The 72,089-nt window shown below is 38.7% G+C and overlaps 2 protein-coding genes across 3 annotated transcripts in view; both read left to right on the top strand.

Moving 5' to 3' along the window:
• The window catches only part of med13a (mediator complex subunit 13a), a 52,923-nt gene extending 30,126 nt beyond the window's left edge, over positions 1 to 22,797 (top strand). Inside the window, exons 5-30 of the mRNA XM_043250187.1 lie at positions 570 to 767; positions 949 to 1,143; positions 1,232 to 1,394; positions 2,038 to 2,151; positions 4,379 to 5,107; positions 8,260 to 8,476; positions 10,131 to 10,161; positions 10,423 to 10,544; positions 10,855 to 10,945; positions 11,348 to 11,550; positions 11,836 to 12,035; positions 13,354 to 14,267; positions 14,855 to 15,022; positions 15,155 to 15,378; positions 15,658 to 15,847; positions 15,947 to 16,358; positions 16,504 to 16,723; positions 17,079 to 17,270; positions 18,052 to 18,275; positions 18,547 to 18,689; positions 18,967 to 19,125; positions 19,853 to 20,038; positions 20,154 to 20,308; positions 20,609 to 20,773; positions 21,445 to 21,545; positions 21,634 to 22,797. Coding sequence (XP_043106122.1) covers positions 570 to 767; positions 949 to 1,143; positions 1,232 to 1,394; positions 2,038 to 2,151; positions 4,379 to 5,107; positions 8,260 to 8,476; positions 10,131 to 10,161; positions 10,423 to 10,544; positions 10,855 to 10,945; positions 11,348 to 11,550; positions 11,836 to 12,035; positions 13,354 to 14,267; positions 14,855 to 15,022; positions 15,155 to 15,378; positions 15,658 to 15,847; positions 15,947 to 16,358; positions 16,504 to 16,723; positions 17,079 to 17,270; positions 18,052 to 18,275; positions 18,547 to 18,689; positions 18,967 to 19,125; positions 19,853 to 20,038; positions 20,154 to 20,308; positions 20,609 to 20,773; positions 21,445 to 21,545; positions 21,634 to 21,766 — 5,849 coding nt within the window. The 3' untranslated portion in view covers positions 21,767 to 22,797. The remainder of the gene's footprint in view (positions 1 to 569; positions 768 to 948; positions 1,144 to 1,231; positions 1,395 to 2,037; positions 2,152 to 4,378; positions 5,108 to 8,259; positions 8,477 to 10,130; positions 10,162 to 10,422; positions 10,545 to 10,854; positions 10,946 to 11,347; positions 11,551 to 11,835; positions 12,036 to 13,353; positions 14,268 to 14,854; positions 15,023 to 15,154; positions 15,379 to 15,657; positions 15,848 to 15,946; positions 16,359 to 16,503; positions 16,724 to 17,078; positions 17,271 to 18,051; positions 18,276 to 18,546; positions 18,690 to 18,966; positions 19,126 to 19,852; positions 20,039 to 20,153; positions 20,309 to 20,608; positions 20,774 to 21,444; positions 21,546 to 21,633) is intronic.
• A 1,028-nt stretch (positions 22,798 to 23,825) lies between these two features.
• Positions 23,826 to 41,778, top strand: ints2 (integrator complex subunit 2). Of its 2 annotated transcripts, none has more exons than XM_043251066.1 (26): positions 23,826 to 23,916; positions 24,049 to 24,205; positions 24,826 to 25,119; positions 25,282 to 25,420; positions 25,668 to 25,770; positions 25,971 to 26,084; positions 28,068 to 28,198; positions 28,290 to 28,460; positions 28,540 to 28,760; positions 29,008 to 29,133; positions 29,992 to 30,063; positions 30,900 to 31,014; positions 32,447 to 32,515; positions 32,919 to 33,053; positions 33,918 to 34,094; positions 34,826 to 34,934; positions 35,750 to 35,854; positions 36,134 to 36,298; positions 37,039 to 37,240; positions 37,322 to 37,447; positions 37,538 to 37,739; positions 37,835 to 38,128; positions 38,739 to 38,846; positions 39,198 to 39,303; positions 39,771 to 39,947; positions 40,808 to 41,778. In XM_043251066.1, exons 3-26 carry the CDS (start codon positions 24,827 to 24,829, stop codon positions 40,978 to 40,980), a joined length of 3,633 nt encoding a protein of 1,210 aa, XP_043107001.1. In that variant the 5' UTR covers positions 23,826 to 23,916; positions 24,049 to 24,205; position 24,826; the 3' UTR covers positions 40,981 to 41,778. The 2 variants fall into 2 exon arrangements, with proteins under 2 accessions (XP_043107001.1, XP_043107000.1); XM_043251065.1 differs by having other exon boundaries at positions 23,826 to 23,935.
• Positions 41,779 to 72,089: the final 30,311 nt, after the last annotated feature.

The raw sequence follows: 72,089 nt of genomic DNA, 5'->3' as shown, positions 1-72,089 counted from the left end.
AATTGGAATAATAGGATAGGTGATTTATTCAAGGGGAATATTGTTATTCAACGATGCATGTTACATAGTCTTGGTAGCTCATTTTGTGTACCAGCTAGTGTGGTCACAATCATGAGTTTATTAAATATCATACAACTAATTTGCAGCTAACAATTTAATAGCCTTTTTGCGGTGTCAGAGTGTAAAGATAAAGATTTGGCTGTTGTCTTTTTGTAAAAAAAAAAAATAATTTAGTGCTGTCAAAATATTAATTGCTAGTAATTGCATCCAAAATAAGTTTATTTATATATCCAAACTAAATTTATATATCTCGTGATCAAATTCAAAATAAAAGTAAAACAAAGAAAAACACATGAAATAATAAAATTCCCTTATTTGAATGGCAGTCTGTGATTGAGATTAAAAGCGCACAATGATTATGATTATCTCAAATAATCTCGATTAGATCAGATAATCGTGACAGGCCTGTGTCCCAGATTTTCGGCCTTTTATGCCAATGCTGTCCAATATCTGTTCTGTACTGTATGTAGTGTGTATTGACTGAATCACTTGTTTTATTCTCTCTGTAGTGATTCTGAGTCCATTTGGACTGAACGGGACATTGACCGGTCAGTCCTTCAAGCTGTCCGACCCTCCGACACAGAAGCTCATTGAAGAATGGAACCAGTTCTATCCCATCAGCCCGACCTCCAAGGAGAGCACAGAGGACAAAATGGAGGACATCGACTGGGAGGACGACTCCTTGGCAGCAGTGGAAGTGCTTGTTGGTGGGTTAGATTCTAATATATTTAACATAAAAGGCTGGTAAATAAACCAATTGTATTGTGGATGCAATACGTTTGCTAAAAATACTGAAGAGATGTCTTGTAGTGTGCAAAATGATTTTCATCTTTTTTTTAACACGCCAAAGTGTGCATTCATAAGGTGTTAATGTGTCCATTTCTCCAGGTGGTGTGCGCATGGTGTATCCTGCATGCCTGGTGTTAGTCCCACAGTCAGATATCCCCACCGTAACACCTACGGGGTCTTCGCACTGCACCGCTGCCTATTCAAATGGCCATCAAGTGCCTGCTTCAAACCGTGACCCCGCCATCTCTTCAGTGACCCTGACTCCTCCTACCTCACCTGAGGAGGCTCAGACAGGTAAACATGCCTCAAACTCTTCTCTCATCCATGCCTGTCCCGTTTCCACTACGTCCTCAAACTTTTTGGCTTTTCTTTCTTTCTGTAGTTCACTCTCACTCGGCACAGAAGTGGATGCGGTTGCCGGTGGCGATGGATGGATTTAGTGTTGACAGCACCAGTCATCACGGTGGCAAGATTCCACGCAGGATGGCAAGTCAGGTGGTTGAGAGCGTTTGGCAGGAGTGCAACATCAACCGAGCTCAGAACAAGTAAGTGTGCTCAGAGTAAATCTGAGATCAGATAATCCCATTTCACAGACATGATAAATCAGGCACAGAGCAACAATGCACTATTAAAACTGGTATAAAGCATATCCGAACAGAATGTTTTATTAGGGATTATTGAGGTAAAAAACAGATTTGAGATTAAGGAACTTTTTTTTTTATGGCCCGCGTCTAAGAGGTTTCGAAAGAATTTTTGCAAATGTGTGATTGGTTGATTAGTTGAATCCATCTTGAAAGTTTTTGGACGCACTGTCCAAATAAAAAAAAATTATAAATTTCAGGTCAGGTTGTCACATTTTCAATTTTAGCAATATATTATTATTTCATAATTCTCTTACAGTTTAAATTAACATGATAATCCTATAATTCACTGACCTCTTTAAGTAAAGGTGGATATGCCGTTATAGGTAGTACAATGTACGTTCAATAAAATTGCTGTAATAACAGTATAAATATTTTTAAACTTTAAATTTTGTAACCACAACTTCGCATTATGCACAGAGAATTTGACTTTCAATAAACTGACACCTGGAGATATTTGCTGGCCTAAAACACAACCAGCGTCAACAAAGTATGCTAGATTTTGAGATTTAGAAGCCATTCAAAGATTTTCATTGTGTCTTTGCAGACGGAAATTCTCTGCCACAGCCTCCAATGGGACCAGCGAGGAGGAGACGCTGATGAAAGTGGGCACCTGGGACTTTGTCGACTCCACACAGAGATCAAGCTGCAACTGTTCGAGGTACAGACAAGAACATCCACACAGTCCTGTTTTCTCACAGGCTGTCGTTGTTTAAGCATGCTGCTGCTGCTGCTGCCACTAATCGCTTTTCAGTTCTTGTACTGTCATCTGTCACTCTGTAAAATGACAGGCAATACATTTGTCACAGAGTATTAAATAAGCTCTTTGTGAACACCCGAAAAACTGCTTTCTGAGAGCTAGTGACAAGTCTTGCTCTGATTTTTTTTTTTTTTTTTGTGTGCTTTTCTGATAGAGAGTGGAAATTAATTTCCTTCAATATTCAGTCTGCATGTGTTAAATGTATATCTATAATGTATCAGGTTGTACTTAGATTTGTAGCTCAGTTGGTCAATATTGCATGGTTTTGTGACTCCTGAGTTGTTCTTGTTTTTTTTACACACTTCTATATGAATAAATCTGGAAACTTTTGGCAATAACAATTAAAGTGCAATTTAGAATTTGATTTTGACACCAAGCATCATTACAGAGCTCTGATTATGTAGCTGTTTCATAATTAAAGAGGGCAATATCACCTTTTAATTAATGTTTATATGAAGTATTATTGTTCCTTGCTTCGTGGAGTCTACTTCAGCTTAGAGTTAAGGGGAAAAGAAAACAATTAGAAACAATAGAACAAATTAAAACAAAACAAAGAAACAAATTTGAAGTAAAATGCTTTTTTTTATATAAATATGTAGGATTATAGCCTATGTTTTTATTACAAAGAAAAAAAAAACATGTGGCTGTCTTTTTTTATAAGAGTCTGCAGATATTGTAATTGAGTTTAATGGTGTAAATAATCTGTGACGGACTGTTCAGACTGTTGCTGGTTAAATTCTACTAATAAACCATGTGTGTGGCAGAAAAGGAAAACTTGTTTTTATAGATCTAATGAGACTCGCTGTCCAAACTCAGTGGAAATTGGTGCCTTCTGCAGGTAGATAATGGTTTTATAAACCAGTAGCAAGTACTAAAAAGAAGTAGCTCTAACACCGAAGCGTCACGTTAAGTAACGTTAACACAGACATAATGTCACACAGTGCTGTGTGGTCATGCTGGTAGTCGACTTCTTGTTCTCTTCATTGAGTAGACGTTCAGTTTAGGCCAAGAGAAGGCCAGGCGCCATGGGACTGTTGTTATTTGCCAAATATGTTTTTTGGAAGAGAACCAGCATGAGAGGTGTGATGAAATTCGGAGTCCCCCAGTGAAGTGAAAATGACCATGCGTCGACTAGGATCCTTTCTGCTTGTTTAGCATTCTGCTTGTGTGTTACGTGTACTTTTGTGTGAGTGTGTTGTTGTGTGCGTACATGTAAAATTGTTTTGACTTTGTGAATAAGAAAGGGTATAATTTACCCTTGACTCACCTGTGTTTTGGATGTAAACACTTTTTAGCTCTTAAGTTTGTGCAGTTTGTGTAGGTATATATTTGTTTATATAAATCTACAGCTCTATATATGTACTATATAATCTTACCAGCTCCCGACTGTCACAGTTCTCAGTTCTAACCTCAAAGTAGCTTGTGGTTTCATTTGTTTATACAGGTTAAATGAAGTTCCTTGACCCTGCCCCCCCTGAACTTTTCACACCACACTTGAAGCACACGCTTTATCCATTCTTAAATACATGCATATCTGTAAAATATTTGAAGCGAACTGGATTTTTCTAGCTGTGTGGCTCTAATGGTTGTGAATGTCGTGTGTTTTAAAGAGAAGGATGAAAGCTGTGTGTTTAAAGTTTTTGTTTTGAGATGTTGTTCTTGAGAGGCAGACGATATTATAAACGAGAGACACTGTACAAGGAAACCCACAGGGAAACTCTGGCAGCTCCTTGGCTTTACATATCTCTGAGAAAGTGTGGACACACGTTATCAGGTCAGAAAGACTCTGATAGGAGTGGAGCGCTTGTTGTTAAAAGGGTGGTTTCTTAAACCTGTCCTTGGACTCGACAGGCAGAGAATTTTTAGTTAAAGAGTTTTTTTTTTTTTTTCACAGATCCAATAATAGTTAGGAATTTCTAAATAATGAGCTAATTAAGAAACTGTTACATTTCTCTGTTACAAGTCTCAAAGGCCTATTAAACCTGAAAAGAAATGTTATGAACTCTCCCAGTGAAAAGAAAAGAATAAAAAAAAAATATGATTCCTTGTAATAAGCTTTCTTATTAATGATGTCATCAGTTCATAATTCATTTATCTGTTGTATTGAAATATTGCTTTATCTTATCAGGCACAAAACCCTGAAGCAGAGAGCAAGCAGCACGCCTGGGCAGCCGCCCACCGCCGGTCAGACGCAGCAGCCGCCCATTAAGCACAAAGCTGGGGAGAAGCCCGAAAAGGGCGACAAGCAACAGAAACGCCCGCAGACGCCCTTCCACCATCGCAACTCAGTCTGTGAAGATGTCTCAATGGAAACCGACGCTTCTGCCGGTCAGCGCTTGGCTCTTAGAGGTCAAGAGGGTGGACGGTTTCCTGGGCTTCGCCCATCTGATGTGAGCACTAGCTCAAAACCTCCACAACTGCACAGCGGGGGCGGAGCTACCGTGGGCAACAGCGGCCCGACCGAGATGGTCGGCTCTCCTCAGCCACCGCCGCTGAGCCCTCACCCTTGTGAACGTGGCGAGGAAGCCTCAGACGCCATTAAGAACCCCTCCACACCACACAGCCAACATTTTTACCCTCCTTCTGCAGAGCCATGCCTCCTGCCCCAAAAGGGCCCAGACGATGCACGTTTGGAGCCCCTCACCCAACCTTTTCCCCCTGCGTACCCCGAGCCCCTGGAGCCCACCCCGTACGTCAGTGCAGCTGTAAACCTGGATGACGACGGGAGTCACGCACCTTGGAGGTTCTTTAACCTGCCCCGTAGGAAAGATGCAGAGTTTCCCACGCCGTCACTACCTGGAGACAAACTCAGAGAAGAGGCGTCACTCGGAGCTGAAGGGATTATGTCTGTTACTGAGTAAGTGTCACACGTTTTCATGCAACATACGCAATTTCATACAATTACCTGAAGGTATATGATGTCATTTCTTAACCGCCAATCAAAAATTATAGCGAAAATGCTTCCTTCTGTCTTTTATTGATGACGAAAGGACAACTAGGCTGTATGTAAATGTTATGATTAGACATTGTTTAACGGGACGAGCCAGTTTTTCAATACCAAGTAGATGTTGATATGTAAATTTGGGTCGTCATACCTATCGTTCTGATAACCTGGTTTCTGGACAAAAAGCTCATTTAAATTACCCAGCAAAAATAGATTCCTTTTAAAGAAACTTTTTGATTGTGAGGGACCTTTTGCAGTCTTTGTGGTTTTCGGCTGCGGTGTTTTCAAAAGGAAAGGGGAAAAATCCTGTTTTCCTCTATATACCCTTTAAGACTTAGTTTGTTTACATTCTCTTTTTAAACCTCCCTGAAGTCTTAAACAATTTTGTGAACCGAAAGTACATATCTTTAGGATTTAAAGCTCCCCGTAACCTGTAAACAGCCAGGAGGATTGCATTGTGCATTTGTGTTGTGTTATAATGGCTTAAGTAACTGTGATTGTAAAGCGAGAGCGGGACCACCCTGTGGACCCTCTTAATCCCCTCCGCTCACGGCTTTTTATTTCCAGCAGCCAGAGTTTGTTAGCAAGAGCCCCCAATATCGAACCCCACATGTCCTCGTCTGTTTGTGAGCTGTGATTTGAAATAGCTGTGATGTATCCTTGTGCTCCGCTCGCTCAAACACACACACAACCACGCTCTTGTTCTGTGTAGAATGTTCTTTCTCTGAGTGCACACAAAATGTTAATCTCTCACGATGCACCCTTTTGACATCATACCTCACTAATGTGCAGGCCCTGCACTGTTGTGAACTAGGAGATTATGGGTCCATCTCACACGTGCATACAAACACTCTGGGGTTTACGTGGGGATTTAGACTAGAATTGAACATGATATACTTTTAAACACCAGCTTTTGGACCTTAAGGATTGATTCAAAAAGAGACTAGAACGAAAGAGATAGTGGAAGACTACTTTTGCTTATGCACAATAATGTTTAAAAGTTTGAGGTTAAGATTTTGGTTTTTGAAACAAGTATATTATGCTCAAGAAGGCTGCATTTATTTGATCAATACTACAGTAAAAAAATGTTGATTTAAAATCTCTATATATTTTCAAATATGATTTTATTCCTTTGTTGGCAGCAATTCACTTTCAGCCATTATTCCTGGCTTTAGTGTCACATGGTCCTTAATAATTAATAAAATGCAAACTTAATGCTCAAGAAAAAGTAATTTTATAATTATTATATTATTTTTTTATATTATTTATTTTTATTTAAAGTGGTGCTGTTTAATATTGTGGAAACCTTTTTTCCAGAATCTTTACTACATTTAAATTTCCAATTTTTTTTTTTTTTAAATAAGTTAGTTATAAAATGAAGATTAAATTCAGCATGAACTTACTGTATAACAGTAAATAAATATTCTGTATATAAGCATGTAAATTGGTATTGTATCTGTTCTAAAAATCGATATCGGTCGATCACTAGTTTTAAATGTTCGTATTTGATTAATGTCAAAAGTCATGAGTATACGAAAGAGCCCTTTACAGCCTACTTTAATTACATGGTTAATTTTCTATGAAACAATTTTTCTGCGTTTAATAATAAACAGTGTGAAATGAGATTGTGTTCATATCCACACATGCTCAGAACTTGACACTCTTGTAGCATGCACTAACCCTTCAGACTTCCAAGAAAAGCACCAAGGGAACTTGTCTCCCATATGGTTACCTTGATTTAAAAGCACAGTCATTTGACACCGGTGCCAGTGCTGTTTGATGACAGTCTCCAACTAAGTCGTGACATGTTTACTTGTGTGAAGAATGTGCTAAAGTGTACATCTTATCTGCTTTCTCCAGAAACTTAAACGGTCACCCACACTGCTTCTAATAGACGTGAAGTTGTTTTAATGCAGTTAGTGCCATACATGATGACTAAAATGTTCATGCCTGTACTGTTATAGGAGTGCATATTTATTGCTTTTGCCACTTTGTATCTTCACCACAACCCCCCAAACATTTGGTTTTTTGTATAGTCACATATATTAACATGAAATGACGTTTGTTGAATCTGTTGAAGGGGGAACATTTGTTGGTCGTTCTGATATTTGGCCCTGTTTGAGAATGTTTGGACACGTTTGTGTGAATAATGTTCTTGTAGTATGAACTTTTTCTCTAAACCGTTGCGGATGAGAGCTATTGAAAGCAACTGCTTTATGCCCCTCATAAATTCACGTGGCAGCGGTGTTATGACAAAACGAAGTGTACACATCGCTCAGCCGTGCCGTTGTCTTCCTGGAAGAATTCTTGTTGATAGTATTAAGTTAAAAAATATGTGCCCCTAATCCCTCACTAGAAACAAATGTCTGGTTTGAAAATGTTGCTTTAGCGCGGTTCCTTCACAAATATTTTATGTTAAATTATGCAGTTTCTTTCAACAATTTTAGACGTATGTACAATATCCAACATTCCAGTACTTGCATCTATATTGTTTTTCACTAAGGCTGTTGTTTGGCTGTAGCTGTCTAAGAACAGAAAAAGAGAGGTATAGAAAGCTGTGTCTATCGGCTGCAGCGAGATGTAATGGTATGCAGCGCAATCCCAGTATGCACTTGGCTGGTGTCCTCTTGTCTATTCTGCTGTTAAGGCCCAGTGTAATCCCTGTTCTCTCTGGGGTCTCAAAATGGATTTAATCTCTGGCCAGCGCCACTGTGCGCTGTCACCCCCCATCAGACCTACAGTGGTCTGATCTGTGTGAAAAGGACAGTGGCTGGTACATACCATTTAACCAACACTGAGGGATTTTACATAACATACATTAGAGGGACATCAAGGGATTAAAACTTCAGAGCTTGTAGATAGCATTGTGATTTATTTTCAACTGATATAGGTTTTCTGTTATGCTTTGAATGTGTTAATTTCATTAAAAAGTAATCTTTTAATTCCCGATATTGCCCATTTGATTGGCCTGGGACATATAATTGTCTCTGGGCAGTATGAGTGTACCAAGCAGTGTTATAATATTTCCGTCATGGTTTGACCTATTTTTCTTGTGTCCTGTCCAGGTTAATGGTTGCCTCTAAGAGGCCGCTCAAGGTCTCAGATGAACGGATCCAAACGTACCTGCAGCGACAGAACCAGCACCTGGCTGCAGCCATCACAGACGGTGACCACGAACCTGAGGTCGACCCCTATGCTTTTGTTGACGGAGATGTTAAGTTCACCTTCTCAGATAAGAAAGACAAAGCTGGGGGAGATAGAGAACCAGGGAAGAAACACAAGGTGAGCCAAGTTGTTTTTGTTAGTTTTTTTGGGGGCTAGAGAGTCCCATAATGCATTTCTTATTTGGCCTAAACTAATGTTCAGAGATTTGAGGTTAATAAGCTTTTATTTATTTATTTTTTTTTTTAAAGTATCTTATGCTCACAGAGGCTGTAAAAAATACAGTAAAACTGTAATATTATCAAATTCTAACAATTGCAATATATACTTTTGAATGGCATCACTTTTCACACCCTAGTTTCATTTTCACTTAAAAATTTGCAACATTGTGGAAGTAAAAAGGTTTGTGTATACAATTTCACACAGACATTTGTTCTACGTGAAAAGGAATTTTAGACACCACAGATTCTCCATTGGTGGTGTAGCATGTAATATGCTGGCATCATGTCTGCTGTCTTCAGCTCATGGGAGATTCCCATCTGAGATCTGAATCTGACACCCTCAAACGTGGAGGAGAGAGCATGAATAGAGGGGGCGAACACAGTCTCTCCCGTTCCTGTCGGATTTTCACACATACTTTTAAGTGTCTTTTTGGCAGCTGTGAAGGATTAACAAAAATCAGCTTTGTCCTTCTGTACTCTGTTACTTCGTTGTTTTGTAAAAGCTTTTTTGGTACCTACTCTCAGAATTACACGTCATATGTGTATCTTGGTAACCTTACAGCTACTTTTTGCTGTCACAGGAGAGGTTTAAGTAATGTAGGCCAGATGGTGGAGCACAGCGCTCACACGTGTGTCTGTTACGTGTAAACACACAGCAGCGTTCATTTGTTGTAAAATGCGTAGTCTACATAGAAAATTGCTTTCTTAACTCCTATACTCCACCCCAGGGTTCTGCTATCGATTACGGGGCGGAGTGATTTGCATGTACAGGCGTTTATTACAGAGTTGGTCATTAGGATGTGAAGTGTGTGTATGGAGGAACAGATTACACTCTTTATGCAGAGAGACGGCCTGCAGCGTAATGAAATTATGCACAGCGTAATGAATCTCTGCATAGCGTGCGGCTTGCATTGTAATGGTGGCTCTGAGATGTGGAGGTTGCATGAGGGGCAGGTTAAGGGTCTGGGGTGCGTTTGTAAGCCACTGAAGGAAAGCTGCAGTCCCATTAGCCTGTGCTGTTATCTTATGTTATTTATTATTTTGTGCATGCAAGATATAACTTATTGGTAAAATATAAATGTGTTTCCACACTCATTCACTCTTTTTCCCGCTTTCCCTCACTCTTCTTTTGCTGTCGCCTTGTCTCATTGGTTGGCTGAGTCTAGGTGATTGTTAACCAAAATGTGTTCGTGAACCGATTTATACTCTGGACTGTTTTCTTCTTGTGTTTTGTGGAAAAGTTAATCAGTGTGTGCCTAATATTGAGGACTTCACTGGAAAGAAATAGCATGTACATATTAATTGGTTTTATTGATGCCAAAATATCACCTAAGTACATAAATCCGTACCAAACACAGCTATTTTAGGGGTTAAATTAAGAGATGGCTAAAGTAACTGACACTTTTACTCATTTGCGATTGACATGTCAAAGTACATTTTGGACCCTGCATATCTAATCTAACACAACCTTTGTTTATCTGTGCATTATATAATGTCTTAGATTTGTTTTTGTTTAGTTTTTAATGCTTGCTATCTTTTTTTTTCTCTCATAGGGAGAAGATGGCAGTGCTGCCCTATCAGATGGTAAGGACTGTCCTGTTACACTCCAGTGACTCTCTCATGAACCCCTCTCCAACCCAGAGTCCATTTATTTTATTTGAAATAGTTTCCCTGTTGACAGCCTGGGTCAGTTTAGTGTATTGTTGCTCATAAAGGTTAAATGTGCTCCCTGAGTGAGGGAAAGGGCTCGTCCTGATATGGTCTCAAGCCTAGGCTGTGGTTACGCTAGATAAAGCTGGAGAACAGGCCTGTGTGTTAAGCTTTCTCTCTCTTTCTTCCTCTTAGATGCTCAGCGGGCTGCGGCCCATAACCGGGCTGCTTCCACCAGCCTCATACATGATTCAGATCTGGCAGTCTCCTTCAAAGACCTGGACAACCTCTTCAACTCAGATGAGGACGAACAAACAGTTAGTATCAAGCTGTCTTTCTATTATCTGTTGCTATTTTGTCTCCCTTTTGCGTCACTGTGTGAAAATAAATTTTGCTGGTTTGGCAAATTTTCTCAATGACGCGAAGGCTCTGAGCTGATTGCTGCATGTAATTAGATGTTAAAATATATCATTAATATGTAATCACTGTTAAAATTACAATTTGCTCTGCTATTTGAAAATAAGGATATGTTGCAATGGAAATGTGTTTTTTCCCTGTAGTGAAATTGCTGTAATTTTAATGAAATCATAGCTCTGATTTTTGGCTAATTTGTGTATGTCTCCATAGCCCGGAGCACGGAGAGCTGTAAATGGAGCAGATGAGAAGTTTGGCAGCAAGGAGTCGAAACCAGCCACAATGGTTACTGACCCCTGTATAAGTGAGCACAGTCTCTGTCTCTATAAATATACAAGGTTTACTTCATCATTCAAACTCTGTATACTGCTCTCTGCTGGCCGTTGTGACAATTTTTACATTGCAAGCAGACAAGCGGTAACATCATGCACATTTCTTTGAGTGGGATCAGGGGGGTTAGTTTTCTTTAGCATGCAGTAATTAAGAGTTTCAAAGTACTACATGCCTTTTAAATAAATTAATCGAAATATTTTCTGCAATAAGTTCTTGCAGCTTTGACATTTTGACATTGTGATTTTGCTTTTCATCAGAATAAGTAGGAAATGAGACCATTAAAACATAATATATATATAAGCATGTACTTTGTATCGTCCCCTGCATCCTTCCACTTACATGTCATCTTCCACTCTGCTCATCCATCCCTCAGGCGCAGCTGATCTACACCAGATGTTCCCTACTCCTCCATCTTTAGAGCAGCACAACATGGGTTACTCTCCCATGAATAAAGAGTATGGCTGTATGGAGCCTGGCTCTGGCCTCAATACTCTAGATGGCCCTACTGCTCTGGGTGGTCAGTTTAAAATCGAGGTGGAAGAGAGTTTCTGCAGCCCCAAACCTTCTGAAATCAAGGTGAGATGAGTAATAAGACTTGTACACCATGTCTTAATCATGTGCAGCGCTGTATGTTACCATTCTCTACTGACAGCAAATGCGGAGCAACATTTTCAACGGCAATTGAAACGCATTTCACGTTTGATACTAGAATTTTATTTATTTATTTTTTGCAGCTAAATCTATGAACTTTAAACTTGTTGAAATTAGCTTGCATGCATTTACTCAAGTGCTTTCTGTATATTTTTTGCTGAACTGGAATGACACAGCGCAAATTGAATATGAGTTTCTCTCTTTCCTTAGGACTTCTCATTCGTGTACAAGCCTGAGTTGTGTCAGCCATTTGTGGGCTGCTCCATGTTTGCCCCCCTGAAGTCTTTGCCCAGTCAGTGCCTGCCCCCTATCAAACTGCCTGATGAGTGTGTTTACAGGCCCAGCTGGACAGTGGGAAAACTGGAGCTACTCAACTCTGTACCTGCTATGACCATTTTCAGCAAGGATGGGTGAGTTTTACATCTGGGGTGAAATGTCCTGAAATTACTGCATAAACAACACCTACATCTTTACAGACTTTTGTGTGCAATTCTCACAAAGAAATGCCTGGGGCCATATTTCACCCAAAATAAAAATAAAATGTAGTATATATTGTTAATCCTGGCAGTAAAGCATGTTTCCTTGCCAAATTCTCAATTTCAATATCTGTTTCATTCTCATAAATTATGGCACAACGCAATGGCATTTTTTTTTCTGGTAAAACATAACTTTCAAAAAGATTCACCCAAGAGCTTTAGGTACAAACTCACGCTCTGTGGAGTCAGTTACACCCCCACACTCCCCTAGTTCTTAGTAATGGAGAATAGAGAATAAAAGCGAAGAACAGGTGTTAACACACTGGTAATTAGCCTGTCAAATCCATCTGCTGCCACTGTCCTTTTATTTTCTTATATTTAGAAGCTGCTTATCTCACAGCTTCTTCACTGTCTGCACTCAAGCTACTTTGTTTCTCATGGACTGGTTTATTTGAATAGCTGGTGTTTGCTCAGATGACCACATCTGATTGTTATTCATGTCGTATTCTTGTCTGGTTTGCTTTTTCATGTGATGTTATGCACCTGTGTCAGGGTCAACTTCAGCTATACTCTTTCATTCTGTTACTCTCAAGTTAGACTTGAACTTGTATGGTCTTTTTTTACTGCCACTGTAACTAAACAGATGAAAAACAAAATTGTATAAAGTTATTTTCATACATTAATCTCAGAGAGCGAATAGAACGTTGTGTTCTTGGACATTATATTTGCCGTCAGTAGAAATTTAGTGAAATGGAGAGGTGAAGGGGGTGTTGCGAATGGTCGATGACAGGGCGATAAGTCTGGTCATAAAGTCCACGTTTGTTTAAGTCAGTCCAAAAGCCCTTTATGAGCTGGTTAGGCTTCTTTTATAACCCACAGCAGCTGGGGGAGAGGGCCACGTCTTCAAATGGGGGACCTTCAAACGCCTGCCTGTTTTTAAAGGCCACCGGGAGCCACACTCGGCATTCTCACACTCGAACACACGTACGGTCCATGTGGCACAAGCTGTGCTTTCATTTCTTGCACAGCTGCCTGTTGGACCGTCTGTCTAAAAATAGTTTCTCACTCCCCCCCCCCTCCAGAGGTCTTCTTAGGATACAAGTACAGTACTGCAATGATGTTAATATCTAATAATCATCTATGGTGATGAGTGTAGACAAGATGTTTTTAATGTTGCTCATTTGTTGTAGGGTTTAACTTCAGTGATTTCCCAATTAACCTCTTGTTTTTTTGTTTTTATTTTGCTTTTTAGTGAAAACAATGCTATGGAACAAGAGTATATTCAGACGTACACCCCTCAGACCCACACGCCGTTCTTGTCTAACAGCGCTCCGCCCAGCAACAGTGGCACGAGCATCCTCCCATCCCCAGCCACACCTCGCTTCTCAGCTCCCACCCCTCGTACCCCACGGACGCCCCGGACACCCAGAGGACCAGCCAGTGTGCAAGGATCCCTCAAATATGAGAACTCGGACCTGTACTCGCCTGCCTCGACACCCTCCACCTGCAGGCCGCTCAACTCCGTGGAACCTGCGACGGTTCCCTCCATCCCCGAAGCCCACAGTCTATACGTCAACCTCATCCTGTCGGAGTCTGTCATGAACCTGTTCAAGGACTGCAACTTCGACAGCTGCTGCATCTGCGTCTGCAACATGAACATCAAAGGCGCCGATGTGGGCATCTACATCAGTGACCCCAACATGGAGGCCCAGTATCCCTGCGGGTGCGGTTTCAGCGCTGTCGTCAACCGACGCTACGGTAATGGCTCTGGCCTCTTCCTGGAAGACGAGCTGGATATCATCGGACGGGGTTCAGATGTGAGCCAGGAGGCGGAGAAGCGCTTTGAGGCGATACGGAGCATGTCGCTGGAGAAGACAGGGGGTGGAGGCAAGGATCGAGTCCCGGACGAGCTTATCTCTGTCCTGCAGGATCAGTGCACTAATCCCTTCTCCCCTATGCTGCCGTTGGACCCAGAGGGACTGTCTTCCCAAGGGCCAGGGGGCGCCACTGTACCACCATGTGTGCGTGTGGAGGAAAGGGACTTTCACAACGACTGTTACCTGGCTTTAGAACACGGCCGGCAGTTCATGGATAACATGTCTGGTGGGAAGGTGGATGAGACGCTGGTGAAAAGCACGTGTTTGCACCACTGGGCCAAACGCAACGGTGAGAGCATGTTCGCCATTTGTTTACAAAAAAACAATCCTCAACATTAAGCTGGTACTATTTATTACAGGTATGACCAGAAAAGAAGGAAGACATTCATATTTACAAAAGAAAAGATAACAGTGATAACTTGTTCAAAGTTGATCCTACATGCTGTGAGCAATTATTTGTTTTCAGTCTTTTGACTGCATATTATGATATTCTTTTGCTAGTGATGCAACAAAATTTCAGAAACCTCAAAGTGCTTTATGTAGCACATGTTTTAGATTGTACAACAGGTAAACATTGCAGCAGTGTGGACTCAAATCATAGTGACCAAGAATGATTGCATAGCAGCAATATGTAAAATTGGTTTTGACTGAAATATCAAAAGTTGCCTTATTTCTGAAGTTTAATATTTACTAATTAATTTTTTTTGCCTAAATGAAAACTTTGGTTTTGGTGTTTTTGGTAAAATGTTTGTTTCAGTGGATTATCTTTGTTCTGCCTATGTTTATATTTGATAGTAAATGTTAATAATGACATATTTGAGTATGTTTATTAAACGCTCACTCTGTCCCTCTCTCTTTTGCTCTCTCTCTCTATAGCAGTGGATGTTAGCGGGCTTTGCTCTCAGGATGTGTTGAGAGTTCTCCTCTCTCTTCAGCCTGTTCTTCAGGATGCCATCCAGAAGAAGAGGACTGTTCGCTCATGGGGAGTCCAGGGGCCTCTCACATGGCAGCAATTTCACAAGATGGCTGGAAGAGGGTCTTATGGTAAGCAGCACTTGTTGAGTGATCTTGATTTTTGGAGTGGAAATGTTCAAAATTTCCCATTGACAAGATTGTTAGTGGACTTTGATACCCCTCAACCTGTCTCTCTGACTTGACTTTTTTGCTTTTCTGCAGGCACTGATGAATCTCCAGAGCCACTTCCCATTCCAACCTTCTTGGTTGGGTATGAGTATGACTTTGTGGTGCTGTCTCCCTTCGGCCTGCCCTACTGGGAGAAGCTACTGCTGGATCCCTTTGGCTCCCAGAGAGACGTAGGCTATCTGGTCCTCTGTCCAGACAGCGATGCTCTCCTCTCTGGAGCCAAGAGCTTCTTTAGAGAGTTGACAGCAGTCTATGAGGTGAGAGAGTTTATCAGTCTTTAATTTTTTCTCTTACTGCCTGTCTTTAACATGGAAGTAAGCTATTTCCTGTGAATGGGTGAGACTTCTGATTCATTAGTCAAGTAAATAACTAGAAGAATTCAGTAAACAGTCAAATAGTTTTGCAACAGCCCAGTGTGATAATGAATACAATAATAATTGAAAATAATTTCATGTGACTTTTTTTTTTTATTATTAACATTTTCTGTTTTCTCTGACCTGCTTTCTGATTGGTCTCTATCTGTTTCTGCCCAACAGTCTTGTAAGCTCGGTCAGCATCGACCAATCTCCAAAGTGCATGCTGATGGCATTGTTAGGGTGGGTGGAGCAGCTGCCAAGAAGCTCTCAGAACAGCCAGTCAATGATTGGTTCCTGAAAGCAGCTAGTGGCAGCAGTGATGCGTTTGCCAAGCTCAAACTGTTTGCCCAAGTCTGCAGACATGACCTCGGTAAGATCAATCTCTCTCTCTTCGTTATCCCTGCTGTCATAGAAATGTATCAAAGAGTACTTGTCTCACTAATGTTCATTTTGTTCCCTGTTTCTTTAGCTCCATACCTCGCTACACAGTCATTGGACAGCTCTCTTCTCATTCAGCCAACCCCTGTCCCTTCTTCCACTCAGTCATCTTCCTCGCAATCCTCAGGCCCTGCCTCCTCCAACTCCCAAACCTCAATGGCCTCCGGAGGCTCCGCCCTCAACAACAACAGTGCTGCCAGCAACAGTGGCTCAGGCCTGCCAGGCAACACCAATAACACCCCCTCCTCCTCAGGCCCTCAGGGCAGCAGCATCCAGTCTGCCAAGCCCAGCTCGTTCCCTCCCTTTGGAAGCATGGGAGTCCAAGGTAACAGCTCCCAGTCTGGGGCTCTGGGCCAGCAGGCTGTCACCCAGAACTCAAGCCTCTCTGGAGACAATTCAACCGTCAACAGCCAGACTCAGGGGCCATCTGAACCACCAGAGAGGTACACAATGTATTTGTTGCCTTTTTCTGTCTAAATAGTAGCATCATTTAAGTTTAAGCCCTGTCAAAATGTAAAGTAACTTGTAGAACTTGTGTATTTGTGTTAAAAGCATGTTAAAGACCCTTTCGTTTCCCATTTTAATCAGCACTATGGAGAGAGAAAAGGTCGGAGTTCCTACAGACGGAGATTCCCATGCCATCACATACCCACCTGCCATCATGATTTATATTGTGGACCCCTTCTCATATGAGGAGGCGGAGCCAGGGGTGTCGCAATCAAGCATGTGGACACTGGGACTCCTCCGCTGCTACCTGGAGATGCTGCAGGCCCTTCCACCTCATATCCGCAACTCTGTGTTTGTACAGGTAGGTACAGCAAACAATACTACATACTTTACAGATGGATGCATCTGTAAGCCAGTGCAGCAGAAAGTTTAGTCCCGTGGTTCACATCTAGGGGGCCTCAAGATGACTTTAAATGATGTGAAATAAGATGAAACAAGCATTAAAATGAGCTAAAAACACCTATTTTTTTGCATTGTTTTAAACGTGGATATATGAAGAACCCTTATTTTTACCCTTTGACGTCACAAAGTATCAGACCACTGATTTAGAGTGACTTCATTCCTTCTGGTCTCAAAAACATGCCTATACAGCAGATACAATGTGAAGACGATAATGAAACAAATCAAATTTATATCTGTGCACTTTGTGTTCTTAGATTGTCCCCTGTCAGTACTTGCTTCAGCCTGTGAGAAGTGAAGAGAGGTACCTCTACGCCCAGCACCTCAAGTCTCTGGCATTCTCCGTCTTCACCCAGTGCAGAAGACCCCTCCCAACCTCCACCAATGTGAAATCACTGACGGGTTTCGGCCCCGGCCTCGCCCTCGACACTTCCCTCAGGAACCCAGATGTGAGTGAGGGTTCGGCAGATCGATTGGTTGACAAATTCCCTTTTTAGATGTTGAGAAATGGGTAGTTTAGACAGTCTCCAGGGTACCTTAAATATTTAAAATAAGACAATACACATTAGCATTGCTAAAAGTGCATCAGTGCTCCAGACTGACATGCTAAAGTGCCAGTCCCCAGTGCCAGCAGTGTCAAAATGAACACCCTTATTTGACGCTCCCAGGCCCATGGTTTTGACCTCCTTCATAGAGCTTCCGCCCTGGCAGCCCATTCAGGCTCTTTAACGGCTCTCAGTGCTGTATGAGAACTCGGTGACGTGTGGAGACTGTTACACTGACCTCCCTGTCCTGGAACAAAACCAAAGGGGACTCGCACAACCCAACAGTTCTCTTTCCATTATCTGCTTGGGCAGCTCCGTGAGACCTCCCTAATGGGATCCGGCTTGCATGTTTTGGCAGAGGAATCCGAAAGCTCCACTTGCTCTCCTTTCTTCACCGAGCTATTTGTAGAATCCAATTTTCTCGCTACGCTCACTAGCACTGTTTCTCCCACCCCAATTCCTTCCCCACTCACAAAAGAGATGTGACTACTCGGTGGGGTTTATTGATTTCATAAGAGAGGAAAAGGTTATGTTGACATGCCCGGGTACAAGGCTGGTTGTTCAACAGTGGACCCTTCACTTCTGTCCTCTTGTCCTGCTCCTTGTTGTATTTTATAGGGGGAAAAACGGGGCTAACTTGAGTTATGTCATTGTTTTCCATTAACATATGACTTTGTTGTCACAGAGACCAGAGTGTCTGCGATTGTACACGCCACCCTTCATCCTGGCCCCAACTAAGGACAAGCAGACGGAGCTGGGTGAGACTTTCGGAGAGGCGTCTCAGAAGTATAACGTCCTGTTTGTGGGCTACTGTCTGTCACATGATCAAAGATGGCTGTTGGCCACCTGTACGGACCTTTACGGAGAGCTCCTGGAAACCTGTATCATCAGCATAGACGTACCCAACAGGTGAACTACAAAAAAATGCATTGTGTGACATGCTGATGGTTTGTAAACTATGCAGAATTAATTATTCACTCAGCACTTCAGAAAAGTGTAATATCTGGATCCATTATCACCACCATAGCCTTGACAAGTGAAAAACCTGGCAGCTTTTACACTCATCTCCATTATGTACATTTTATGTAGAACACATTTAGCTGGTTTTAAAATTATGTTATAAAATATATTACGCATTTGTGACTAGAGGTTTTAAATGTTTCTGGTTTTGTGATCTTAGAGCAAGAAGGAAAAAGGGATCTGCCAGGAAGCTGGGATTACAAAAACTTTGGGATTGGTGCCTAGGTTTGGTTCAGATGACATCATTGCCATGGAGAGTGGTGATTGGCCGGCTTGGACGCATAGGGCATGGAGAGTTGAGAGGTAATGCCCATGTAAATGTTTTTAGGCCTTTAATCTTGACAGTATTCATAGTTTTGACTCTAGTCGCTGCTGCTTTTGTAAAGTTATTGCTACATAAATGTATTATTAGTGGTAGTAGTAACATTTGTAGTTTTATTAAAATAAGGGAAATTCATTGTGACACAGTTCTGGAAAATTGACTGTTTAGCATCTTGATGTACACATTCACTGGGAACTTTTTTTTTTTTTGACTTAAGAATGAATTTATTGATTTTTTTTTTTTTTTCTCCTCTTTGAGACTGGAGTATTTTACTGAGTAGACGGAATCTGCAGTCAGTGTCTAGGAGGCTGAAGGAGAACTGTAAGCTTTGCGGGATCTCAGCAGCTGACACTCCCAGCATCCTTAGCGCCTGCCTGGTTGCCATGGAACCCCAGGGCTCATTTGTCATCATGCCAGGTAGAATCACGCTTCCTGTTACTCTCCGTATGGTGTGCATGTTGTCGTCCTTATTTTTATGGCTAGTTTGATGCATTAGCTGTAATTAGTGTGCATAGTTGGTAAGTTTCTGCTCTATTTGTGGCACAAAAGGGAATTGTAAAAATAATGATGCTTTTCTAAAAACTATCCAGACTTATTTACTAAAATGCATTTTAAACTGGATTGGAATAGGACAGTTAAACATCAAAAAACACACTTTCTTTAAAATATAACCCTTCACTGCTGTAGTCGTGCGTCTCTTTGCTGTGGATGTGAATGATAGCCTCAGCGTGTCATAATGCATGTGTCTGCTGTCCCTATCTGATATACACTCCTGTGTGTGTGTGTCATAAAACACTTTTCTGCACTCCTATTGATTCTGGTGTGCTGGTGTGATGATACTGAAGATCGATGGCTTTATTTGACAAAAGCTTTTCATTGTCATAGTATCAAGATGTATCGCATCTGATGGATTTTGCCCATCACTCACAGAGCTTGGAGAGCGACAGTGTTTTTTTTTGTTGTTGTTTTTTTTTGGTACCAAGATGCCTATGCAAGGAAAGACTGTTTTACCTTATTAAAAGTGATTTTCGATTTCAGTCAAACCTAATTTAATCATGAACAACAGAGCTAATGATGTCCTGCACTTGCAACAATGAATGAATGTTTGTCATTTTAAACTTATCTTTCTCTTTTCTTTGTTCAGACTCTGTGTCAACTGGTTCGGTGTTTGGTCGCAGTACAACTCTGAACATGCAGACGTCCCAGCTGAGCACCCCGCAGGACACGTCTTGCACACACATCCTGGTGTTCCCCACCTCTGCTTTTGTGCAAGTCAACAGCTCCAACTACCCACATGAGAACATTGACATTGCCTTCAACCCTGGCAATGGTAAGGAACAACATTTTTTTTTTCCCCAGTTCTTGCCATACTTGGAGATTTTACCATATAAATCAGTTGCATTTTATTGCAAATAAATTATACTGAATCCTTGATTTATTTCCAGATGGATCAGATCCAATGGGAGGCATCTTTGACCTTCTGGAGCAGGAGAATGACCTGGTTGATCCTGACATCATAAATATCCTCCCTGCATCACCCACCACGTCACCAGTTCACTCACCTGGATCCCAGTACCCACACGGAGGAGATGGGAGCAAGGTAGATTCCCCACCTTAAGGAGAAAATAATCAACATGTTACCAAAAGTGGCATGAACTTTGACTAGCAGACATTTTAGATAAAATGATTTGTTACGATAAAAGACAACTCTTGGCTTAGGTTTTAAAATTGTCATTTACTAGCCTTGTTCTAAACTCAAGAGGCTGTTCGAAACACATTTAAGATTTAAGTGAGAGTAATTTGTTGCTTGCTTTCTTGTAACTCTCATAAGCGTTTTTTTTTTCCTTTTCTTTTTCTTGTATTTTTGGATCTCATCTCTATTACATTTCTTCTTTTTCAGGGTCAAAGTACAGACCGCATGGAATCTCATGAAGAAGCTCCCAATATCCTTCAGCAGCCATTAGCTCTGGGCTATTTTGTGTCCACGGCTAAAGCAGGTCCACTGCCTGACTGGTTCTGGTCCGCGTGTCCTCAGGCACAGAACCAGTGTCCCCTTTTCTTAAAGGTAATTTCTCCTTGCATATAATAAAAAAAAAATTATACTTTGCACAGTTTCCATTGATTCATCTCTAAGGACTGTAAATGTGCAAAATGGTAATGTTTAACTGATATTAGTCCAACAAAACATTGTTTAGAATGTCAGTTTCTTCAGAAAGCAGTGCGATTCTGCACCCACTACCTGCCATGCTTTATCCAGGTCACATGACCTTTTGTTTCCTCTTCATGCAGCATTTATAGAGAATCTTGCAATGGGGGATTTTTAATAATTCAGTACTCAGGGATTGGGCCAGACTGCTGTGGGTGTGTATAAGAGAACAGGAGAGAAACAGGCCAAAATATATTGAGGGAATTGAGCTCGCAAAATGTGTTGACATGAATTATTAAGGCAAAGCACTTGATTTGATAAGCAGCTGTTCGTTTATTACTGACTTGTTGACTTGTACACAATTAAAAAGTCTGGAGCAAACAGTTCCCTAATAAAGGAAACCGTAAAGAGGGGTTTGAATGTTTCTGGCGTCTTGTGTTTACTCGTTCATGGGCTTGTCACTTTAATTCATAACAGGCTCTGACAAAGAGAGGAAATGCTCAGCTTTGCTGCTTGTTTTGGGTGGGCGTAGATTAATGAATCCTGTCGACTGAAAAATTCTTCTTGCTTCTCTCTTTCCCAACTCTCAGGCCTCTCTACACCTCCATGTGTCTTCAGTGCAATCGGATGAACTTTTGCACAGCAAACACTCTCACCCTCTGGACTCCAATCAGACCTCTGATGTTCTCAGGTAATGTTCCTTTAAGCTTCAATGAAGGGATATAATTCTGGTTAACGAGAACAAATGCTGAATGTTCCAAATGTATTTCTTTTCACAGATTTGTGTTGGAGCAGTACAATGCCCTTTCCTGGCTGACCTGTGACCCCGCGACCCAGGACCGCCGCTCTTGCCTGCCCATCCATTTTGTGGTGCTCAATCAAATGTACAACTTCATTATGACCATGTTGTAACACTCGCAGAGCAGAACTGAGAGCAGGACCTTATCAGGGAACGAAAAGAGGAGAGTGAAGAAAAGGTGGATCTGAAAACAACCCAACAGATAACTACAGTGCTGGACTTTATATGTACGCGAGTTACAGCGGAGATGATCTGGGTAGGCCGTCACTACACCTGAGACCCAGCACTGTGGAGGAGAATCCCGGCGTCTATAACACTCACTCAAAGAGAAACGGAGGCCTTGGATGAGTTATCGGCAGCGTGGAGGCCAAAGAAGGAAGTCGGAAGTGCTGACTGGTGGTGTTCTACATCCCTGGAGCCGCAGCTACTACGTCTGTAGCACACAGCTCCTCGGTTAGCATGGATTCGGCCAGTTCTATAATCGACGTGTATGGAGAAGTAACCTGTATAGAATCTGACGGAAAGGGACTTTGATGCTCTATGAAATGAGAGATTGAATTCTTGGTTTTAAGACCTCTAATTCCCTGTTTCTTTTGGATGGGATTATATCCAAACGAAATGCCTGCATCTGTCTTATTTATTGTAAGTTTTTAATGTATAATTTGTCTGATTTCTTAACCTCTTTTATATATAAAAGTTCTAGAAGGTTTGTATCGCCTTCCTGCTTTAAAGCAATTGGTCAAAAATATATGTACTCGTCTTAATTACAAAACAAACCAACAAAAAACCCACTAAAAAGATGAATAAAATAAAGTTGCGGTAGGTTGCTTTTAGAGTATTATTTTTTGTAAGGGAGACAGATTATTTGTATTGTCACGATGTACAGAGGAGACCGGATGGGGGTTTCTGTCCACGCCTTTGCGTGTGGACACAATTACAGCTAAGCTTTAGCTGCACGGGACTTGTACAGCAATGAAGTTCACTGTGTTTAAAAATAAAGAGGTACATTGTCGTATATTGTATTTTATACCACACATTTAGACACAAAAACGAAAAACTGCAATATATAAATAATTATATATGAATGCCGTACCAGCCTTGGGTGGCACTGCTTCTGTTTTAGGAATAAAAAGAGTCAACTTCATGTTTTTCCTGTGCTTGTGTTTTTTGGGGGGATGGACTGTGATGTGAAATTTGAAAACGGATTAACGTGACGGAGACTTGCGGCATTGAAGATAACATGAAAGATATATAAATACGCTCTTTAGACGTTCATCCATATCACCTCACCTCGCCCTCCCTGATTGGCTCTCCTGCTTGCACCATTTCTGAGTGATAATGGACACTTTTAGACCAAAATCACTTTTCTTTGAGCGTGGCAAAGAAATGTGTGGTGTAAATGGACTTTACAACCAGATCTCGGTGCCTGTTGGAAATGCAGTGTTTGTGCACAGAGAAAGATCTATCTCCTGTATCTTACTCTGTTCAGAATAAACTGTATGCTGATATTCAAAGACCCTGGGATTTCTCTTACCTCCCACACTGGTTCTACATGCTTTCCAAATGCAAGTGTGTGAAGTACAGCATGTAAAGAGCTATAGGGTCAAGCGCTCCTAGTTTACCCTTGTGAAAATCAGCTATAGAAATTCAAGGGAAGCATTCATATTTTAAGGAAATATTGATGATCATTGGCCTAGTGATTACTTAAAAAGGATATTTGCAAACTGCCACTTTACATGTGTTTGCAGTTGCTGTTTTCATGACAAATACCATATTTAGTTTCATGAATGCAATATCTAAGATATAACTGCTGTGATAACTAGTAAATCGGAACAAAATACCACACGTAGGCAACATTAAATTTGCTAATTTTGATTAAAGCAAATATAAAATGTAAAAAATATATAATTAAATAATAATAAAAACAAAAATAGAATGTTTTCAGAAAATAATTGCCCTTTCTAAAGTATCCCTTAATCTCTCGTTTGTGTCTCAAACCCTAAAGAGCTATTTACATATCATTGTTGAGTATCATAAGCACATTGTATTTATGTAAATATTATTTTGATCTTTATTGTAAATGTTCCATAAATATTGCGTTGTTACGATAATTTAACTATGTAAACGCCACTGATAGCTAAACAATGGTGTCTAGGTAGGCGGCTCACTAGGTTTTGAGACGCAGTCAAGAGTGCAGCATGAACACCGAAGGCAGATGAGCGCTTGTGCTAAAACAATTCACTATTCTACTTTTTAGCTTGCTGTCAGTAAGCAGTTTGGAGGTGTAGATGGTTTTAAACAGAATAAGTCAATTATGTGAAGAATATAAATTAATATTGGAACTATAGTGCTTCAAATAGCTATATCTTAATGAATGGATTTCTTTTTTTTTTAGCTCTAGCAGCTAGCCTATTAGCTTACCGGCGAACTCCACTGTCTTAACCGACGGCGTTCAACTTCCTGTAGGCGTAAGCATCACGAAAGACCGCGGTCTTGCGGGCCTCATCGGGGCTTGTGTTTCTGCTGCAGTCATCGGCTCTGGTAAACTTAAGGTAAGCCGGTTTCACTGGTCACTAATGATGCAAAATATGATTTTATTATATTATGATAGATTTTCGCGCAAGCCAAAGAGTTTGGTACGTTGAATATAACTTTGTGTTTCATTGTACTGTGCATCTGCGAGCAGTTCTCTCCACAGTGAGCTTTCGAAAGTATATTTTTGGAGCAACAATTAATATACAGTTTTATAAATACACGTACAATCTAAGTAAACTCACTATTATACCATGGCATTGATTTATTACCGTATTCATATGCTATAGTATTTGCAGACTTGACGTTTACTATATACTTAAAAGAATAACAAGTCGTAGTAATACCGTTGTCTGGTGTTATAGGCACATATGTCATGAGAAATATAAATTAAACAAAATGACAGTCATTGTAAAAAAATAAAAGTCATTTACTATTAGGATTTTACAGTAATAGCAATACTTGTACTGACTAATATTGCTTAAAGTATGATTATTATAACTGTGTGTGTGTGTGTATATATATATATATATATATATATATATATATATATATATATATATATATATATATATATATATATATATATTGTTCAAATGAATTTCCTTTCACTGACTTTCCAATTAATTCTTAACCACAGAATGGCAGACAGTGCCAGTCTTCAGTTTGTGAGCCCATATGCATTTGAAGCCATGCAGAAGGTAGATGTGGCCAGACTAGCAGCTTTAAGTGACCCAGAGCTGCGGCTCCTGCTGCCCTGTCTGGTGAGGATGGCTCTGTGTGCCCCTGCGGATCAGAGTAATGCCTGGGCACAGGACAAGAAGCTCATCCTGCGACTTCTGTCAGGGGTGGAGGCTGTAAACTCCATCGTTGCACTGCTGTCTGTGGATTTCCATGCTCTGGAGCAGGACGCTAGAAAAGAGCAGCAGCTGAGGTGAGTCCAGAAGCTAGAAATTGCTTTCATCAGGCTATTCTGTAGATTCTGTTCATATAATAAATCAGTTAGTCTTTTCCAGAAGTGCACTGAGAAACAGAGAGTTTTGGGGTGCATTTTGCTTAATTATCTGATGATCCTAATTACGTTTTCTCTTTACAGGCATAAGGCTGGTGGCTCTAATGGCGAGAGCATCCTGGTCTCTCAGTTGCAGCATGGTTTGACTCTGGAATTTGAACACAGTGATCCTCTCAGGAGACTCAGACTGGCCCTTAGTGAGCTGCTGGCCATTATGAACAAGGTTTAGTAGGCTTCTATTTATTTCAGATCTGTATAATGATCTGTCCTTCTCTTTAAAAGTCAAGTGTATCTTTCTTCCAGAAACTTGTAATTGTATTATATTATTTTAAAATATAAAAAAAAGAAGAAAAAATAAAACCAAGCAAAAAAGGCTTAATGCATGTTTTCCTTAATATTTCATAAAAATGCCATGTTTCTTTTATCTTTAATTTATTCTATCACACATACTGTTTTTCTGTGTTCAATAGGTGGCTGACTCTAATGGAGAGTTTTTCCTCAAGTCCTCGGAGTTGTTTGAGAGTCCCGTCTACTTGGAGGAAGTGGCCGATGTTCTTTGCATTCTACAAGCAGGTGAATGGTGTAACATTTCGGTGTAAAGAATCACCATGAAACTATTCTCTGACACAAACATCGTTAAATCGCCAAACATTTTATTAAGCATGTCAGAAATGCAAAACCTGATAAAATAATACTTGGTGCCTGCAATTCGTCCGTACAATTTGTCTTTTATTTACTGAAGATAAAATTATAAATGTATCTGCTCTCAACAGAGCTGCCTTCTTTGATGCCCATCATTGAGGTTGCCGAGGCCCTGCTTCATGTGCGGAACGGAGAGTGGTTCCTGTGCCTGCTGGTGGCAAATGTCCCAGACAGCTTCAGTGAGGGTATGTTCATCGTCTGCTGAAATATTATGATCCCACGAATATGAAATTTCAAAATGTAACTTTTATTCCATTCACTTTCCTGTCCTTAAAGACATTATGAAATCAACGCTTAGCAGATGTACTTGTTAATTACAGGTGCCTGGACTGTGCACATTTTATATACAAGTTCATTTGTGACCTGTGCTGGCAAACTGAGTCAGAATGCTTAAAGGTTTTATTTTAAACTACAGCCAAAAAAACTGTCGAATTTTAGGTTTTCACAAAAATGAGTTATGTGCCGATGCTCCAAATTGTGATTTAAACATTTAAAATTGATCTTAAAATGGAACTTTTGGGAAAAAAACATCTGACGTGTAACATCATATTAGATCCATGCAGTAGGTCTTAATATATAGGCCGTCTCTCCCATTAATGCTAATCTAAGAATAAAAAAGCGGGAATTATTAGAACTGATTTAGTATTTTTAATAATTAATGTATCTGTAATGAATACACAAGACTTGTATGTTTTATTATTTGTTTTTCTTAATTGAACAATATGAAAGTTAACTGAAATGTAAATTCACTTTTAAAAAGTTGCATTCAGATGTTTTTAGGTTTTGCTTTTCTACATTGACTATAAAGCCATATATGAAACTGAGTTTTACTTTACATCTTATCTGCCTTATGTGCCATTGCACGATCATCTGAGAGATGCTGAATTTCCATTTTGATGAGTATGGCAGAGCTGATTATGTGCGCTTTGGGCATGGGTGGGTTTGTGCACCTCTTTATGTGCGTATGTGGGGTTTCCGCAGAGATGCTCTAAGTGGAAATAAAAACATCTCTGAGTCTGTGCTATCTTTTCATCACTCCCAGGTCCTTGTTGAGTCAATAGCTTATTTGTGTGGGTCTCCATTCATAGCCAGTTTGAAATGTTTCGTATTATTGAATGGCCAATTCTAAAGGCTCATTACCTAGACAGGATCTTTCATTGGGAGAATATTCTGCTCAAGGCTGAATCATTAAGGGAAAGAGCTTGTCTATAGAGATGCACTGTAATCAGATGCAGCATGAATTGTGATGGACTCAGCTGCGTATTCTCTTAATCAGACGTTTTTTCATAAGATGCTATTGAAACTAATATCATTCTGGCACTCGGTCATAAAAGGTTCTCTGTAATTCTAATCATTTAGCGTGGCAAAATGTCATCTGTGGTTAAAATCACATAGTAAAAGGTAAACAGATATTTTAATTCAAGGTGAGAAGAGAGCTGGATTCCAGGCCAAATAAAGAACGATATTTGTGGAAAATCTGAGCTGAGGTGCTACGATTCAGTCAAGTTTAGCTTTGGTGCTCACATGGACTCACCGTATCGAACCGGTCTTCATCTTGTCCCAATAAAGATGGTTATGTTTTACAATTTCTGTTCATCCATTATTTTTTCCTGATCTAATGTCTCTTTCCATAAAGTGTCAAAAAGCCCAATAGAGAAAAATAAAGTGAAAGAAACCTTATACTTACCAAGGATGCATTTATTTGTTAAAAAAACAGAACAAAACAACAACAACAGCACAGTAATATTAATACATACTATTACCAAAAAAAAGGGTTGTGTTCATTCCTGTGATATGAAGCTAAAGTTATGCAGTCATTACTCCAGTGTCACATGATCTTTTAGAAATGTTGATTTGGAATATTTCTTATCAGTGTTTAAAACATTGCATTTTTGGTGCATGGTTCAGGGTTCTTTAATGAATAGAAAATCTGAAACCTGAAAAAGTCATCTTCTGTAACAATTTGTATTGTTTTCACTGGCACTTCATCATTTTAATGCAGTCTTCCTGAATAAAGATTGTAATTGAATTATTACTTTTCTTACTGCCCCCAGACCTTTGCACTGTACTTAATGCATGTAATAAATATAACAATATTAGTATATGGTTTATAGGCTGCTTAAAGTTAAAAGGAGCACATTTAATCAAAATTGCCTGTGTGTCTCCAGTGTGCAGGGGATTGATAAAGAACGGAGAACGGCAGGATGAAGAGAGCGTGGGTGGGCGACGCAGGACAGAAGCTCTCCGGCAGCTGTGTCAGATGAACCCTTCTCAGGCTCTGAACATCAGGGCCATGGTGGTGAGTCCCCAGCACTAGACCACCTGTCGTGTTTGGTAATGGACCGCATGGTAATGGTGTCATTAACGTCAAGCGCTTAATCCTTCCGCAGGTGGAGGAGTGTCATCTTCCAGGTTTGGGCGTTGCTCTAACACTGGACTATAAACCAGACATGGCAGATGAGGCTGTCAGTCCTCTTGTGTCTTATGTCAGCGGCCTACTTCTGGGCACCAATGGAAAAGTGCGTACCTGGTTCAGTATGTTCATTCGCAACGGTCAGCAGGTGAGAAGGAACAACAGGAACACTCGGACGGTTAGCTGCTTTGTAAACGCATAAAATTCATGTTCGTGTCTCACTTCAGAGGAAAAGAGAGAGCAGCTCAGTGCTGTGGCAGATGCGGAGGCAGCTGCTGTTGGAGCTGGTGGCCATCTTACCCCGTTCCCGCAGTACCCATGTTCCCAATGACAGCGACATGGACTCAGAGAGCAGCTCGGGGTACTCTGGCCTGAGGGAGGAGCATGTAGTGAAGGCCAGCGCGCTGCTGCGACTCTATTGCGCACTTATGGGGATTGCCGGTCTTAGGTATGCCACAGCTGACACACATCGGTTCTTTAAAGTATAAATGGGCGGTATAGTCATTTTTAAACATGAGTCATTTAGATGCTTAATGTGCTAATTTTTCCATTTAAGAAGTCCTGGCATCGTTCCATTGCGAGGTTATGCAAATTAACTCCAACAGTTTGATTATATTCAGTTTTTGATGGCAATAAATACCTCTTCCCGATGTTGCAAAGTTTTAATGGTGGTTACAAATGTTCTCTCTTCACAGGCCCACAGATGAAGAGGCGGAGCAACTGTTGCAGTTGATGACCAGTCGTCCACCAGCCACACCTGCAGGAGTACGCTTTGTCTCCCTGTCCTTCTGCAAACTGCTGGCGTTCCCTACCCTTGTCAGGTACACACTTTGACACTAATACTCCACCTATTAAGATAAATGAGGATTTACACATTAAAATGGTCATATGTGACCCTTGACCACAAAAACATGAGGGTAATTTTTTGGAAAATGTCTAAATGAAGTTCTTTGCAAAGCACATTAGTTTTATGTATTTATTGTAGGAAATTATTCTAAAATATCTTCATTGAACATGATCTTTACTTAATATTCTAATATTTGTTAGCATAATAGAAAACGTAAGATACTTTTAATCTAATAAAATACATTTTTAGCTATTGCTACCCATGCTGCTTAAGATTGTTTTTACTGACTACTAAGTAAAAGTTCTAGTAAATGCTGCTCTTTTGAACTTTCATTTTCATAAGAATCTTGAAAGAAAAAAAAACAAAAAACGCATCATGGTTTCCACAAAAATAATTTTACTTTTCTTTTTATTTTGAAATGTTATGTTTTTGGGCACCAAAGACAGAAGTAATGGTTTCTGGAAATTACATTTTAAAATAGAAAAAATATATTGCTATTTTTGCTGTATTTATGATCAAATACTATATGAGTCTTATATGAGCATAAAAGGCTTCTTTGTAAAATATATAAAAAAGGAAACATTGTCCAAACTTGGACAATAGTAGATGTCAAAAGAAAAGGAAAATAATTGTGCATGACCTCTATAAATATGTATCATTAGCAAACACTTTGTATTTTTTAGTAAATTTCAACATTAGCACTGTAATGTTCTGTCACTCACTTAAGATCAATGCAAAGTTCAATTCAGTTCATCTTCAATAGTTTAATGTACTCAAACTTCAGAGCAAAACCCATATGCGTCATCATTGCTGTTGTCTTTTCTCTCTGCAGTACTCCAGAACAGGAGCAACTGATGGTAATGTGGCTCAGCTGGATGATAAAAGAGGAGGAGTATTTTGAGAGGTACAGAAGCCCTTCAAACCCATAACAACCAATAAATGCGTTTTACAACGTACTAAAAAAAATGCCAGTTATTTTATGATCTGCGAGAAGGAAATCTTCTGGAGAAGTTTACAAGAAACAGAATTGTTCTGCTTATGTACTAAACGTCTGTTTATCCTTCAATCCAATTAGTTTTATTTCATAGAGAACTATTTAAGAAGTATTTGGAATTACATTTTGAATTATTATTATTCTTCTGAGGTCTGCCCGATCTGGAGCATTCAGGTATACGAAAGCATAAGCTGCTGAATCAATATGAATTTATTATTTTTTTTTTATAACTTTTTCAGTAAGCAAGAAAAAATAAAGTGTGTTGTGCAAACACAAAACATTTGTGGTTAAATGTGGTCAGTTTTCAGTATATTAGATCATTTCATGCATATAAAAGGGAGAGGGTGAGAGTATGAATGATAAAAATGAAAACAGATGGGGTTATCTAGAGGTTAGGCAGTGACAGGCTTTTTCAATTTAATAACTAATAAGCAGCTGATGGGTTATAAGTCATCTCTTCTCTAGCTTGTGCTCCTTGTGACCCACTGTGATTGGAGCGCTTATCCACACTCTATAAATTTAGAGATAAATGTCCATTGATGCACGGCCGGGCGTGTTTGTGGTTAGTGTTATCATATATGTGAAGCCCACTCTAACCCTGGGGGTTGATATGTGTCTAATTGTTCTGTATAAAAGTGTGTTTAAATATGGACTCTTTTTAATGTGTTTTCCCCCTCTTCTCTTTGTCTTCCCTCTATTTTGCTTTTCCGTCTCCCTCTTCTCCTCCCTTCTCTTATTCTTTCCAGTGCCGCCGGTGTCTCTGCCTCTTTTGGAGAGATGCTATTACTGGTTGCAATGTATTTCCATAGCAACCAGCTCAGCGCTATCATCGAATTGGTTTGCTCCACTCTTGGGATGAAGGTGAGTTTAAGCAATCAGTTGGTCAGCCAATGAATAAAACTAAGAGTAAAATCACTTCAGCATTAATCTGGGGAGGGGATTCGTTTTCTAAATGACATTTGAGACATTTAGTGTCTCTTGAATGTATTGGGATGTTTGGAAGTTTGTGCTATGTATGCATGCGTTATGAAACCCGTTGAAATGAACTGGATTTATTGTATTAGTTGGTTCTTTTGTTCACCAAAGCTGTATTTATTTGATCTAAAATACATTAAAAACGGTAACGTGAAATGTTATTACAATGTTGAATTATTTCTTTGAAATGGTGATACATTCGTTCAGGATTCTTTAAATTAATAGAGAATCGAAAATGTTAATCTTCTGTTTGTAAATGTTTTTACTGTGCCTTTAAAACAACTTAATGTGTCCTTTCTGGATTCTGGATTTCTGCATGTTTATATATAAAAAAAAAACAAACAAAAAAAAAACTTGTACTGTCCCAAACTTTTGAACAATAGTGTATATGATTAGGGAATTCTATAATAAATGTGCACTAGGTAGTACATTTAGTGAGAATTGTCCTTTTAGTTAGAGTAATGAGCGTATAAATAAATGAGCGTTAAAAATACATTCCACAATCGCAGATGTTTCTATCCCAGTGGGTTTAATTTCACAGAGGACCCCAAAGATAGCCGATGAAAAAGTAGCTAATACGCTCTGTAATTTTTTACCAAAGTTGTGTGAGGACACACACACCGGAATTTCACAGAGTGCATCTGTGAAACACATATTTCAAACAAACCCACCTGAATAGAAATTTTAGCCGTTTCAGCCGACTTGCCTAGACAGCCGCTTTGGACATTCCGAACATTTGATTTAGGCTTATAATGAGCAAACGTGCTTTATAATTAAGATAATTAGTTTTTGGTTAGACAAAATCAATTAATTCTAGTGCCTACAGCAGTAGGTCAGTCTATCCATCAGTGGTTCACTCTAGAGGTACTGGGTTTTTTATTTGTTTCTCTATAAAAACAAGTCAAATTTAGAATCAAACAAAGGGGGCACTTAGTCCTGTTTACTTTGGGGCTTAAATGCCAACATTGGTTAAATTCCAGAATTAGTCCTCTAGGTGTAAACATCCATTATACTTGCCTTACACTGTAAAAGTCACAGAGGAGAGGGTGTTAATTGGTGGATTTATTGATTGTTAGTGTCTAGGAACATGCACATCCCAGAGAAGGCTAAAGTACGTCTGTGTAATATGTAATTGCCCTTAGCTGAGTCGTACATTATTGATGTGGTACAGATAGATGAGTCATGGAGGGTTTGTTTAGCCAGAATGAGTCACTTTTGGCATTAAAAAAAAACTTGCTTGAAATTTTTTGAAGTTTCTAATCCTTGCACAGAGTTTAATCTGGTTGAGAACTGACTTAAACTCCTTATCCTTCCACAGATCGCCATCAAACCCAGCTCACTGAGCAAAATGAAGACCATTTTCACTCAGGAAATCTTCACCGAACAGGTGCCTCTTTCTTTAAAGTGGATTGATGGTGTTTTAATGCAAAACAGTCGTTAGATTCTTCTAATAAGTGTCTTCTAATAAATATGTTTTTGTAAAAATAATTGTGTTCTTCTGCAATTTATCTGACATATTGCAAGATTCGTGTAGGCACCAGGGCAAACATCTTAATTACCAACAGCGTGTCATATTATTCCATGCGCTATTATAGATATCCTGTCCTAGCAGATAACTTTGAGAACTGCATGTTTGCCATCTGTTGAACATGGCAGTCTAACGAATTGAAACAAAGCACTTTTTGTCATTACGGATAAGACATCTGTTGAATATCTTAAGTGTAAACGTTGCTGCACAATTATGGCATCAAGACGGATTTTGTGATAAGTGGATTTTTGTGTTGTCACAGGTGGTCACAGCACATGCCGTGCGAGTGGCCGTTACTAATAACCTCAGTGCCAACATCACAGGATTCCTTCCCATCCACTGCATATACCAGCTCCTGAGGAGCAGAGCCTTCACCAAACACAAAGTGTCCATAAAGGTAATCCTGAGGACACTCTCCTCTGATCTTTTGTTTTTTTAGTTCTGTTCCCATCTACTCGCAACTATTTTTTCTTGTTGTAATTTTCAGTTCTTATGTGTTCTATTTGTTTCATTCGGTTCTGTTGTGTTCGGTTACATGTGTTTGCTTGTTCTATCCTATTATATGTAATTAGTTTAGTTTTATATATTCTATATAGTTATATATATTCTATCCGGTTGTATTTTTTTTCTGTTCTGTTGTTTTGTAAAGCATTATCCAGCATTATTATTTCCTGTTTTATTCTATTGTTCTTTTGTTTGTTTATTTGATTTGTTCTTAATGTTAATTAATACTAATTAAGCACACCCCCCCCCACATGATTTTAAAGCACTTAAAAAAAATCACAAAAAGCACTAGATAAATGCTTCATTCTTTTATATTCTGTTATTTTGTGTTGTTTTGTTTTTCCTGTTCTGTTAAAATCCGCTCCTTGCTAACTACACTACATTACTCTGTTGACTCTGTTCAGTGCTAGTATCGACTTGAATCCATTGGGTTCTATTATCTGTTTGACTGGCTGGCTCCTCTCCTGACTCATGGAAAGACACTCCATTGATTTAATTAAGGATGTGGTTTTTGAATGTGGTAGCGCATCGCCCGGCTGATCAGAATGTTTCCTCACAATTACATCGTCAGCCTTAAAGACTGGAATCTGCCTCCTCTAGAGTCAGTAAGCCATGTTATAGCTATTGATCTGCTCAGCTGGAAAGATGATTTAATCACCCGAGTGCCAGAGGTAGATGATTGGATAATTCACTTATTCTGAATGCTCTCTGAGTGTCTTTCTTTCTTTCTTTCTTTCTTTTTTTTCCTTTTTCTTAGGACTGGATCTTCAGACAGCTGTGCGAGACGACTACCCCACTCCACACTCAGCTGCTTCCATTAATTGATGTTTACATTAACTCCATCCTGACCCCTGCTTCCAAGACCAACCCTGAGGCTACCAACCAGCCAATCACGGAGCAGGAGATCCTTAATGTTTTCCAGGGCTTGGCAGGGGTGGGTGGAGCTTAAGCATCTTTTTCGATCATGTTGCAAAATTTCAAAAAAGAAAAAATTGTGATAAATGACTGCCCTGCAGTTGCATAGATATTGTTGAAGGTTATTTTTAGACCAACGGCATCTGGATATTGCAATATTTACAAGCCTAAGATTCAGATTTTAGAAGACTGATAGAAGCGTAAATTATATAGATCACTGACAGAAGCATGAATTATATTGGTCGAGAGGCACTTTAAAACAAAAGGTTTAATAGTATTAAAGACCTGTTATGTATAGTCTGTGGTTAAGAGTATATTGCTAATAACTGTAAGTTAATTTTCTTTAATGTAGAAATTATTATCCTAGTTTTAACTGCATTGACATTGCAACATTGAAAGTTATTGAACTGAATTGGTATAATGATATCATAATTTAGCCCAGTTTAAAATATTGTCTTTTGTCAAGCTGATTTACAACTAAAAATTTAATTTGCTTTCATAATTAATTCATTTTACACCATTAACAGTGTTGTTTTTAAATTCATTTATTTAATATTTATTTATTAATTTGAATCTTGTGTGAAACAATCTGTATAGTATAAAGCACTATATAAATAAATGTGACTTATATACATTATATATCTCCAGATCTGTCTGATGCAGATCAAAACCATTTATTCCTGTATTTCTGTTCCTTTTAAACTCTGTTTGACCTCTCTCCTCTCCCCCCCTCTAATTTTTGTGTCTCAGGGAGATGGAGGGAAAGTCCGTTCTCAGTACACCATCACCACCCAGTTGCTCATTCTCTATTACATCCTGTCGTACGAGGAAGCTCTGCTCGCGAATACAAAGACATTGGGTAGGTATATTACACACATAACTGACACAATTTAGGGTTAAATCATTTCAATTATTTTTACTTATTTTTTATATTAAATGAACTTTTATCATTTATATCAATTTCATCATTTATTATGCAATTTTATTGCATTCAAGTTATTTATATTGTATTTAATAATATGGACAAGATCGGAGGGACGCTTCATTTTAAATGTGAATAGTATATTTCCTGTTATACATTTCCTTAAATTAGAATTCACTTGTTCCGATTATTCCATTTAGTTTGAATTGCGGTTGAAAATAGATGTGTTGTGTTTTCTGATTTTGTCTTCTTCTGCAGCCTTTTTTTATTCGTTTGTTTAATTTGAAACAATTCGACTATTAAATGATAGTCTCTGAACAATAGGACTTAATCATTTTATCTCCGGTTAATCTGGTGTATCCTCGCTTATGTAAGTTCCTGTCTTGCCACCCAGAGCGCTGTTATAATATTAGAATGAGAGCGATACAGCTTAGCTTCCTGCTCTCTCCTCTGCATATTAAATTGCTTCAAACTCACACCAATCACCTGCAGTTTGACTTTGCTTTGGAAGCCTCTCATCGGTTATTAGAGCGGTTACTCTTCAGTGTTTATGCACACAGCTCTTCCCAGAGTGCTGTGCTTATTTAATCTCTCTCTCTCCCTCTCTTCCCCTCTATCATTCTGGAGTAATGATGCCCTTTGGCTGTGCTAATGAACTGGAATACAATGAAAAATCACCTGTACATGAGCTGCACCACAGAGGCCTATTTTTAACAAACAGCCTGATAACCACGCGTTCTCTCTTCTCCCAGCACTTATGCAGAAGAAACCAAAATCATACTCTCCTGCCCTCATGGACCAGATTCCCATTAAACACCTCATCCGCCAGGCCCAAGGACTGCAGCAGGAGCTGGGAGGTAAAGGACACCCGTTAACCTCCATTGCACTTATATACAGGAGAGTAGATTTAAAGTGTGTGATAATACAGCCATATTTAGTTGCATCAATAGATTCAGTTCTTTTTCTCATTACATGCCACTAATGCTTGATATCTTTCCCAAAAAAATGTTTCTTTTTCATTTTTATGTGCATTGGTTTACTGTAAAAATTCAGTTAGACTAAATAAAATAAATATCAAATAAAGTTTGTTCAATTTAAATTTAGTTTTGTACTTTTTTTATTTTATCATTTTTTAGGTTTACATTCTGCTCTTCTGCGTCTTCTGGCCACAAACTATCCTCATCTTTGTATGGTGGAGGACTGGATCGGTGAAGAGGAAGTGACCGGTACTCTGCCTTTACTGAGGAAGATGTTGCTGACATCCTCATCCTGCAAATACTCACAGACACAGCTACGAGAGGGTACAAGAAACTCACTATTACACACTTACTTTAGAGCTCAATGTGGAAATCACATTTCTGATATGTCTGAGATTGCATTAAATATTTTTTTTTTTTGCAATTCACTACATTTTTGAAAATTTTAATTCATTTTAATGGACCCATTTTTCAGTTTTGGTTGTATAAATACAAGGTCAGAATAAGGAAACGGAAAGGCATATGTCTATAAATTTATTACTATTAGTATTATTATATATTTATTTACAGCCAACATGGGTAAAAATAGAAAAGTTGTTGCTCAGGTGGATTCTGCAAAAGCAATTAGCACATCTCTGCTGTACAATATATTTCTCAAGCAGTTTTCACACTACAGTAAACCAGACCACTGAACTCTACATTGAGACTCATAAGGCCCTTTGGCACTGGCGGAGATCACACGTGTTTATTATGGTCTATGATATGAATAGTTTGTTGTTGTAGTCTGACCTTTCATGTGCATGACTCAGTTTTGCACCTGCGGAGTAATGAGCCTGAAGGTGTTTCTGCATTCATACAACACTGCTCTGACAGGCCTGTTTCTCCACAGGACTCTTGTATTCACAGACGGTGACAGGCTTATGCTATATTTAATGATATGGAAATCAAACTAATATATTGACGCATTTTCTTTTATTAAATATAGTGAAATAATTCATACAAGCAATTGTTAGCGATTATTTGTGTGATTTTGTTTTTAATTAATTTATACATTTTTTTCTTAGCTTTCCAGAATGTTCTCTCTGGCGGGCCCAGACTGCTGCGTATCCTAGAGCACCTGACGCTGCTCTCTGCAGGAGATCTGATACCATATGCAGAGGCTTTGACTGCCAGCATGGGGCTGCTCTTAGAGGACGGCGTCTCTCGCAGGATCCTGCAGACTGTTAACAAACTCTGGATGGTACTTAATACAGTCATGCCACGCAAGTGAGACTTTCTCTGTGTTTGGTAAAAATGGAAGGGAATCTTGCACTTGAGCTCTCGTACTAAGTCTCTTTCCTCTGTCAGGCTGTGGGTGATGACGGTAAACGCTCTGCAGCCTTCAGTAAAGCTCCTGCGGCAGCAGAAATACACTCAGAATGATCTGATGGTGGATCCTCTCATCGTCTTGCGCTGCGACTCTAGAGTCTTCAGGTATTATCTGCTTAAAACGCCTGATTAGAATTACCCCAAAAAACTCTGTAACGAATGCTAATCTTTGTCTTACTGTTTGTATTCATGAAGGTGTCCTCCACTAATGGACATCACTCTTCATATGCTGAATGGGTACCTGTTGGCATCTAAAGCCTACTTGAACGCCCACCTGAAAGAGACGGCTGAATTTGAGCGACAAGCTCAGACTGTATCAAACCTTGGGCTGAGCGGCCAAACTGATACTCCTGAGGTCACCAGAGAAGAGCTGAAGAACGCTCTGCTGGCTGCTCAGGTTGGCGCATGCACACACACGCACTTCTAACGCTGAGCTCTGAATCATCGGTTTGTGCATTTGTCATTATTTGTGTTGTATTTGTCCACCTTCAGGACAGTGCAGCGGTACAGATCTTGCTGGAGGTGTGTTTGCCGTCCCCTCAGGAGGAGCTGCAGCTGGGAGGAGGTGGAGGAGCAGACAGCCTGTTGAGGAGCGTTCAGTCCGCTCCAGGTATTCCCACGCGGAAGCAGGTGGGCGACGCTGGGGCCGGGCGGGGGGCCCAGGGGGAGCGCGAGGCAGAGGGCGGGCTGCTCAGTGACCTGAGGGAGGTGCAGTGTCTCATCTGCTGCCTGCTGCACCAAATGTTCATCGCAGACCCCAACATTGCCAAACTAGTACACTTTCAGGTAATTAAGTCTCTCTGTTACTGCACTGACATCACTGTTATGATTTACTTTATACGTGCACGCATAATGATCATAAGAGACGGTACACACGCTTTTTTTTTTCTCTATATGGATTTAACATTTTTATGTCATGTATTTCAAAATGAAACGGGATATTCAAATTTAATCCTTTGGGAGTTGATTAGATTGATTAGTGACAAGTGAGATCTGTATGGTTGGAGGGAAGGGGTTAAAAGTAATGTTCAAAAGAATATTTTTTTTATATTCTTTTTTCATTTAATTTAAAAGTGGTAGTTAGAATGCTTGTAACAGTATAACAGATTTTGGTCCAAAATAAATCCTGTTGTGAATGGTGTAAAAATTTGAGACCCTATAATGGCTTTTATTGGATTTTTTTTAATGTGCTACAGTAAATCATTTACTAATTTACCGGGAACATGTATTAAAAAAGGGGGTCTTTGAACAGTTAAAGAAAATAGAACAGAAGAATAAAACAGCCTTTAGGTTTTCGTGAATGTTTCAGATAAAAGAAAACAAAATCAAAGAAATCTCTAATTAGGTTCTAAAGCTCTAATTGGGTTTTCTAAATGTTCTATAAATGCCTCTTCAGGGTTATCCGCAGGCTTTGCTCCCTCTGACGGTGGCAGGAATACCTTCCATGCACATCTGTCTAGACTTTATCCCAGAACTCCTCGCTCAGCCGCAACTGGAGAAACAAGTAAGCACCTATCAGTTTGTCCATCCATATTTCCAGACACGACTATTAATTAGGTCAGTCACCAATCTTAAGTGTCAGAATTAATTTGAGTTCAAGTGTGAGTACTTTTATTTGTATATACGCAGAATCTAATTTCTGAAGTTATTATATTTAGTATGCAAGTATAATCGTTAGGATACAAGACTGTTTAAAGCTTTTTCGTACACGCTGCAACTTTATTTAGAGCTGTCTAGCTATAAGTTGAAGTATTAAGAGTATGTATTTTGCCACTCGAATCACAGACACATGGTGAGCCCTCAGGGTTGACCTCTGGGCTTGATGCTAATGGCAGTTTTGTTTTGTCTGGCACAGATCTTCGCCATACAGCTGTTGTCCCATCTGTGCACCCAGTACGCCCTGCCCAAATCCCTCAGTGTGGCACGTCTTGCCATTAGTGTGATGGGCACCCTCCTCACAGGTAGAAATAACTCTTTCATCTGTTGCTTTATCTCTTTATCTTTCTTCCATTTTCTCTTTACTTTGGTCTCTGTTCTCACTAATTTATTAGTGCTGGCATTTTATTAAAGAAAGTCTAAAAATAACATTGATAATTGGAAATATCAGACCATTACCTTCACTTTTGTAGCGAAAACCAAACTTGTCCCATTATCTTAGTACACACTGCCCTCTGCTGGCCACTTATTACCGCCTGTGACAAACCTTCATCTGCAGTGTTTATTAATTATGCATCACCCATCCATTTATTGCTTTATTGAATGGAGTGCTTAAAGTAGTCTTGAGCTCTGTTAAATCCTGCAGTTCCTGTGCAGTTTTGTATTGGATTGTTTTATTTTATGTTATGTATCTGTTCACAAAACAACCAAGAACTTCTTGTGATATTGTAATCTATTCCCCTAAGTTAATCATTTTTGATATCTTTCACAGTGCTGACTCGTGCCAAGCGCTTTGCATTTTTCATGCCGACGCTGCCATGCCTGGTTTCATTCTGCAAGGCTTTCCCTCCACTCTTTGATGATGTCATGTCCCTCCTGGTTCAGGTAGGACAGGTGTCTGCAGCTGATGTCACCACCAAGGCCAGGGATATTGACCCTCTCATTGCCAGTGAGTATATTCTTGTCTTATTTTACTGCACTGTTTTTAATTTGTAGTAATCAATGGCTATTGTATGGGGCAGGGGAAAGGCGAGATATTAAATTATTTTAGTAAAAAAAGTGCATACTGACTTATTTTTCACATTGCTTGTTAAAAAAAGTTGGAAACACTTTAAAATAAGGTTAATTTATTTAACAGTAGCTAACTACATTAGTTAACATGAAATAAGAATGAAATAAGAATGAGCAATACTTTTATTGTAAATAAAATATAAATTGTACACATTAATGTCAATGGCATATTAAAGCTTAGAGGTCTTTATTTTTATTGTTATATTTATGATTTATTCAGAATATAATATTAATTATAGTAATGTTGCAGTTAATTATTTTATTAAAACTATAATATTTCATTATTATATTACCATCAGATGTAACTCGATAGACTTCCAAAATGTAAGGGTTAGTGACAAGTGACCTCTGACCCCATCACTGTTGTAGTAAACGAATATCCACTTGCAAACTGATGTACCCTAAATAACTAGATTAATTTTCATTCACGGGTCATTTAAATGTTATTCAAGGTTGATTTTCAAGTCTAATGACCTTAAAGACTGACTGTTTCTGTTTAAAGACAGACTTTGGCAAACAAAAATATGCAAGTTTAGTTTTTGCACAGTCTGTTGAGCATGTGAGATTCTGTTTCAAAGTACACTATGCCTTCCTTGTTCTTTTATCGAAGCATCAGTAATATGTTGTTATCTTTTCATAGTTCATTGCTAAGTATTTATCTAGATATGATCACAATATGGTGTGGCCAAATTGTGTGGCCCTAGATTTAGATCTAATCCACTGTGCTCTTGTGTTTAGGGCTCCAGTATCTGAGACAGAAGCCACAGGAAATACTGCTGTCGGAATCCAAGTACTCTCTACACAAGAGGTCTGCAGAGGAACTGGGCGGAGCCGATCCAGATGTTCAGCTGTGCTATCAGATAGAGGCCACCTTCATGGATATCATCAGCTCCAGTACACAGGCACTGTGACAACACTAACAGACACATACAAATCTTAATGGGACTTGAATAGATCGGAATGAGTTGTTTGTCCCATTTAAAGGTTAAGCCTCATGATACAGAAATCTGCGTATATGTAAAGGGGTATAACGATAGATGACTTCCAGCTGTTGGAATTGTGCTGGGACCGTTTCAGTTTCAAGTCGGTCCACTCAAAACACTGAACATGAATTCTCTCCTCCATTTTTGGCATGCCACATGTCATGAAAACATCTGGAATGAAGGATACAAAAGTAATTCTAATTCAATATAGTTTTACGTAAACTGTACTTATATGGTGTATATGGGCAGTCAAATCACGGGGTACCAATTTTCCGAACAAAAGACGAGATGTACTGAAAGATAAAAATATAAATTGCAATTTCATACTCTGTTGCCAGCCGAAACCACCATCTATGTTTGCCTCAAAACAACGTTTGACTTTCAAGAAAACATCATCTTTTAAGTAAATTGGACTTTTATTTTCTGGCCTGTCCTGAAGGATTGGAGTATATCTGGTCACAAAGCAGCTTGCTGTAGATTTTCTAAATAGCGTGTTAGCTTGCTAGTTAAGTGTGTATTTGAGTGAGAGATGAAATGTGCGTCCAGGGCACTTAACAGTGATATTATTGGTCTGTTTTCTAGACCCACCATTTAAGAGAGTATTTTCTTGGCTCAAATTCACCTTTTCTTGAAGCTGATGTCTGAATTTTGTTTGTTACATTGGTTTTGTATACATGTCAAGCTTACGTTTTGAACATTTGTATTAAAACATGTTTTTGGAAGCTCCTTTTTTTTTTTTTTTTTAACTCATTTTTGATTATAGCTTACTTTACAAAAATATATTTAAGAAAAAAGTACACCCTACAGTTTTATTTAGCGCAAATTGAGGAGGAAATCTTAACTGGTGTTGTGATCAGATCGAGGTTGCCAGGTTGACACAAAAACAAAAAGTCACAAAATGCACCAACAGGACACTAAAGACATATGCATGAACTAATATTTTACATAGATGGCCTGATAACAATTTGTCCTTTATATGTGGTGAAAAAACTGTATTAAAGCTATCATTTAGATCCATGTGGGGGCGCTCTTGTGACGTGAAGAAACACAGGATCCTCAGTCCGGAGTACACATGGAAACGCTTATGCATTTTAAATGATGACATGATCAATGATTGAAACATAACAAAAAACTTGGCCAATCACATGCTCCTTTTGCTCCAGAACAATGGTTTTCTGTGCTCTCATGCTCTCTTTAATTTACAATCAAATTTGGCCCAAAACACTTCACATTAAAGTAGACAAATCCAGTAAATACAAGAATGTACTTTTCCAGAGCCAAATTACACCATAAAGCTTGACATAACCTTCGCATGAGCTTTTTTTTTTTTTTTTTTTTTTTTTGGACTGGTTGAATAAAAATCTGTCATTTGTCATTCTTACCCTAATGTTGTTCCAGGCTGTGGAAATGCAAAGATTATGTTTTGGAGAATCTTCTTAAAAACAAATTAATTTTGGTCAGCAGCATCCTTAAAGAAGTTCATGCACCTTTGCAAAGACGTAAGGGTGAATAAATAATGACAGAATCAGGCTCATTTGCATCACTTAATAAAAAAAAAAACAAACGCATTTTGTACTGTCACTTTAAGAATTTTCTTTTGTCTGATGTGCAGTATGCGCTCCTATATAAAGATAAATAAAAATAACTACGCCATCCGTGGCTTCTAAAGGCACGTCTGCCCATAGGCTAATCATAAATGTTGTTGTGTATGATAGAAGTGTAAGAAAAGGCACAAAATATGCATCCAGAGTGTGCAAATGGTTTTCACCGCAGGTCTTTTGCCTCTACAGAGCTCTGACTCTGAGCCGCTGTGAACGGCCTCGGGCTAGCGCAGGCGAAATCACAGCTCAGTTTTGTTTCTCCTTTAAGGCGCTGTCAAGTTTAAACACCTTTTTCGCACAACAAAAAAAAACAACAAAAACTTCAGTGCTCTTTTCTCTCTTTCACCTTTCCCCGCACCTCCGTTCTTGCGCGAGAGAAATGGAAATGTTTATCACCTCCCCTAACAGAGCCGGCTTGCTCTGTTCCAAGGCCGTTTCTCGTTACTTGCTCATTTGACCCTCTATCGAGTTATTTTACTCACTTCTGGAAGTCTTGAGTGGGAAGTTTGCCGTTGCGCGCATCAGGAAATCGAATTGACTCGGTGCTGCGAGACAAAGGTCTGCTGAAATCTAAAAGCGGCGTTAATGTAATTCACGCTTTGATTTGGTAATTGACATCTGTTTAGTGTTGTGCTCCTCGCTGCACAGAATCCATTTGTGAAATCCTCCGTGGCGATTGCCAGCTTTCCATCTGGCAGTGGCTGGCGGGCATGTGCGCGAGATTAAATCCGCTACGCGTCTTTACAGTAAACTTCAAGATTGTAGGTTTTGACCGGTCAGGCTATCGTTCCTTGCATCTTGTTGCGAACGCGAGGCGATTTTTCAAACGGGTTCAAACGGGAATGTCAAGTAACTCTGTGAAGCCTGCCAATTGGAAAGGCGAGCGAAACCGAGCGAATTTGTCTCTTGCCCAGATAGTTATATCGAGTCTCTGATCTCGGGGACCGAAGCCTTTGGTGAAATTCAAAACATCTCGCTTCAGAACGCGCGGCTCTGCAGTGAGTTTGTGTGTTTTATTTCCCACTGAATCAAAGCAAGCTGTGCTGCAAATCGTGTTGTCAGCGTAGGCCGACTGAACTGGCAAAAGCTATTTACAGACGCTTGCAATCAAATCACCATATTTCAGCCCCGGCCCCTTGGGCTCCATCTAAATGCAATATGCCTCTGCGTTCACGGCACCCTGGAGCCTTACATCATGTCTTTAGTATTGTTTATGAGATTAGAGATTGCACCATGTAAAATACTCCTTCCTTTGGTAGCTGCGGGCTCACTCTTGAAAGGTACCATATGCCGGCATGCGGTCTGCGGCGTGCTCGGTCTAATTACCCCCGCTATTACGGGCCGAGCTGCATGTAACCTCTCTGCTCCGCGCTCGCCGTTGCGGGCAGAATCGGATGCGGAGGAACCTTGAGGGCTCTTGGAGGCTATACCATCTGGAGAGACGGGAGAGCGTATTACATCCCACACCTGCTGAATGTGTGATTAGCTTCTGGTCTGAAGCATAAATCATTTGCAGCCGGTTGCTCTGGGCCCACGTCGACTTCATCAGTCGCTCTGGGTGACGATGTTAGTAAAAGCAATAAAGCTTTTCAAGAGATCGTTTGAGGTGAAGGCTGAGCGTTACAGGTGTTTTTCAGACAGAAGAGACTCTTTCGTTTATATGAGCTTTAAAGCAGCTTCGTGAACCGACTCCACGGTGAGCGGTGCAGGAAAGGATAGATTTAGCAGCACTTTGCTGTAGTATCTCAATTTTTTATAGTTTCGCACATTAACTGTAGCAGTGGGACGTTCACAGTACTATACGGCTGCTTAGGTTTCTAACATTCAGTGTGGCATGATTCAATTCCGTGGTTGTTTTATACCGCATCTGCATATTTTCTTGATTTATTTATCCATTCAGTCAATTTTGTGGTATGATGGTCAACTATCTAGCACAGTGGTTCGGCCGGTCTCGCTTCAGGACATTAAGTGTCACCCCTACGTTGTACTAGAACTAAAATGAATAATAATAATGTCTTAAAAAAATAAAATAACACATTTTAAACATTTTCAAAAATCATGTTATCATATTTTTGTTTAGTGATAGCTAGCTGTATTTATTTATTCATTTCTTTTAATTATTTAAAATCACCCAACTTGTTTGAAAATGGAGATGGCTGTTTTTGCAAATGTACCACACATTTTAAATGTGTGTGTGTGTGTGTGTGTGTGTGTGTGTGTGTATATATATATATATATATATATATATATATATATATATATATATATATATATATATATATATATATATATATATATATATACACATACACACACAACCACTCTCACATGTGTGTTATTTAAATTCTAAAATAATGTTATTTCATGAAAATGATTCAAATAATATTAACCTTGGTAGCATATATTTCACTTTAGACACATTCTATATTACAACATATTATGGTATTATATTAATTTAATAGAGTGTAGGTCATATTTCTGTTGTGTTCCAGCTCAACCTATTCTTGTTGGCGTCTGCTTAGTTTGTATACAATAAATCAAGTATTTGTGCTGTGATACTGTACATTAGAAAAGATATCGCCGCTGTTTTCAGTTTTTAAACATTTATAAGTCCGTTTGTTATGCTGCTTTGATTATATGGTTTGTTTCCCTAAATTATTTACATATATTTAGCATAGTTTTCTCCCAGGAGAAAGCTTGCATTGATTATAAAACAGTGTATTGTTTCAAGATAACACTATTTCAGTGTTTATTTGTTTACATGCTAAATTAGCTTAGTATTGTTTATTGAAATAATAATAAAAAAAAAAAAACATACCTGTTGTGATTTGTCAGAACAAGGGGCTATCTTTGATGACTCCGAAGCTCACGTCAGTACACTGTAATCTTTAATTACCAGTGCTGACATGGCATATTACTTTTCACTGTTTCCCCTCAGAGAGTAAATTGCTCTTAACCAGCCAACCAGCCATTTAACGCCCTCATTATATACACATTTGACCTCATTCCGACGGCTGTAAGCTGCGTAACGCGTCCTCTTAAAGTGCTGAAGAGCCTTTGAGCACCCCTCTCTCTCTCTCTCTCTCTCTCTCTCTCTCTCTCTCTCTCTCTCTCTCTCTCTCTCTCTCTCTCTCTCTCTCTCTCTCTCTCTCTCTACACAACAGATGGCTGCAGTGCTGAGAGAGTATACATATTAATAGCACAATTACAATGCTCTACATCAAGATTGTGTCATTATCATTGTGATTGAAAAAGCAATTATGGTTCTTGATTATCATCAGCCACTGTAAATCTCTGTTATTTTGTTGTTGCCTCTGGGCACGATCCCCTATCCGCTGTCAAGAAAGCGATCTCTGCGGTGCAGGGTTTGGGAGACGAGCACTCCTCTTTGACTGCCAATTAATTAGCTAGCCTTGCATTTGCATAATCGGCTCCTCGGGTGGTTTTAGGAGATGGCTCAGCCTCGTTCTGAAGCTGCGGTGACAGGTTGAAGGTGTAGATACTGTTCAGGGATCAGCTCGGCTGGCGCGGCAGGTATGCGCTTTGAAATCTGCTGTGAAGTTCAGGTTGTTCGGGCAGGTTTTGAGAAATGCCAAGTGACTAATAACAAAAGAATGGGGAAAAAAAAACTAACATTCTAAATAAAATTATGCGTAACTAATAAAAGAAGAAACACTTACAAATACACATATGTATATATATATGACCTTGGACCACAGGTATATTTGTAGCCATCGATACATACTATGAGCCAATAGTATTCAAATTATTTTTATTTTTATTATTATTTTTATTATTATTATTTTATTAGTAATATGCATTGCTAAGAACTATTAAAGGTAATTTCCCAATATTCCATTATTTTATCTTTTTTTTTTTTTTTTTGTGCCTTCAGATTCCAGATTTTCTGGTTTTGTCCCACATCAATGTTGGTTTGATAGGACAAAAACTTTTGTGGTGTAGGGTCACATTATATATCAGTGTATCATTACAAATCTAATAGATATATCTGTACATATTAAATAATATATATTACGTTTATTCTGCTGTGTTTTGTGTGAGTGTATGTATATATATATATATATATATATATATATATATATATATATATATATATATATATATATATATATATTGTATATATATATATATATATATATATATATTGTATATAATATTTCAGGGCAAAATCTGATAGATTTAATACATCTAACAAATAACAATATTTTGTGTTTATATAATTACTTTTATTCATAATTAATCGTTCATATATACAGTATTTATATATGTACACATACAAACGTGCACAATAACATTTTAAACATTCATTGTAAATAATTATAATATATATAACTCAAAATACACTACCTTTTTTATAGGCCAGCCAGATAGTGCATTTCTGTATCTACCTGCAGGGTGTCTTGACTACTTACTTGATAACTTTGTGCTAGAATGCTGTGCTGATCTTCGTATGTTAGTTCTGGTAAATAAATCAATGTCTTTGCTTTACCAGCACAACCGTTCTCAGGGCAGTATTCCCATCACTTTATCCAAACGATCCATTGAGAGGATATGTACTCTTTTGTTATGAGAGGCGGGGGGTTGCTCAAGGGGAGTGTGCGTACCTTCACTTTGTAAAGTCACAGATCCAATCTGTAACGCTATTGTAACCTCAGGTGTGAAATCTCGTACAGCCCACAGCTCAGTGGCTTTAGCAGCTCAGCTGTGAAATTATATCTGTTCTACCTCTTGAGAGCTCCAGAGAGGTGGGATGTGTGTGTGTGTGTGTGTGTGTGTGTGTGTGGAAGACTGTTAGTGGTCTTTGTGAAAAAGAAGAGAGAAGAAAAAAAGGAATAATAAGTGGTAGGCCAGATCGAGAGAAGAAGCTGTTTAAAATCTGTATGTATTCCTCATCGCAAGCCTTGCTATTGCATTCCACAGCTGAGTGATTCTCAGCCTCCAGCCAGTGTGTCTGTGTTCACCAGAGGAACAGAGACAGACTGTGGGGCTCACCTGAGGCTGATAGGGCAACTTTGGGCTATGTTGCCGTCAGTGGGCAACCAGGTGTGACACAGGGCCTACGGCCGATTTGAAATATCCAGATAGAAATTTGTTACCCATTCTCGATGGGAAAGTGCCTAAGCAACATTGATCAAGAAAAGTTGCCCAGCTCAAAAAGCCCTTATCCTTACTACGTAAAAATATAGCAAAGAGCAACATTCATTTGCTCATCGACTTTATTTGGACACTTAGTGTGTTAAGTTCGCTGGCATCAGAAATGCAACCTGGTCTCATAAAAATATGTTCCTTTGTTCATTTTTTGTGCAAAACCCTTTTTACATGCCTTACTGCAGTTTCAAGGAGAAATGTCCACTGAGTGGCACTAAAACACAGATGAACCCCGGCACATGTTAATATGGATATGTATTGAGACGGTTCAGAATTGAAATATATCCGTGGACTGTCGCTAGAAGTTAGTGCTCTATCATGTTGGACATATGCTGTACATCAAATCCAACCCTAAACCTACCCCGATAACGTTAACAAATGCAAAAACGATATAAAACTCGTTTGTTGATGCATCCGTGCCATTTCAGCTTCCTTTGACACAGATTTGAACTGTTTTGTTGAACTGTAGTTACACAGGATTCGAACCAGGGCTCCTCGCCTCTCAAGTACATCTTCGTACTCCTTGTGCTACCGAATAAGAAAACCCACAGATATGACGCTTGATATGTGTGATGCTAACGTTTTTTTTTCCTGATATTCTTTAAGTAATTGTGTGAAAATGACGCTTTATTAATCAAAACTAAATTTGTGTAAACTGTAAATTTTGCAAATGTAAAGGTGAAAATGTATTCCTGTAAAAAAAAAAAAAATGCAGCACAACGATCCGTTGCACGCAATGATGGCTAATCAGTTCCATGACTGGATTTTTGAATGCCAGACACAGCTTTATAAAATGAACCATGAAAGCTAATCAGATTTTTACTGCAAGGATGATTTCATTTTGTGCAGAACCAGTGTGGTGATTAACTCCAAATTACATTAAAAAGGCTGCTTCACACTGGGGATAATGAAATATGAAATCGGTAGTTTTTCAGTTGATGGAAAGCGTGTAGGTGGCTGAGAAGATGAAGGAGAAACTCCGTGGATATTGGGAACACTTATTTGGAAAGCCTTTGTTATGATTGGAACGTCTTCCAGCTGTCGTCACCTTTATTACCACCTGTTTATTGTAGCTTTGGGAGTGATGAGACAATTCCATTTTTTCCCTCCAAGCACATAAACACACGAAATAGGCTCTTTATGATGCTTCTAATCCTTTATGAAGTGCATGAACAGACTGTCTGGACGAAAAATATTAGGTTTAAGGCCTCTGAGAGACAAAGAAAAGGGGAAGAATGAAAAACGGTTGTTCATTTTTGTTCGTTTAAGCTTGCCTCCATCCGTGCCCTTTAAGTAACCGTTTTAAGTGGTGTTCGATGCAAACAGACACGTGAGACATGATCCAAGCCTAATTGCTCCTCAGCTCATTTAAATCACTAATAAGATACCTTGAAATCATTCCAACCAATCAGATGAGAGAGAAAAGCAAAGCCCCATACAAGCCCTATACATGTGTATATATAAGCTGCTGCACTGGAATTCTTTGTCTTCTAATTTCCAGCACAGGATATGCCCCTATTAAGTGAAGGTGTGGGGGTCGTTTCTTTTTAAGAAAAATAGTGTGCACTCTTTAAAACCTGCAAATGAAATTCCCAGGTTTTAGTGTGATAAAAAGTCTGTTAATCGGCTTCTGAAAAATGCTCTACATTTGTCTTCATGAACTAAGCCAGCGTGTAATTGCTCTTTTGACACATGGATGTGTGCGTGTTTGTGTATGAGCAAGTGTGTGTGTGTGTGTGTGTGTGTGTGAGAGTGTGTGTGAGAGAGAGCTCTTGAGCGGCCCCAAAGGTAATTTTCACCCATCTTTGCATGATTTTCTTTCCTGGTGAGATGTAGAGTAACACGGAACAAGTGTAATATCACCTTCTGGAGGTATCAGGGCAGCTTTTATTTAACACTCAATAAATAACACACAAACAATTTTCTGTATTTATGTGCTGCTCTTTTTTTTCATCATCTCAGATTTCTCTCCCGTAAGCGTTCACACTTAATTATAATGGCGTAGCTGATAAATTCTGTTATGTTTTGAAATATGCAAGCAAACAAACAAAAATAAATCAGAATAACAACTTGTAATTTCATTGTTAAAGGAATAGTTCGCTCAGAAATGCAAATTTGCTGTAAATGCATCCAGGTCACCCAAGACGTAGATTTTCTTCATTGGAACAGATGTTGAGGATTTCAGCATTGCATCACTTGCTCACCAACTCATCCTCTGCAGTCAATGGGTGCCGTCAGAATAAACGTCCAAACAACTGATAAAAACTATATATTCTATATATCTATATACTGTCTTTATATTCCTAATTAAGGCATTTTTAACTTTAAACCATCTGAGGATTTTAATGTGAGATGAGTGGTCTTTTCTTACACCTTAAAAAAGACAGAATGAAAAAGAGAATGGTCTTTTTTAAAAAATATATTTAATATAATTAAGCCTTTATTTCTTTCAAACATGCAGCTTATCGGAGGTTACGGTGATGTTTGGACTCTCATTCTGACGGCACCCATTCATTGAGTTAATGCAATGCTTAATTTCTTTAAATCTGTTCCAGTGAAGAAACAAACTCGTATACATATTGGATAGCCTAAGGATTAGTTTTCGTTTGTGAGTGAACCATTCCTTTAATAGTTAGAGCAATTTGTAGCAGCTTTCAAGACATTATTGCCGTTCAGTAACTCTTTGCCTATATATTTTGGGCTTTCTATTCTTTGTGTCATGTGAAATGGCTCTTCCCTCTTACTGTAAGAGGAAATGAGCTCAGTGGTGTGTGTTTAGTACCCCAACTGCTGCTGTAGATCAGGCTAGTGGCTCTCCGAGGGGCTGTCAATGTGTCCTGTGCAAAAAAGCAGCCGTTCTCTAGCCCCCGTGACTCTAACCTTGATAGCTCATATCTCTCACAGTTCGTTTGCAGAGCCACGGATGAAAAGTTTCTCACAGGTACATTCTGCCATGATGTTGTGTTTAACCAGGAGTCAATCTGGTAATGGTGCATCCATATGCAGTATATTTTCCACACTGGGGTCGTGATCACCTTGTCTCAGCCCAGGCTGCAAAAAGGCAATATCTGAGAGGAGATTGCAGGTGACCTCACTTCCTACTTCCACCGACATTACGCGTTCCGCCACAATAAGCCGTTTGTATTCCTCTCATGTATAAAACTCCAAGCTGGTGAGATTACTTTCATCCAAATTATTTTTGTGACCCAAGGATATCCTATCAGTCCTTACCTTTTTAAGCCACTCTTTCCCTGCTTCCCTCATCGCAGGCTCCAGTGAGCTGGCAAAGGGAATGTGTGTGTGAGTAGTTTGACTTTTTCCCCCTCTAAGCCGTCTGTTTCCTTTGGCAAACACTGCCGTGTGCTTTCACTGTTTATTAACTGCCTCTCGGGCGCTCTAACTTTTTCTTGGAGCCCTGTTCATGAAGTTTAACAAGATCTCTCTGTTTTAAAATCAGCCTGATTTAGTTTCCAGACGCTGTGGGGTGAGACCTCAAGGGCGGCTGTGACCCTCCTCAGGCTCTGCTGGTTAAAGTTTTGTGTCCTCGGTCAACTTCAAGCATGAAATATTGATATACCTGAGCTTGGGAAGGTGAAAGAGAGAGATAATAACAATTTGCATAATTATGGTTTTAATTGTGAGTGTAGAACTTTAGTATGATTAATAATTAATAATATTTTTTGAAAGACATCTTAAATGCTCACCAAGGCTGTATTTGTTTGATCAAAAATGATTTAAAACGTAATATTGTGAAATTTATTACAATTTAATACAATTGCGTTTTAATGTATTTTAAAGGCAATTTATTCTTTTGATAAATCATTAATTTATTAATATTTTTTATGGCATCGTTTTCTGTTTTAATATATTTTCAAATATAATTTATTCCTTTGATAAATCATTAATTTATTAATACAGTATTTAATTAATAAGTTATATTATGGCGCACAAAAGTAGACATTTTAAAGAATGTTCATGCTGCTCTTTTTAAACAAGTTTGTAAAGTACGTCCAGCTTAGCATATGTTTGAAACAACATTAAAGTGAATTAATAACAGAATTTATAGTTTTAAATGATTCTCAAGGCTTTCACAAAGCTTTCACTCAAATTAGAGTAACCACTCGCACATTTTTAAAGTCCAGAATAAGCCCTAAACATGCTAAGCAGCCATGACAGCTCGGATTTACACAGTGTTGTGTTTAATTCAGAGCAAAAAGAGAGAGAAAGACATACTGTCAGCGTGGTGTTGCTTTATAAACAGTCCCAATTAGCATGACGGATGGTTCCTGCCTTCGATACCGTCCCGCGAGGACGTGAATATACAAGTCCTGTAATGCTACAAACAAACAGACAGGAATTTTTCATTCTTGCCGTCTCACAGCGTGCCTGCTGTTTTTTATCATACCTGACAACCTGTGCTATTTTAGGGAGAGGGCTTGTGGGACAGATCGACAATGGATTGCATGAGTAGGTGTGGTGGAATGATGAGCCGGAGATGGAAGTGTGAGTGTGTGTGTGTCTACACTTAATATTGAGCAAAGCCTCTTGTGGGATAGAGCCGAGACGTGCAGTGATGTTTTCTCTGTTCCCAGGGGATCTTTCCACATCCTTCCTTTCCTAGCCACTAACCAGACAGGATGCTCCCCTCACAGCCAATCTGCCTGACAAATGGGAAGCAGAGTTAAAAAAAAAAAAAAAAAGCAGTGCTCTATTTCATCTTATTCCAGCAGGTTTGACTTTGATATGCAGCAAAATAGTTCTGTCTCATTAACCCCAGATATTTTCTTTGATTTCTCTTCTGAGCTCATTCCAGCATATCTTCCTAATCAATAACATCCAGTTAGTATCAAACTGATACTACAACATATAATGTTCTTTACCGTTGTCTGTGTTAATGACTGCTTAATGACTTTTATGGCATTTGCTTTGTGAACACACACACACACACACACAAATACACAAATTGTTAACAGTGTTTGAAAAATTGTTGCTCCACCCCAAAATGAAAAAATGGGGGTACCGTGTCCTTCCAAACCCTTACAAGCTTCATTCATCTCTTGAACACAATTGAAGATATTTTGATTGAAAACCAGAGGTCTTGTGATCCTCTCATTGACTGGCAAGTACACCACACAGTCAAGTATGAAAGATATCTTTAGAAATAACTGATCAGTTCACTTTGTATTTTATGAAGTGACAAGATACTTTTTGTACGCAAAGAAATTAAAAATAATCACTTTATTCAACAATTCATCTCATCTGTGTCTCTCCATGTCACCATTTTGCAGATGGACGTTAAAAAGTGCACATTGTCAGCTACGACACACGGATACGTCTTATATGCGTATTTTAGCTTTGATTTGAATGAAAGCGCATCCTTTTGTCGCGGCTGAGGGTTTGCGTCCAGCGGATATTCTCCGAAAATACAGTGACTTGAAGAGAGTTAATTGGGACAGTCAAAAAGCCTCCTGGTTTTCATCCAAAATATCGTTAATTGTGTTCCGAAAATGAACAAAGCTTTTAAAGGGTTTGGAATGAAATGTGGGTAAGTGATTAATGACAAAATGTTCATTTTGGGGTGGAGTAACGCTTTTAAATGTCAGCCAATCAAATCTGAAAGACACAACTAAACGCTGAATAAAAGTATATTTGGAATCATTGCCCATTTTCAAATCTTAATAAACTTACCAGCCATTTTTTACTCTCATTTGGCGTGTGTTAATTTTGGAGCCTGCTTCAAATGCTTCATAATTATGCTAAGAAACTCATTATTAGGAACATACCCCGAGGACAGTAATGAGTTTGCCTTTTGTCATTCTATATTTATAAATTAATTTTGCTAGGGTCAAACACAGCCCTCAGGACATCTGTTTCCACAGCTGTAAATCAGGATGATAATTGTAGTAAATGGCAAGTGATTCATCACGTGGGTGTCTGCGTGCATGCAAATATCTCTCTATATGTGTGTTCTACCCTCATGTAATGCATCTCATGTTAATTGCAGACATCAGATTTGTCGTAACGAAATCGGTCGATATGCATTTCATGTGTACATGTAGAAAGGACCACACAAACACACCAGTGCCGTCTTTCACATAAAACCACACTTATGCTTTTGACTGCTGATATTTGATAAACAAGAAAGGAAGAATAAGGAAGAATTATCTTTAGTGATGACAAGAATTGATTTCCAATTTCCTCCAAGAAAGGCTGCATTATCGCGGGCGACTCAGGCCATTTGGTCTACATTACTGCGGCAAGCCTGAGGCTGTAGATCAAGCCGACAGCTGTCGTAACCTGGACGAGTGCTCACACTGACGAGCGATCGAGAAAGAGATGCAGTCTGAATAGCTCTTTCTAACAGACCCTGAACAGAAAGACAGAGCGATTGATGTCAGTTTTTTCATTACTGATAATCTCATGATATAAAATTATGAGAAGCTTTTACAAGTATGGTATTTTTTTAAAATAACTTCATATGTGTTACTTATTTGCGTTATTTATTTATTGCATTTAAAATTTAATAGAACAAACTAAAGGTTTGAATTCAAAATTTTCATTCGCTGTTTTTTTTTTTTCATATTCACCATCGTCACACACAGAAACCTTGCGTACTAAATCAAAATGCTTGCTACAGATGGAACAATGCAGAAAATGTAAGGGTCCTTGCAAAATTGTTGTACGATTTTTCTTTATTAGTATTTATTATCCTTTCCTATCAAAATGCTTGCTATGGTTGCAAAAATGCTTTTTATGAAGGACAAAAGTCGTAATTGACACAACATGAGGTCATATTTGTGTTTTAGCATGCAAAAATGTTTCAGATTTGACAATGAATTTCAGATTTAAGAACATGACAGTCTGAATTTCTCGTCCAAAATTTCCACACGTTGAAATATAAATACGGCCTAACGTTGTATCAATCCCAATTACACAGCACCTCTGAAACAATTCGGACCAGGTTTAATGGTTTTGCATTTTTGTATCCGTATCAAACACTTTGATGGGAAAGGATGGCGAATATGAAACAAATGTAAAAACGCATGCAAAAATGTAACTTGTCTTCAAAACCCTTAACGCTAACCTTTTTAAAAAAAATTTTTTTATTAAAGACGCAAGCTTTGGAGGTTGATTAACACAATGTGAGGTCAATTATTTTTTAACATGCTTTACAGCAGCAACAAATCCACATGTACAGCTATCCATTTTAATACAGTGTATTGTATAACTTCCGCTCATTTAACTGTAGGCAGTTAGGTTATATGTCATATTAATAAAAGACGTTTCTTTAATTGAAAAGTCGATATATTGTAAAACAACAGTACAATTCCCTGCATGCACTGTACGTCCTACAGCTTTGTTTTCATTCCTGTCAAAAATTAAATATGGCGTTGTTCCGACTGAGGCCTACAGGGGGAGTCATAAAAAACCCAATAAAACTACATACAATTGCTCTGTATAAACATAGTAAGTAAGCAAAATTGTAACCATTTGCAAATCACATCTCATCACAATTTAAGTTACGGTGCCTCTATTCTTCATAATACATCTTTCTCGTGTTCTCTCCTTTAGAGCATTACCAGATGCAGCATATCAGGTCAGGCGTCAGACTCAGATAGCGCCGCTCTATTAGACTCTATTCTGTATAAGAGTGTATTTTTATCTTGGGCTTTGGCAGGCAGAATAAATGGAGGCTCATTAGTTAGCTGTAATGTCTCTCACTCTGTGGTCTATGAACACGCCGTTGTTTGGCATATTGAGGAATGACCTGAGCAGGGCTGTGTGTGTACAGAGCTGGAACTGAATACCGGCTTGTCTCTGTGTTGTCGCATCAGGGGGGGGGATTTAGAGTCGATGCAGGGATTTAGTGGCAGTGGATAAATGTGTGTGTGCTTCTGTAAAAGCACTTTAACCTCGCTTTTGGGAAATGAAGTATGTGCGTCTGATGCAGTGCTCTCCACGACAGCTTGAACTTCTGTTCTGAATGCCTGAACTTTAGTGTTTGAACACCGGTTTGGGGCATTGGGAGGACAGAAAGCTTCTAATGAACAATTCTACCATATCATGTAAATATATACAGTATAATGCAAATTGAAATAAAAATAGTGCTTTGGATAAAAATAGTAAAATAATTTTTAGGTTATATTAAACAACTTTTTTGAAATATCATAAAACACAAATGTATAATATAATGCATATATATATATATATATATATATATATATATATATATATATATATATATATAGTACACACATTTACAAATTCTATTTGCTATCTATCATCTTAGTTTATATAATAGATAATAAAAATTGAAAACATATTATATATATAATTGTTACACACACACACATTACACACACACACACACACACATATATATATATATATATATATATGTGTGTGTGTGTGTGTGTGTGTGTGGGTAAACAATTATATTGAATATTTTATTAGAAATGATAATAATTTTACTTTATATGTAAATTACTTTTAAAACCCTGTTTTCAAGTTTTGCCAGAACCAGTAAACAAATAAATACACAAATGCAAGTTTATGGGGGTTTTCTCAATCTTTTTTCTTTTTCTTTTTCCTTAGTCCAACAGGTATAAAACACTAGTCATATTGTTAAGAAAAGAATTACGACACCTCTCCTTAAAAAGCCACATTTATAAAACAAACGGTGGAGGACAACTTAATATGTAGCTTCCAACATGCCCTGTATCCTTTTACATCATAAATATCATATTGAATCCTCAGAGGTGAAGCAGGGTCTAGACGTGTTTTTTTATCGCCATGCCTGAAAATAAAATCTACTGATATGTGAACAAAAGCACTTTCCATTTTATCAGGGAAATCTTCTTTTGGAGGGCACATCGGGAGGGACGTTTCCCTTAATGTCCTCGCCTCGCGACAGCTGTGGTCTGATATATTCCCATATAAAGCGATAAGACACGGACGATTCCTCTGTAAACCCTAGAGCTTGTCTGATAACGGCTTCACTGATGAACAGGCCTCTGTTAAACCGGTCTGGACTGTTTGCCACTTAATTCAAGAACATCAGCATAACCCATTAGTTTCTCATTTCAAAGGCTCCTATTTGTGTCGACAAGCATCTTGTGCGCAGGCTGTAATTTCCTGCAAAATGTCTGCCCGCATTTTACATCGTTTCAAATAATGACAGCTGCATGATGCATGAAAAGGGGAGAGTTAATACAGAGCCTTTTTAAAATGTCAAGCAGTCCGTTGTTCGTGAAAACACAATGCCCGAGTCGCAGCATAAAAGCCATTTTGAAGGTGTCTAATGCAAACCCCATAGATATTAAACCCCCGTTAAGCATCCGGGAGGCTACATTTAAAATACTTACTACATAGCCTACTTTATTTTTTATTGATCGTTTATGGATAAAGTGCTGTTCAATCTATATTTCTTCCTTTTACTGTGACTTTTTGACTACCCTAACTACCGTGCGACAGCATTTGCAATTGATAAATCCCAACCTCGCAGCAGAATACTGCTTCGATAAGGACTTTCTTTTTAATAGACCCCGTTCATATGTTACTTCAATTACAGCGGCGCCGCAGAGTGGCTGTTAACTGCAGCGTGCACACTGACCTCGCTTAAGAGCACTTCATTAACGAAAGCTGATAATAGACACAGACCAATCTACGATCTGAGCTCTTTAAATAAAGAAGCCCTCTGAATGGGCCCTGGAAACAAAAGTATTGTTTTAAGATTTAATTTCACACAGAAGTCACAGTTCATTGACACGTTCGCGAGCCTGTTGTCATTTCTCAGTGCATGTAATAATAAATTCGCTCACAAAACAGGTGGCACTACGGCGTTAGTTAACACAGCGAGATGTGCAAATGACGGAAAGCACATTAGAAATAGATTTGAGATACATTTCGCGTTGCGTTTTGTACATATATTTACGCTTATGCTGAAAAAAAGAAGAAAATGTGTTACTACTGTGCCAAATCGCTGCTTTATTACAGACAGAAGGTCTAGGAATAGTAGGAATAGTAAATAACAAATAATATGCAGAATTGAGATCGCAAACAATTACATATATGCATGGCTGCGTATACTTTATGTAAAAATAATAAAATGTTATTAGTGTTTTTTAGTGTAATATTACATGCTGTTGTTTTGTGATACTTATTTCGAATAGTATGAATGCTAGTGTTGTGTTTATAGAAAGAGAGTTAAATAAACAAGAAATTAATATTAGGCAATACTCATTTTAGACTGAGTTCATTTGAATAGATTCGTTTGGAGGAACAAATACAAACAGAACCAATCGAATCTGAGTACCGACAATAACTACAGTTTCTAAAGGAATCTGCGTTTTTGAACGAATCCGTTAAGTGAACCATGACAGTCATTGAATCAGCATTTTTGAACGAGCCAATGATTCACTTTTGTTCCTGAATGAAATGAAATAAATCCATTTATTCACTGATTCACTTATATAGACTGTCACTTGTTGCCACCTACTGGTGTAACAAGAAAACCGCAAATACATGGGTTATTTGTAATCTTAGTAAAAGAAATGCAAACGTTTGACTTTATACAAAATAAAACAAAATAGGTATGTGCTATGAATGACATCATACACTCGATATAAAAAGGGGTTGTTTGATAATGGAGGAACCAGCTCTGATCGCTGAGTGATGATTTAGCTTATATGGCCAGCTAACATCGGATCGATCGAATAATAAAGACTGCGAGATTAAATGAGGGGCATCACACAGCCACAGGCAGAAAAAAAGATAAAGTGAGAGACTAAAAATCAATAGAGAGAAATTTATGCTCAGCTGTATTTTTTAAAAGCGTGTTAAAAACTCAGGACGGCAGAAAGAGCACTTATCACACAATGAATGACCTGCAGATATAAGCCCGGTTTAATGGGGTGTCTGGGAAAGCCATTAAAAGTGCCCAGCCATCATTAATGGAGATCTCATATCGTGTCAAATGGGCTTGTTCAGGCATCAATTCACACATTGTAGCTGTTAAAGCTAAATTCAATCAAAATCCCAATAACCCTCTTTTTGTGGTACTCAATCAAAACACGATCAGAATACGAACAGGAAATCATCTACAAATGTAGAAAAACTGTTACAAATACAGTTTACTCCCTGATAGGGAAATATTGCGTATTAGGAGAAAAATATTTATTGCCGCTGTTGTTGAACAGGCCCGCACAGATCCTGCGTTTCCAAAAAGTGCCACAAATTTCCACAGCATTCGAACGCATTGTTTACGAAGTCAAACACATCCTTTCGTGTGTGCTTGTGAAATGTTCTGGATCGTTTCATAGTGCTTTCGCTCACCGATACTTTCAGCTTCATTCTACCGCGTTTAAACCAACAAAACAAGCAGATTTCTGTTCGTACGTTCATTCTATGAATCTCACGTACGTGTGTTGGAGAAATGATCGTAAGATCAAATTGAGGATGGTTTCTGCGCAACATTTTATAAATGAGGCCCCCGGAGTGCTGATGGAAATGAAGTCTAAGCTGAAGCTGTTTCTCACTGCGAGGGAATGTCATGGCCCGAGTTTGAAGCCTGGCTATATTCTCATTTTTTCCTGTTCTTGGCTTATTATCATGCGGGTTTATAGTTTCATAAAAATGCTCTCTTGGTTTTAGGCCGGGTACTAAACACGATTAAGCAGCCAGTTAGTTGGAAGTTGGAACTACAATCAGTGTGACCCTTTTTTTTGGGAAGTTTTTATGTGAGATAATGAGCACAACTGCTCGGAGCGAATCCTACTCGAGGATCTCGTGTCAGATCAGAAATGTCACGTTATTAGTCTCGGTATACTTTGCGTTACTCGTATGATGCATGAGGAGAAGGGGTGAACTTTTTAGACGACTTTTTTTTAAAGATGATGCACAAACACACCAGTTTAAATGCAGCCACTGCAAACTCCAGACACCTCAGGCCTCGTTGCTGGACATACATCTCTTCACTTGTGAAGGTCAATTCATTTCGCAAGTAATTGCACTTCAAGGTTCTTAATTTTAATGAGATAGTTAATCATTTAATTCCCAACCATATCAATAAACCCTGTCAAAATTATTCTTTATTAACCTCATAATTGTCAAACCTCATTAGAGCAAATGGGCAGTTATAGTGTATAGCTGAGCCCAGGTAATGAAGGGTGGATCCAATCGCTGTTCAGGGCCTTTAATTCCTGTTTCTCACGCTGTGAATTACCCATCCTCTATGGAAAGCATTCTGATGCTGAATAGACCATCATAAAGACCCCGGAGCTGGAAATTACGTGTTTAAATCACAAAACATTAATCACCTTTCCTCATTAAACCCAAATCAATCAGGTCTAAATAGCTGTCCATCATTACGTGTGAAAGTCAATGCTTTAATGTTTCAGAAATTAGAACGTTAGAACGTTACAATAAAAGGAGACTGTTTATTTTTAATGTTGGTAGCGTCCGACTTAAAATCAGATCGACTGCATTTATAAGATTCATTCTTCATTCTGTCCCCAAACGCACAAGACTCTTAATAGATTTCATGTTCGCCTGCTCATGTCAGCGGAAGTAAAAACCTGGCGAAGCACGCGATTCTCGCCCCGCTCCTGAATATTTCAGTATTTAGATTACCTGCAGCAGCATTGCTGAAGATTTGTTCGGAGCGCCTCAGACAGGAGTGTAACGTAAAAACCAAGCAGGTGGGTTTTGAATTAAAGATGAGCCGTGGGGTTTAAGAAACGGATTCGACATGAATTTTTGATCTGAATCCGCCAGATGAGCGGACTCCACTTTCCAGGTGCAGTTACGCTCTCGGCCACTGGGTGGCACTGTTCACCCGTCAATACTGGCGGTAAAAGGGCAACGGCGCTAAAAAAGCAAAACGTAAAAAAAACCAAAAGTATTTGACCCGTGCTTGTTTTTACGATGTATTTTACTTAGTATTCAAAATAGCAGTGATATATTAACGTAAATGATAAATGTAAAAAATACATTGAAAACAAATCCACCAAAATATTTAATATATGCCATATAGCCCTTAGATATAAAACGTGTGCATTTTAGGCCAGGTATTTACCTACTTATTATGCTAGCGTTGCGATTAAATATATTCAGTAATAATCATTACTGATGTACAAAACCACTTGTAAAGTGTATACATGTTGATTTTACTTGATAGGCCCGCATTTTTAAAATACGATATGAGTGAAACATTTGCATGGGCTTATTTTGTATTGTGTTGTATTTCACAGCTAGTTTGAAGAAATTGGAGGATACCTGACCGTTGCAGACCGGATAATCATTCAAGAAGGATCTAAATCTGTCACGGTATGCATTCTGCGTTTTCATGTTCAGGTCGAAAGCAACGGTTTAAAGGTAAAAAAAAAAGCAAACAAACAAAAAAACATCTTAAGGATAATATATTTGTGAAAAACACACAATTATTTGCCGTGCAAGCTATTAAAATGGATGAACTGGAATCATGTGGATTACTTGTGAAAAAGTGTCATGTTTTGGATGGCACCCATTCGTTGGTTAAGAAGTGACGTCGTGCTCCATTTCTCCAAATCTGTTCTTAAGATGAAATATCTAATCCACATCCAGGATGGACTGAGGGTGGGTTAATTTCCAGCAAATTAGAATTAATGCGTGAGGTATTCCTGTAAAACACACCTACAACACAGTCTAAAGCAATGACTAACTATAATGTATTGTATATGTTAATAAGTTGTAGTTTACAGAAGTTACCATTTTTATTATTTTTTCTTGCTTCCTCTGGTGCTATATTTTGTTTGTCTTCATTTATATCCTGCCTGCTGTAATTATGATAACATATGCACTTTCCACAACATATGCAGGTTGCTTTGGTAATCCGCCTGCCAAGAAAATAAATGCAAATGTAATTAGGCGGCGTGATTGGATTATACAGTATGGCACAAATATTTCTGAACATGAATGGAATTAGAACAGCGCTTTATTGCCGCTCTAGAGTGCAGTAGCTTTGGGTTTTCGAGCTGAAAAGCAGGGGTTCTGCCGGCCTGCTTGTCTTGGCACAGATGGAGTTTGTCTTGGATTGAGGAGTCGACCATCGGAAAATCAATGAACCTTACCACGTTCTATAAGTAGTGTTCATTTCCATAATCACACACAGGCTTTTAATGGGGGGTGCTGAAGGACTTTGTGGCCCTGTCACTTTTTTTTTTTTTTTCTCTCTCTCTCACTCTCATTTCCTTATGTACACACGCATATTCACCCCCATTTTTAATTCTCAATTTAAATGGGTCTCAACAAACAGCATTCGATAATCCTGCCCAAATTCAGTGCGAATCCTAGCAATCTGTGGACCCTTTTCAGTCACACCACGTGTTCTCTGTCTCTGTCGCTGTGTGTTTGGAGCACGTTTTATTCTATTTCAACTTGATTTACTAACATTTATTTATTTAAAAACACTAGCTTTCGCAAGCTCTTGATTCAGTAGCTGTTTGCTCGAGGTATTCCATCCATACATCCTGAAATATGTTAAAATAGTCCACCCACAAGTAGTCGGGCCATCATGTTGAATCAGTAACTAGCTTGAACAATTCAGGGTATGTAAGAAATCATCACATTGATAAAAGCATTTTACTAAAATGAGTTAATTAAACCAGTAACACTGTACAGCGCCTAACATCAGGACAACTCGATAGAATTTTTCTTCTCTTCTGTTTATTGGTAAACTGTTTTTCTATCTATCACATTCTGATGCCAGCCTCATGTGAAAGAGCCTGTGCATTTATCAGCCGGGTTGATTTTATGCTATATTTCACAGATGCTGCTATTGTTAAAATAATCAACTTTAGTACTTACTCATCTTCTTTGTCATTTGCATGTGGCCTAATGCCATTAATGTAAAAGACTGTCCTTAATTAACTTTCAGTAAGATGTGTGTAGTTTTTAAATATTTAAGCTTTGTTTTGGCTGACATTTCTAAACGTAAGACTTTTTATTAATTAGGTTTTTTTACATTAACTGACATTAAATGACTGTGACATCCGTCCATGTGTGCTTGTACTGTAATTTAATTGCATCTGGCTCGATTAATTTAGTGTGTCAACAGTGTTCGAGGCAAAGTTTCAAAGCTTTAGGCTAAGCATTTTCTGAATAAATGACCGAAACCCACAAGTGTTATAATTACCCCTGCTCCCTGCTACATAATCAATAATAATAAGCTTAGATAAATCCACTTCTGGTTCCTCACAGCAGGGACGGAGGAGATGAAATGGGCTGCTTCAGATTTTCCCCAGCTGTAAGTTCTATATCACAGCAGGTTGTTTAAATTCCCATCCAGCATGGCCACGTCTCCTCGTCTCATTCAGGATTCTCTGAGCTCTTTCTGAAACCCTGACGGACAGGCAGACAGATGAAGGTGTATTTGTCCACAGGCTCTCTTTCTCTGCCTTGCTTCACCCCTTTAAAGGCAGCATATCGCTTTCCTTTATCTCTCCATCCTCCCTTTCCTCTGTTTGCTGCTTTCTGTCTTTATGTGTCTCATGTTTCCTCTTTTTAACATGCTGTGTCAATGCTGTGTAAAGATGCTCTTTGCGTTTGAGTGTCTGCGTCTTCATCTTCTCTTGAACGTTCCTATTTCTTTCTCCGTACGGACAGATGCGGTATGTCTAGGGTTGAAGCAAAATGTTGGTAGTTTGTTTTTCCTAGTGATTTTCTCAGGAGAGAATTTCTAGGGAATCTTCATAAAGCAAGGCAGTCTTGGCATAGTAGTGCTGAATATAATAGTCCGTTTGTCTGTGAAAACCTTCTGTTTGTTCCCCATGGAAAAAATATTCAGAAGTGTGTGTATACAGACAAAATAGAATATCCAATGAGAGTGACCTTCAAAAGCAGCTGGACAATGAGTTTCGCTGAATTAAAAACCTGTTTTACTTGGAAGGGTACTTGTATCTTTCTGTAAGTTAAATCAAGGTTTATCTGATGCAGTGCAATTCATACTTATCAGTTTCTTCAAATGCTTTTTGGGCTATTGTGCTTACAAGTGGTGTGAGTAGATCAGTAAAAATAATACAGATTAGTTTTTTCAGACATAATTACTTTGAGGAAATAAGCAGGATCTGGGCTGAATCAATGCTTCTTTCATTTTTGTATTGTACAAAAGGCACATATTGGTAATTTGACGTTAGTCCTTCCTCAGTATAAATAAAAAAAAAAATGGAAAAAAGTTTATTACCATTTATTTATTTATTACCCCATTTATTACCAATTCATTTCTACTTTTGCCTACGATCCAGAATACTTTCCAGATGTCATGTATTTTTATAGTGTCTATTTATCACTATTGTGGTGAATTTTTAAGTGATTTATTAGTGATACTTATAAATAACTGTGGCCCCTTGGACTAACAAAAGTCAGCTTCTTCAAATTGTCATTTTAGTAAAGAATTATAAATGAATTCTGTTTAAAATTGTAGTTAAGCTAAATTTCAGGTATTTGCTAAAGTCTATAAAGATAACATGTTTAAAGCTTTAAGGACAGGTAGGCAAACTTAAAAAAATGTAATGGTAGAAAATTGCCAGTACTTGTTTCATTTAGATGGATTTATATGAGTTGTTATATTATCTGGATTCACCTGATGAGAGCGTTAATATCAACCTTTAAAAACCTATATTAGCTGACTACTAATCAAATGAAGTAATAAAAGAACCATTTTTGGGTCATTCTGAAATAGCTATTATATTATATTATATGTTCTTTGGTCAGTCAGATGAAGAGGAAGACAATTTAGAAACCAGCCCCGTCCTATTTGCTGTTGTATTTTGAACGCTCATACATCCCTCCTGTGTGTAAAGTCTCCTTTAACCCGTGTAATGACCACTGTGATATTGAGGTTCTTTGAATGATGGCTGGTCCGAGCTATGCTTTGATGCTCGTGGATTGCTGCCGCAGCATCAGATGACCTGACAGGTATCAGGTAATAATGGAGCTGTAGACAGGGGCAGCGCAGCAAGGTAGGATTGGTCTCAAGTGCGTCCTCTCTCTCTTTCTCATTGTTTCTCGCTGCATGTTTCACCTCTCGCTTCTGTGATGAATTATATATAGGATTCAGTCTGGCTGTACATTGGCTTTGGATCAAAGCTCAGGTTTCGTGCATGCGTGTGCATGACGATAGTCTCTACCTCACATTTTCTTTACGGTTATGCTTTTTAAAGCATATTTCCAACACTATTTTTTTTACCCTGTTCATGGTGGGCTGTCCAAAACAACAGCGATCCTTACTGGCTTTCATTGGTGTCTTGTTCTAGTTATGTCTAGTAGGAAGTTTTTCAATATTTGTGTGTTTTAGTATGGTAATGTAAAAGTCAGTGAGGTCCAACGGTTTGGCCCCCACTGACTTTTATTGCACGAACAAACACAGTTGAACCATTCTTCAAAATATATCGTTCCACCGAAGACCAAAAGTTTGGAATGGGTAGGTAATTACATAATTCTAGTTGTATCATTTTGGCTGTGTCTTTGAATCATTTTAATTATGGTATTTCTGAAAAGTATGATGAACGAATCCAAAACGGCAGGAACCGAAGTTTGGTAAATGAAAGTTTTTACAAGTTCTCACTGTAATTACAATTCTGCAAACAGGAAGGTAGGCAGCCCAGGTCAGGCTGTTTCCATGGCTGGACAACAGAGGGTTGCATTTCACTCTTGGACAAAGTAAATGTGTTGAAAGATTTAGAGCAGTCTCTATCCAAGCGAGCTCTTTACTACTCCTAGGTTTCCCGTGTAAAACAGTCTGAGGAGTTCAAAAGTGAACTCTTGGCTCGGTGCTGATTAGCCCTGTCAAAACATCTTTGTGTTTCATTTATGGCTCTCCCTTTGTCTCCTCTTTCCTTTTCCTTTCTAGTCGGTTTCGGTATTGACCTTCCTGTGTAACAAGTGAACTCTTCATGCTGTTCTGCTCTTTTTTAAAGGCCTCCTGTCTGGGTTTAAATGTACGGGCTGCTGTATGTGTTGTCTGCTGCCAGTCAATGTTGTTATGTCCGCTTCTCAGAAACTCACACCGACATCTCAAGTGCCGGCCCACCTATAGATTCTTCTGTTATGATGAAGTGAGCCATTTTGCCTGGGTTTGAAAAATCAGATAAGCTTGAAAGACTCTTGTTTTCATGCTTGATTAGGAGATTGCTTTTTCTACTCCAAGCCTTTTCAGTATCATGACTCTAATCAGTTGCTTTTGAAAGCTAATTATGGTTATTCCACTGATAGCGTGTGCGTGCTTGTGTGAGTGCAGTTTCTGCCCATGTATTTGTTTGTTTAATGTATGAATAAATTGAGAATATTATGTGAGCGTGTGTGTGAAAAAAAAAAAAACTTGTTTGCATGTGGGTAAAAATTAGCGGTACAGGCCCTTTTTAAATGGCAAGATTTTCTCTAGTGACAGACATTTATAGTGAAAAATAGGTACGCGTAAGTAGGCATATAGGGATATATCAATACTATATTGGCTATCAGTCGATATTTTGTGTTTTTTGTTTTTTTTAATTTTGACTATATTTTTATTGTCAGCGCTAATTTCCTCTTAGTTACTGTTAGTTTCATTATACACTCACTATAATTATTATTTTTTTTTACATTTTTAGTCAATTTCAATAACTCTAAAATGAATTTTTATACTTTATATTGTCTAATTTTTTGTTTTTTTAATATACAATATAATAATATAAATGTAATATGCACTATGTAATTTATTATGCAGAATAAATTCTATCCATTTATATAGTGTATATTAACATAAGAAGACTACTATAAAACTCCTACAGTATAATAACAACAAAATGGTTTAACATTGCATTATATGTAATTTTACTATAAACATACGAATTTGTGGTATTTGGCAGTAACGTCACAAATTACATATGGTTATATTTTATTGAAATACTTTTGTCTTTTAATATATATTTGATTTATTTCACTTTTTTTATTGTAGTTATTGTTTATGATTTCAGTGCTGTGTCTTTGTGTTTATAAGCTGTAAAATATACAGGCGCCGATGTTATACCAGAAATATTGTCAAAGTGAATTTTAACAATGCATTTCTGGCAACCAGAGCAGCCAGTGTTTTTTAAATCAAACATTTAATGGGATGTTTTTCCAGCGTGCTATAGATGTAGTCATAAAAGTGGTTTCTCTTTCAGCAGGCTAGATTTTGGAAAAAGGAGAGGGAGGTGGAAGGGGGTGCATGAAGAGGGCGCTGAAATAGAATTCATTAGTTCTAACGATCCGCCAGTGAAAGAGTTTCCTCCGTTTTCCGCTTACTCCTTTTCATCCAGATGGAACGTAAACAAACACAATCAGAGGCAAATGGGTGCAAATGCGATGTGGCAGAGGCATTGAGCTTAATTTATTAGCAGTGTTTACACGGCCCCTGTTTCCTTCACCCAGCTAACACAGCTGACTGAGTGTAAATGAAGGAAATCATCAGGTTCGTGCAAAATGTAAATAATTAATCCTGACGTAAATAGATGGTGCCATTATGAAACGCAGCTCTGAGCTGATTCAGCTTGGCTGCTTTAAACGAGTATTGTGCCGTTTGACAGTGAGAATTCAATTCCGAGCTCTCGTGTGGTGTATAATGTCGCTTGAGGAGCAAGACATCAATTGGCCTTGAAGGTGGCGGTAATGATGTTTTTCCTGTCAGAGCTTTGAAAGAATAAGAGGTCAGACCTGCCCGTGATTATTTTTCATGTAATGCTGCAGCCAAGAGCAGCCGATTCAACAAACAATTTCAAAACAAATCATACTTCTTATCATTCTCACACTTAAAATTCATGGAAAAGATTAGATTATAGTGTTTGTGCTTTGAGACATAATCTTGTTATTACAGAGGATGAAATGGCTTAGATTCACAGGGTCAAGCTAAATGACTCCGCTGAGGGAAAGTGGTTATTGATGGCTCCGGCGTTTCCTCATCAATATTTGTTCCCGGGCAGAGAGGCGGTGTGTGAAATATTTATTCCGGTTCCGTTCCATCAGTGGCGTTCCGTTCTCATTCGCATTCCACTCCATCGTGTTCCATTAGAATTCTGGAGGGTTCCAGCTATGCGCGGGGCCTTGATCAACTCCGTTTCCATTGGAGTCTCTGCTTTCTCTGGCGGACTCCAGCTGAGAGAAGAGCTCTTCCAGCACATTCTGTGCAGCCGTGGTCCCGACGAGTGGTATTTCCTGCCCTCTTTCTGCCTCAACCTAAGCCCTATTCACATGCTCTCTGCTTTTCATCAGACAGATAGATTGGGAAGTCAGACTCAAGACTGAGAATACACTTCTGGTGAAGCTCTGCAAATATTTGATGCCGGTGGATTAATTGACTCTAGTTTAGTATTCATTTGCAAAATACAGTGTGGGATTTCAGAGCAATAAATTTCCACAGGAGTATTTGACACCTTGTTCTGAATATCATATTTTAGGCTTGTTTCACATTGCATGCATGATTACAAGTATCAGTGCCAATATGTACCATTTAGGTGTAAATTAAGTTCAAATATATGCGTTTTACCCTATGGTACCATCTCAGCTGTCAGCTTTTTAACCGTTTTTTGGGGTTCAAACATGCAACATTTTGATTCCTATTTTATGTATTAACCGTTTAGGCACCCGTTTTTTCATTCAGATACATTTGATCGTTACACTGACCACGCAAATAGCGATATTAACCATTCGGTGATCATTTGAAAAGCTTTTTACATATTTCTCGCTTTGTGTGCAATTTACTGTTGTGAAACACTCTTGCGATTTGGCAAAATGTTTAATTAGCTGAATTAGCATAATAACAGGTTTGACTGCACATGAAAACATCAGAAAAACAATGAAATTGAATTAATTAGCTTCATGAATATTGTGCCTATCATGTCCGGTTGGATGAGATTGTATTGATTCGGAGCTGGTACGCTGATCTTAGAATGACTGCTACTTTACAAAGGGCGACATTCTTGGTTTGTTTAGCGAACTGAATATACTAATAAAAATAATCACCATCGGGATGCCAGATTGCAGCTCTAGCAGAGATGAGATTTGGATGGAAATTAAAATCGCACAACCTTGTATTTGTCATAAAACAATAGGACGCTTGGCTGTAAAATCAACTGCGTACATGTAAATGCTGAACATCACATTCCCATGTAAATACAATTACTGGCTGTGAATATACACTACACAGCGGCAATATAAAGTCTGTGGTGTTCATTATCTTTATTGCCGTAATATTTACTCCTAAAGTACTGTGTGATTGCTTTCATTGCTTGCTATCTAAACTTCTTATACCACCATGAGAGTATCAATTTTTCGCTTGACGTCCCCGCATTGCTGACCGTAATGATATGCAGGATCACACACTCATATAGGTGTGATTGTAATCTCCTGTTATCATTCGCAGTCACGCAACCTTATTCACCATGAGACATATATAATCGACCATCTGATTTGAACTAATCAAAGATGTGCTTTGTGTTTTGTGCTAAATCTATTATGACAGATAAAGTTTTTAATCTTCTCCGCTAATTGAATGTTACTCTTTGGTTATTGTTCCCATCAGTGCCAAAGTGAAAAAAGACAGTGCTGTTAAAACTTCTCAGCTATAATTAGAGTGACTGAATGCTTGCTTAAATCACAGGAGACCTACATTTCTTCTGATCTCTTATTACAGAGAAATGTTTTTTTTTTTTTTTGCTGCACTTAGAGCCACTGTGTCTGTGTTTACAGTGCTGGGGAAACTGACAGTGTGGTTTTACTCTTAAATGCAAGATTTTTTTTCTGCTTCCCTATCATCTTTAAAGATCTTGCCTCTTCATCTTGGTTTATCTTTACTTTATACCAGACGTGGCTGAATTTAAAGCTTGGTAATTGGCTTGAATTTCATGTTTGATTCTTTGTGGGTTTTCTCGCCTGCGATTCGTACTCAAAAACATATATGTATATATCTATATGTATGCGTGCATATGCATATATGTGTGTAGAAAGGCTTTTTTTTGTCACACCAATTGTTGATTTGATTTAGTTAATAGAAGTTAATTGATAAATAAGATCTATTTGTTTATTTTTGAATCACCCTCACTTTACAGCATTTTTACAAGTGCCTAAACCTTTTCACAGTATTGCAAGTAAAACATCTTGGAGATTCTGTCACCGTTCTTCTGGAGTTAGTCTGTCTCAGTTTTTTCAGATGTGTCAAATGCATGTTTCTTGGCGGAGTACCCCTGGTAAAAGTTGCATTACAAGGGGCTAAATATCATGTTGCTGTGGTCACTTTAACCTGCGGACATGAAAAACATCCCACGGAAAGAGCGTCAAAGTAGCCAAATTCTGATGGAAAACCGTGGACTTGGCAACACTATTAAACCCAGAGTTTGTTTTGGTCTCCTCCCCCATCTTAAAGAGTATGTTAAAATTTCTTATTTATTTATGTTGCAAAAATGCTTTTCTTTGTGAGTATTGTGTAATCTAAGTGCACAAGAAAAATAATCTTAATACAAAAAGTTGTTTTTTTTACCCCACAGACATATAAAAAAGTAAATTGTAAAAAAAGATGGTTCCTCATGCTCTTCTTGAAAAATTTTGTGAAGCTGATTGCTGTATAGAATGGAAGGATGCCAGATGGAAAGGTAGTTTGAGGTATATGCCAAAACCACCACAACATATGTTAAACATATTTGGTCATCTTTATTTCCTATAAATATAAAAGCAACTGTTATTCTTTTCCCTACTGTATTGTACTATACTTTGTATTGCAGCCATCCTCCTGATATGTTCTTTCATAATTTTATGCCTTCTTGCTGTTGGCTTAGTAGAAGTCAAATGTTAATTTCATTACACTAATTAAGAAATGAAACAGAATTAGAAAACATTTAATTATGTGTAAAGAGCATTAGACTGTGTGGTAAAAACTGCTGCACATTGAAATAGACGAGGCATCCTAGGTGTATATGACTTTCATCTTTCAGATGATGCCAGTCAGAGTTAGATAAAAAAATGTCCTGGCTCTTTTAAGCTTTATAATTGCAGTGAATGTTTTCATTCAACAATCCAAAACAAGTGAAATAAAGCACATTAATTAAAAATGAAAATTTCTACCCATTGGCTGTGGGGGTGAATAAAGGCATGCACAATGTAATGAAAATATACATACAGGGGTTGGACAATGAAACTGAAACGTCTGGTTTTAGACTACAGTAATTCATTAGCATGGTGTAGGGCCTCTCTTTGCTGCCAATACAGCATCAATTCGTCTAGAGAATGACATTTACAAGTCCTGCACATTGGCCAAAGGGATTTTGAGCCATGCTTTTTGCAGAATAGTGGCCTTCATGCTTGTGGAGGAAAACGTTTGCTCCCCCAAAACAACTCAAAAGTGGCTCAATAATATTTAGATCTGGTGACTGTGCAGGCCATGGCAGATGTTCAACTTCACTTTCATGTTCATTAAACCACTCTGTCACCAGTCCGTGTACACGGCACCGCCTTCAGAATATAATGTTTGAACCACTGGGTGCACATGATCCTCCAGAATGGTTGGGTGGTCTTTGGCAGTAATGTGTCCATCTCGCTGAAGTATTGGGCCTAGGGAATGCCATGGAATGTCATATTGCAGCCCAAACCATCACTGATCCACCCCCATGCGTCATTCTGGGCATGCAACAGTCTGGTTGGTATGCTTTTCCACAATGTAACTCTCTCAGACAGTGAAGATGGACTCATCAATCCATGTTTTACATTTTCACTGCTGGCATCATTGGAACTGACGTTTGGCATTGGCACGAGTGACCAAAGGTTTAGCTATAGCTGCCCAGGCATGTATATTGACCCTGTGGAGCTCCCGACGGATAGTTTTGGTGGAAACAGGAGAGATGAGGTGCAGTGAGTTGGGCAGCTGTGGTTTTATGTTTTTTGGATACAATCCAGGTTAGCACCCGGACATCCCTTTCAGACAGCTTCCTCTTGCATCCACAGTTACTCCTGTTGGATGTGCTTTGTCTTTCTTGGTGGTATGCTGACATTACCCTGGATACCGTGGCTCCTGATACATCACAAAGACTTGCTGTCTGGGTCGCAGATGCGCCAGTATGACATGCACCAATCAGTGGCGATTGGCCACCAGGCTGGTCGAATATACACACACTCCCACACACACACACACACACACTCACACACACATACACACAATGTAATCAAAAATATATTGGATTTATATATATATATATATATATATATATATATATATATATATATATATAT

The sequence above is a fragment of the Puntigrus tetrazona genome, chromosome 10 (assembly GCF_018831695.1).
Source record: "Puntigrus tetrazona isolate hp1 chromosome 10, ASM1883169v1, whole genome shotgun sequence".
Classification (NCBI taxonomy): domain Eukaryota; kingdom Metazoa; phylum Chordata; class Actinopteri; order Cypriniformes; family Cyprinidae; genus Puntigrus; species Puntigrus tetrazona.
This window is presented reverse-complemented; position numbering and strand designations above follow the sequence as displayed.

Excerpts from the sequence above, each read along its gene's own strand:
- ints2 (XM_043251066.1), top strand. The coding sequence starts at position 24,827 with ATGGCAGACAGTGCCAGTCTTCAGTTTGTGAGCCCATATGCATTTGAA. Across the intron at positions 29,134-29,991 it reads GCGTTCCCTACCCTTGTCAG|TACTCCAGAACAGGAGCAAC; the intron begins GTACACACTTTG and ends TTCTCTCTGCAG. Across the intron at positions 37,740-37,834 it reads ACGCTCTGCTGGCTGCTCAG|GACAGTGCAGCGGTACAGAT; the intron begins GTTGGCGCATGC and ends GTCCACCTTCAG.